This window comes from Dama dama, chromosome 32, assembly GCF_033118175.1.
Source record: "Dama dama isolate Ldn47 chromosome 32, ASM3311817v1, whole genome shotgun sequence".
NCBI lineage: Eukaryota > Metazoa > Chordata > Mammalia > Artiodactyla > Cervidae > Dama > Dama dama.
The window spans coordinates 7577041-7649129 of NC_083712.1; the positions used below are offsets into that span (position 1 = coordinate 7577041).

Genomic DNA, 72089 nt, shown 5'->3' on the forward strand with positions numbered 1-72089 from the left:
ACATCCTTCTTGTTTTGCAATAACCTTACACTCTTGCTTTCAGAATGATTTCAAATGTATTATTGTACTTGATCCTCAGGCTGGATGGTAAGGAGGCTGCACCCTTGCCTGCCACCTCACTTGGACCCAGTCCATTTCTGAAGTTTGTTGAAGAGTCTGGGATCCTACCTACAGGCCAGGGCAGACCTTGTGGGACAGGTCATCTGGTGAGCAGTCTCCACTTTGGGAGGTAGAGGGCTGAGTACTGAATCCCCTCCCCATCCCCTTGGCTAGCTGGTCTTCCCCAGAAACTGGGTCACAGCTGATGGTTGCATCCTTGCTCCAGCCACTCTCTCCTGTGGAGCGTGATGCAGAACCTGCACCTGCTTTGTGTGGCTAGCATACAAAGTTAGTCTGAGTGTTCTGTCACTATTGTATAAAAATGCACATGGTTTAAGTTCACATTTGAAAGAATTAGGACCTTGGACTTTGAGTCAATTTACCAGTTAAATGTGCATAAACTTTGAATAAGAGCCCTGGGGAGGTGTGTAGAGCAGAATATAGCTGCCAACATCTGGTCCAGGACTGTATTCAGGATGCTGGCTTAGTGGGTAAAGAATCTGCCTGCAGTTTGAGGAGCTGCAGGAGACAAGGGTTTGATCCTGGATGGGAAAAATCCCCTAGAGGAGGAAGTGGCAACCCACTCCAGTGTTCTTGCTGGGATAATTCCACGGACAGAGGAGCCTGGAGGGCTGCAGTCCATGGGGTTTCAAAGAGTCGGACATGACTGAGCACACATGACACACAGGATGCTCCAGAGAGTTCCGTGGCAACATTTTGTCAATCTGGAAGTGTTGCTGACCGTGTCCTCCTCCATCTTCCCTTTAAATGTGTGAAATGACCCTGGGTCTGAGCATGGAGAACCCCTCCCCCAGAGACATGTGCCCTCCCGTGAGAAGTGTTGGCAGCCTCAGCTCAGGAGCTACTGATTTTAATGCAAGTTGCCCCTTCAGCTTGGGGACAGCCTTCTCCACTGATGCAGAGTGTGTGTGTGTGGGGGGGGGGGGGGCGGGGTTGAACATAAACCTCAGTTTAAAGCCTTACATCTTTGTACAGTCAAATCCAGGTGCTCTGCACACCCAAACTTCCATACAAGGATTCACTGCTACAAGAGAACCAGGCTCTCCTGACTCTGGTTTCCAATTGGCCTGAGCTGGGGCTTGTGAGCAGCACTGTTGCAGCCAAACATTTTCTCTGTGCAATGTGGTATAGCCACCATCACTGTCTAGCTGCAGAACATTGTCATCACCCCCAAAGGAAACCCTGCACGTAGTAAGTCGTCACTCACCTCTCCCCCAAAATGATGTGAGACTCCATGCTGGCCCTGGACTCCACCCTTCTGCAGTCGCATCCCCATCCCTTAGAGCCCTCAGGAGGCCACACTGAGCACTTCTCACAGCAAGGCTTCCCTCCCCACCAGCCGGTATCCTGGGGCTCACCTTCAGTTACTCTTCTCCAGAGGGCCCTTCTGTGCCTCACCTTCCATCAGAGTCATCTGCACCTTTCTCTTCTAAGGACACCAGTTAGATTGGATTAAAGTGAGAGTGAAGTCACTCAGTCGTGTCTGACTCTTTGCAACCCCGTGGACTGTAGCCTACCAGGCTCCTCCATCCATGGAATTCTCCAGGCAAGAGTACTGGAGTGGGTTGCCATTTCCTTCTCCATAGATTGGATTAGGGCCCTCTCTAATGACCTCATTTTAGGTTAATTACCCCCCAAATTGTCCCCCAGTACAGTCACATTCTGAGGGTTAGGATTAGGGTTGAGGGTTAGGGCTTCAGTGTATGAATTTGTGGGAGAGGACACCATTCAGGCCATAACAACCTGCAGATCTTCCGTGGAGAGCAGTGGTTCCCAAAGTTCGGTTTTCCAGAACAGCAGCCCTGGATCCCCTAGGAACTCTCCAGCACCTTCCAGTGTGGAGGCGGGGCCGCTTGCCCAAAGGTGACAATTGGCTCTGCCCGTGGGCACAAGAGATAATCTGTTCTAGTGGCTGCTTTTCATTTTCCACCTCAGTTATCACTGTCTGTGTTTCTTCTCCACTGAACTAGCTAGGTCCTCAGTGCAGGTTTGAGACAGTGAGGGTGGCAGGCATTCTTGTGCTCTGGTGTCACGGGTATGTTCTTAGTGTCTAACCACTAACTGTGCTATTTGCTGTAAGTTTTTTGAAAGTACACTTTCTAGGCTGTGGCAGTGGGGTGTTCCCCTCAATTCCAACTTTGTTCAAACTTTTGTGTTGTAAAAGGATATCATCCTCGGTGGCGGATCTGTCCATCTAGCCAAGACGATTCTATGACTGTCCTTGTGTTCCTCCCAAGATGCCTGAAAGGTCAGGGGCTAGTTAGCCTTCATCATTTACTGTCTAGTAAACAAAGAGAGACTCTTCATGGATCATGGCCTTGTCATAGCGAGATTGGAAAACAATAAAATGAGAAAGATGAAGATTTGTGGATCACAATAAACTGTGGAAAATTCTGAAAGAAATGGGAATACAAGACCACCTGACCTGCCTCTTGAGAAACCTGTATGTCGGTCAGGAAGCAACAGTTAGAACTAGACATGGAACAACAGACTGGTTCCAAATAGGAAAAGGAGTACATCAAGGCTGTATATTGTCACCCTGCTTATTTAACTTATATGCAGAGCACATCATGAGAAATGCTGGGCTGAAAGAAGCACAAGCTGGGATCAAGGTAGCTGGGATAAATATCAATAACCTTAGATATGCAGATGACACCACCCTTATGGCAGAAAGTGAAGAAGAACTAAAGAGCCTCTTGATGAAAGTGAAAGAGGAGAGTGAAAAAATTGGCTTAAAGCTCAACATTCAGAAAACTAAGATCATGGCATCTGGTCCCATCACTTCATGGCAAATAGATGGGGAAACAATGGAAACAGTTGCTGACTTTACTTTCTGGGCTCCAAAATCACTGCAGATGGTGATTGCAGCCATGAAATTAAAAGATGCTGACTCCTTGGAAGGAAAGTTATGACCAACCTGGACAGCATATTAAAAAGCAGAAACATTACTTTGTCAACAAAAATCCATCTAGTCAAGGCTATGGTTTTTCCAGTGGTCATGTATGGATATAAGAGTTGGACTTTAAAGAAAGCTGAGTGCCAAAGAATTGGTGCTTTTGAACTGTGGTGTTGGAGAAGACTCTTGAGAGTCCCTTGAACTGCAAGGAGATCCAGCCAGTCCATCCTAAAGGAGTTCAGTCCTGGGTGTTCATTAGAAGGACTGATGCTGAAGCTGAAACTCCAACGCTTTGGCCACCTGATGTGAAGAGCTGACTCGTTTGAAAAGACCCTGATGCTCTGAAAGATTGAGGGCAGGAGGAGAAGGGGACGACAGAGGATGAGATGGTTGGATGGCATCACCGACTCAATGGACATGGGTTTGGGTGAACTCCGGGAGTTGGTGATGGACAGGGAAGCCTGGTGTGCTGCAGTTCACGGGGTTGCAAGAGTTGGACATGACTGAGCAACTGAACTGAACTGAACTGAAAGATCTCTTCAAGAAAATTGGAAATATCAAGGGAATATTTCATATAAGGATGGGCACGAAATAGGACAGAAAATGTAAGGACCTAACAGAGACTGAAGAGATTGAGAGGAGGTGGCGGGAATACACAGAAGAACTATACAAAAGGTCTTAATGGCCAGGATAACCACGATGGTGTGGTCACTCACCTAGAGCCAGACATCCTGGAGTGTTAAGTCAAGTGTGCATTAGGAAGCATTACTACAAACAAAGCTAGTGGAGGTGATGAAATTCTGGCTAAGCTATTTCAAATCCTAAAAGATGATGCTATGAAAGTGCTGCACTCAGTATTCCAGCAAATTTGGAAAACTCAGTAGTGGCCACAGGACTGGAAAATGTGTTTTCATTTAAATTCCAAAGAAGGGCAGAGTCGAGGAATGTGCAAACTACCATATAATTGCACTCGTTTCAGATGCTAGCAAAGTAATGCTGAAAATTCTAAAAGTCAGGCTTCAACAGTATGTGAACCAAGAGCTTCCAGATGTACAAGCTGGGTTTCACAGAGGCAGAGGAACCAGAATCACATTGCCAATAATCATCAGATTATAACAAAATCAAGGGAATCCAGAAAAACATCTACTCTGCTTCATTGACTATGCTAAAGCCTTTGACTGTGTGGATCACAGACAGTGGGAAATCCTTTAAGAGACGGAAATACCAGACCACCTTACCTGCCTCCTGAGAAACCCGTCTGCAGGTCAAGAAGCAACAATTAGAACCAGACATGGGACAATGGATGGGTTCCAAATTGGGAAACGAGTATGTGAAGGCTGTATATTGTTACCCTGTTTATTTAACTTAGATGAAGAGTGCATCATGCTAAATGCCAGGCTGGATAAAGCACAAACTGGAATCAAGATTGCTGGGAGAAATATCAGCAACCTCAGATATGCAAATGATACCACTCTAATGGCAGAAAGCAAAGAGGAACTAAAGAGCTTCTTGATGAAGATGAAAGAGGAGAGTGAAAAAGTTGGCTTAAAACTCAACATTTAAACAACTAGGATCATGGCATCCAGTCCCATCACTTCATGGAAAATAGAAGGGGAAAAAGTGGAAACAGTGACAGATTTTGTTTTCCAAAATCACTATGGATGGTGATTGCAGCCATGAATTCAAAAGACGTTTGTTTCTTGGAAGGAAAACTTTGACAAACCTAGATAGCATATTAAAAAGCAGAGACATCACTTTGCCAACAAAGGTCCATCTAGTCAAAGCTATGGTCTTTCCAGTAGTCATGTATGGATGTGAGAGCTGGACTATAATGGAAACTGAGCACCGAAGAATTGATGCCTTTGAATTGTGGTGCTAGATAAGACTCTTAAGAGTTCCTTGGACAACAAGGAGATCAAATCAGTCAGTCCTAAAGGAAGTCAACCCTGAATATCCACTGAAAGGCCTGATGCTGAAGCTGAAGCTCCAATACTTTGGCTACCTGATACAAAGAGCTGACTCATTGGAGAAGACCTGATGCTGGGAAAAAATTGAGGGCAAGAGGAGAAGAGGGCAGCAGAATATAAGATAGTTGGATAGCATCACCGATTCAATGGACATGAGTTTGAGCAAACTCTGGGTGATAGTGAAGGACAGGAAAGCCTGGAGTGCTGTAGTCCAGGTTGTTGCAAAGAGTCAGACTTGACTTAACAGCTGAATAACAATCAGTAGGTGCATTTCAGTCAGGATGCTCTGGGCTGCAGTAGCAGAAACCACAACTCCAACCACTCTGGGCTGGATTTCAACTGAGTCCCATTGCTGAGACCAGCAAGAGGAACCTTGTTCACTTGAGGCAGAGAGGAGAGGACCCCAGAGGTGCTCCCTCCTACCAAGGCTGTTCACCAGGTGGGCAGTGAGGAGCTAGAAAACCCCAGGAGGTGGGAAGGTAGGCAGCAGAGCAGAGGAGCAGGCCATGTACACACAGTGTACCCGACTTGCCCATGGGACAGATTGCAGTCACTGAGGGGGGCGGGGGGTTGGCTTTGCACCTGCATCTCAGACAGGCTCTCAGGGCCAAGCCCCAGACCACACCTTGAGCAGTGAGGGTCCACATCCGGCCATTCACTGGTCACTTGAAAAGTGACAACAGTAAAAGCTAAGATGGGCCTGGACCTCTGGTCCTGCAATTAGACAGGCACTCATCCCCCCAGGGACTGTAGAGGTGCCAGGAGAGGCTCTGCAGAACAGGGCTGCAGAGCAACCATCTGCTTGGATATGGCTGGGGGATTTCCCTCCCCTCACTTCCTACTCCCCTCCCAGGACCCTGCCCCAAGGCCCCAGAAGCTGGCAGAGAGTGCAGAGCTTCCTGGGAGCAGGGGGTGTGAGCAGAGCCTCTTCACGTTCCTGTGGCACCCCTTCCAGCACAAGGGGAACCACCTCCCAGCACAAAGAGAGCTCCCCCACTGGCACATTTCTTCTTCTGACCTCTCTAATGAAGTTGCTGACCTAAAGTCTGAAGTTGACCTAATGGGCTTTGACTCAAGATCTGTGTGGCTCTGGGAATATTGTGATTTATTCTGACCATGTTGTATCAATCATGATCTTTCTCTCCCACCCTCAGTACCACCTACCCTCATGCCATTTCTCTGTCCAGCCACTGGGTGGTCAGTAAATGGAGTAGATGCGTCCACCTGCTTCAGGGGGCATTTCCCTGTGCCCCGACCTCCAGAAGTGCCATGTGCCAACAATGTCACAACTAAAGTTTAGCCGTCATTACCTGATACATGCTTATCAGTCCAGTTTCTCACTCTTTATAACTCAGCGTCCATGAAAAAGAAGTGCTGTTTCTGAGCATCCCCTCTGAGCCAGGCCTTCTGTGCAGGTATTTCATCTGACTGTGGTACCCTGTCACCATACTCCAGTCAGATGAGGAAAGATGACCTCAGAGAGGTCGAGGGTACACCAAAGGTGGCAGAGCAGCAAGAGACACAGCTAAGGCCCAGCCAGCTCCCACTGCACTGGGCAGAGCCTCTTCTGCCACAAGAATGAAGTAGTGTGACACCATGAACTTGAGCTGGAGGAGACTGGGTGGGCATCACCTGGGTCTTGGACTCTCTAGGGCTCACTCTCCTGTAGAGAAAGCAGGTGAGGAGGTTCTGCCGGAGAGATGGGAAAAGCACATGGATGACCAGGACACTGCTCACACCCCTCTGGGAGCTTGGGGGATGGCCTGCTTGGGCTACCCTGCCTGGTGGGGAAGCACATTACCCCTCAGCATGGCAGGAGGCTAAGGAGCCTGAGAAGGGGGTGTGTGCAGAATCAGAGGGTGTGGGCATTCTGGACCCCTGCCAGCCTGGAGCCTGCCCAGACGTCTGAAGATAAGAAACCTGTTTCTCAGGACATCTTGGTGCAAGGCTGCTTGAGCATGGAATTTCATCTGCAGCACCACCCCCTCTCATATCTTTATCCTCCCAGACAACCAGCCAGGTCTCCAGCAACATCTGACCTGGGGATGCTGCAGGGGTCCTGGCCCAGAGCTTGCAGTTAGGGATACCCTGGTCTCCAATGGACTCTGTGATGACAAAGAAGGCTGTTTGTTTCTTATTAAGTTACTAAATATTAAAATGACTCACAGACCTCTTCAAAAAAAATGACTTTCCTCTGATTTCGAGCCAGACTCAGCTATTTCTCAAGGCTGCTCCATCTCTGATGTTGGTCTGGACAAGCACAAGCAGCTTCAACAGTCTTTGGATCTTTCCAAGAATCAGAGGCAGACCACTCAGTGGGTATTTTTGTGACCGTAAGACACTTTCCTTGAAAAGAGCTGTGCCAATGAGATCATTAAACATTTGTTTATTTAATTTTAATCTTTAGGTCTTTTTTCTTATCAAATATTTCTGAAAAGGTGTTCACTACTGACGTAGAGCTGATGATCCATTCTTTGAAAGTAGAAAAGAGGCTTGGAGCATCACTGATGCTTCTGCTCTGCTAGGGGGCTCTTGCGATCAGTGTGTGTTCTGAGAGGCTGGAATCTTGTGTGTTCCTGTGACCCAAGACCCTGGCGTCTCCTCTACAGTGTGTCTACTCGGCCTCCAGCTGCCTGTGGCATCCTGTCCTCAAGTCCCTCCATCCTTTCATTGTTTCTTGACCAGGACACACTTTCCTTTTTTCTGAACATCCTGAAGCAGAGCATGTGATATGCAGCTGCTCAGCTGACCCCTCAGGACCGAGTTTCCCGCTCTCTTCAGTCCCTGCCATCACTGCTCTCCAGAAGTTCCCACATCACCAGCAGTTCCCTCTGTGAGCGACATGAACCACCACCCCAAATCCACAGGGGCTTGGGGGCTTTGGGATGGACTGAGCCACCCCAGTGAAGGATGATTTCTGGACCAATGTTAACAGCCCATCATCACCTCTTATTTGATACTGAAAAGAAAATGCTACCAAAACACTGAGTTGTAAGATCTCTCTGTGGCTTTTGGATTTTCATCTTACTTTCCCCCCGCATTTCCTGAATTCTGAAGGGCACTAAGTGCAGTTCACCAGAGAGATGTGTCTTCGAGGCCCCTTCCTACAATTTGGATTTTTATTCATCTCTCGTCTCCTGCTATGTTTGCAGGCAACAGCCTGGGTTTCCTTGGGAAGGATTGGCGAGACTTTGGGCTGGGGTGGGACTCACCTGGAGACAAAAGCATGGACATGGGAGCAGCTTTTCACCCCCTTCAGGATGTGTGTGGCCTCAGAGACTGGGACAGGAGGAAGGTTCTAGGCCCCGTGACGAGAGGAACGGGACCATGAGTGCACAGTGGGGAGGTGCACACAAGCTGTGCATTTGGGGACATCCTGGGGTGATCTCTGACAGAAAGCACTGGCTGTCAGCATCTTGCCCATCCTTCAGGGCTATTTCACGTGCTGTTTCTTCCAGGAAGATATCCTGGTGCTCGGGGCCTGTCCCGCTGGATGGAGCACCTCAGGCCACAACGCTTCAGGTGGTGCTTTCTACCCACCACCTCCAAGCCCAAGAGTGCCTCTCTCGCCATTCCCATGTTCTTCACGCAACCTTAAACACAGCCTGTCTTTGGTAAACATTTGAGAAGAATGGAAGGAAAACATTTGGGGGCTTGAGTGAAATATCTGGTTAACAAAAGCCAAACTTAATAGTAGTTTGTCTTACCAAATTTCAGGTGCTTCAAGAGGTTTGAGGAAGGAAAAAAATATATTTGTCAAGACATTAAGTTTGTAGACAAAGAGGAATGTGTTGACTCTGACTGGAAGAAGCTTAATGAGAGCAACAGAGGAAAAAGAAGGGTGAGTTAGTAAAGTACAGCGGAAAATGTGTTCGCTAGGAGAACAAAGAACTAGAGCTCCAAGCATCCTTACCTTGTCCTGAAGGATCCCAGACGAGCCCCCAAGGTGAAAGGTTGGTGCTGAAGGATGAGACATGGGATTCTTGGCCTCTGGAGGAGATGAATTCAATTCGGGGCCAGAGACAAGGCTGGATCACTCAGAGCTTTTGTGTAATAAAGTTTTATTAAAGTATGAAGAAGATAGAGAAAGCTTCTGACATAGGCATCAGAAGGGGGCAAAAGAATACCCCCTTTGCTAGTGTTAGCAATGGAGTTATATACTCTCCAATGAATACAAAGAATGTCTGGAGGTTGTAAAGACCTCACCAGACCTACTCCCATAATTTACATTTTAAGATAACAGAGCTGGCCAGGAGGTTTAATCCAAAGATTGTCCTCAGGCAGGATACATCCTTGTAAAGACCAGACCTACTCCCATAATTTATGTTTTAAGATAAAAGAATTAGCCAGAGGGCTTAATCCAAAGACTGTCCTCAGGCAGGATACATTATTGTTATATAATCCTAAGGACTGTAGAGGAAAAAAGTAAAAAAGTTTGTCCTTTCTTCCTCCTTAAATATCCCAGACCTCTCTCTGCTTGGGGACCCCTAGACTTCTTATCAACCTGCCTAGGAAATGATTCTCTCAGAAGTTTAAAAATAAAATTTTGAAAAAGTAAAAGTCTGAAAAATTATTTAGGTTATGTTGTCAAACTTAGTTTGCTCTTAGCCTTGAAATTCTGGGTCCTTTTACTTCTGGCCCTTCCCTGGTAGCTCAGACGGTAAAGAATTTTTCTGCAATGCAGAAGACACAGTTTTGATCCCTGGGTCAGGAAGATCCCCTGGAGTAGGAAATGGCCACCCACTACAGTACTCTTTTCTGGAGAATCCCATGGATAGAGGAGCTTGGCAGGCTATATAGTTCATGGGGTCTCAAAGAGTCAGACATGACTGAGCAACTTCATTTTCTTTCTTCTGGAAAAAGAAAGACAACTGAATGGATATGGATGTCAGGAGGCATGGATATGACTTCTGTTAGAACCACTAACTTTATTTCCCCTTTAAAATGTGAGCTTTCTCATTGGCAAATGATGGGGTTGTGTTAGATAATTTTTTTTTATAGAATTATTTTGGTCAGAATTTTTATGCTAATAATAATAATAATAATATCAATGTCTGTGTGGGTGCTAAGTTGTGTCTGGTTTTTGGCGACCCCTTAGACTGTAGCCCACCAGGTTCCTCTGTCCTTAAGATTTTCCAGGCAAGGCTGATTCATATCAATGTATGACAAAACCCACTGAAATGTTGTGAAGTAGTTAGCCTCCAACTAATTAAAAAAAAAAAAAAAAGAAAGTAAGAAAAAATAAATAAATAAATAAACAAAGCAAAAAAAAAAAAAAAAAAAAAGATTTTCCAGGCAAGAATACCAGAGTGGGTTGCCATGCCCTCCTCCAGGCGATCTTTCACACCCAGAGATCAAAACCTCATCTTTACATTTTCTGCATTAGCAGGTGGGTTCTTTAACACTAGCACCACCTGGGAAGCCCCAGTAAAAAATCAGTTCAGATCAGTCACTCAGTCGTGTCCAACTCTTTGCGACCCCATGGACTGCAGCATGCCAGGCCTCCCTGTCCATCACCAACTCCCAGAGTTTACTCAAACGCATGTCCATTGAGTCAGTGATGTCATCCAACCATCTCTTCCTCTGTCGTCCCCTTCACCTCCTGCCTTCAATCTTTCCCATCATCAGGGTCTTTTCCAATGAGTCAACTCTTTGCATGAGGTGGCCAAAGCACTGGAGTTTCAGCTTCAGCATCAGTCCTTCCAGTGAATATTCAGGACTGATTTCTTTTAGGATTGACTGGTTGGATCTCCTTACAGTCCAAGGGACTCTCAAGAGTCTTCTCCAACACCACAGAATCATAAACAACAACAACAATAATAAAGTTACAATAATATAACAATATATTATAATAGTATAATATAACAATAATAACTAAAATTATTCTGTTAGAATGGGGTGGTAAAACCAAAGCTCTGACCAACTGTTCCTCTTAACACATTTTCCAGAGATCTTCCTTCAGGTCATTCAGAAACAACTTGAGTCATTGCGACAAGAGCAAGTTACTTTCATAGCACTCTCTGAAAGCTGTGACTAAATCTAATCTATGACCCCATGTTCCTTGGTAGTTCTCTGATTTTCAATTTTTTATAAGCATCATAGAAATTCTATTTTGACAGGGGAATCTCCCTCGCCAGTGCTAATTCTGACCTGTTCCTAAATCTTCTCCGATCCTTACAATATTAATGTCCAGTTGTTCTTCCAATTGTAAATTTTCTTAAACATTATATCATTCATGAGGATGTAAATTCTATCAGGGCTTTTACCAGATTGAAAATTGCAAAATCTCAAATTGAAAAATAAACTTTAATTATTATTATTATTTTTAAAATTTTTCCTTGTTAGTTGGTTTTTGGCCACACGGCTTGTGAGATTTTAGTTTCCTGAACAAGGATTGAACCCAGGTGCTCGGCAGTGAGAAGCCAGAGTCCTGAACACCGGGCAACCAGGGAATATCCAAGCGACCTTATCTCTTGAAAACCTTGAGATCTAGGTGAGCAACACTGCTTGGAAAACAGTTGTGACTTTCAAACTGTTAAGTATAACTTTTCTTTAATAATCCTGTTAGGGAAAACAGGAAATTGTGAAAATTGCTGTGTGGGTCTGATTTTAAATGTGTGATTGAAATGAGGTTAACTTTATTTGATGTGTTTGGGGATTCAAGGTTTCCATGATAATCACTTATCATAATTTTTGTCATAATCTATTCCACAAAGAAGTTTCTAAATAACTGTAGTAACACATTTATTTTATTTATAGAGGCTCAATTCCCAACTTCTCACAGATCAGTCTCTTGTGATAACTCAGAAAGCAATGTGAGATAAATGAGTCCCACTGGTACTTTCTCAGGGAGATGGCATGAAATATTTTTTCAGGTTCTCCTGGGCTTTCAAATGAAGATCTGGGGAGCAAAAAAAAAAAAAAAAAATCACAAATCTCCCAAACTGTCTCTATACAAGTGAAAATCCTATTCCTGAGGACTATTTTCCAGGGAACAGTTGCCAGGAGCACTGTCTAAATTTCATGTTTATCTGTAAAGCTCTTGCCTCAACTGCATGCTTGTCTCATTTGCAAGCTTATTTGTCAAGTTTCTCTCCAACAGTGAGACATGTGATTCTACTACTTAAAAGCCATTTAATTACTTGTTCAACTCCAATATACATGTATAGCACTTTCAGAATTAACTTGAATCACCATGAGAAACAAATGTATAAACCAGAATACAAGTTTATATTCAGTTTCTTTTGTCTGTAATTTTACAGTGTCTAATCAAACTGCTATTTTCCATAGTTACTCATGACAATAAATCCCCTGTCTTGAGTGTGATTATGTCATACATTCATAATACAGCCAAATACATTTGTGTGCATTTCTTCCTGGCATTGGCTGACAATCTCATTAACTTTTTATAAATTTATATATATCATTTAATCTTTGCAATATACAGTTCTAAGAATTTATGATAATTGCATAGAGTCAAGTAACAACCCTCTAGGTAACATGCAGAACAGTTCCTTCACCTTAAAAATTCCCTTAATGTATCTCCTAGTCAAATACTCTCCCCTCCCCAAAACTTTGATCAGCTAAATTGAACTCTTTCTCCTAAAGCTTAAGAAATAGAAAGATAAACCTTCTCCTGGGAAGAGTCTTTGATGACATATATATAAAACTAATGTTGAAATGGCATTATAAAAACCCAGTCCTAACAAGCTGTGGTTGATAACTCCTCTTTATTGTCATTTGAATTCAATCTAAGGTATTCGTATGCAGGGATTTACACAGAAGATTTCTACTTAGTTAATTTTCCAACATCCCTATACCAAGTAGAAGTCAAGCCATTTTACAGTAAAGTGTAAATGAAACCAGAACATTTTTTCAACTGTATTATGTTTATCATTTAAAGTAAAATTAAGTATGGCATAGTTACAGAATAATTATGTAATTTACTAAGCATAATTCATGCTAATTCATATAATCCTGATTGATGCTGACAAATCATGATCATGCCAAGCTGTGAAATGCAAGGCTTTGCTGCTTTTCCTGTTCACTGAATGACATATGTTAATGCATCGTGTACAGTGTTAAATACTAACACTGCCATTCCCCTGCAGCCATTATATTAAAGCCCATAGTTATTGCTGGAAATTTATTGCATAGAAAACTACATGGTAAATTTTATATTCAAAAGCACTATACAAAGCAGACTAATCCCTCACTGTGTCCTCACAAACCACATGCAGGATAATCTGGTCATCCATCATTAATCCAGAATCTTTAGGGATGCAAACTTCCTTGCTTTGGACATCATGGTTTTCGTTAAATGTCTTACTGATCCTCTTATTTATGTCATTTAGTTTCACTATGTGTAACTGAAGTTTTGTTTTTTACCTCCTATCTATTCAAAACCTCTGGAAGATATAATTAAAGTATCTGGTGCATCCTCAGTTAAATGCTGGACACTGTAAATTACTGAGAAAGCAACAGAAGTTGCACTATATTGGAAAAATAAAGATAATTCCATAATTCCTTTCTCCCTCATCACCCCTTCCCACCAACCCAACAAAAACTTTTCCAGTATAGAGAATTATTATTTCCATAAACATGCTGTCTTTGTCCATTCAAACTACCATAGCAAAATACTATAAAAATCAGTGAATTTTTAATAATAGAAAGTTATTTTCTCATAATTTTGGAGACTGGTAAGTCAAAGATCAAGGTCCTGAAAAATTTGGTTCTTTGTAGGAACTCTCTTCCTGGATTGTGTGTGGCTGTTAGATATCTAACTGTGCTCACATGGCCTCTTCTGTGTGTGTATGTGTGTGGATGAGAGAATGGGATGTTTGTGTGTGTTTATGTGTAAAGAGAGAGAGCAAGCTAGTGTCTCTCCTTATAAAGCCACTGATTCTATCACGATGATTCCATTCTCAGTATTGCATCTAACACTACCTCCCTAAGGACCATCCACAAATATCATCTCACTGGGTTTGGGGCCTCAATCTATGAATTTGGGGAGGATACAATTCAGTTTATAGCAGACACATTGTTTCCAAATCAATTTTAAAACCCTCTTCTAACTGTACACCCTTGTTGTAGACACAGAAGAGCTAAGAAAGCTCTCTGGAAGAGTGCTCTTTAGACTAGATCACCAAGGAAATCAAGTAATGATGGACAGAGACAACCTAAAGAGGAAATGAACTCTTCATGACCGTTTCAAAGAATAGGACAATGATGTTCAGAAATAGATTCTTGGGGGAGCTATATATTTGTTTCTTTGAAACAGATGTAGTTAGAGAGTTCACAAGGTAATTTTTTTATCTTTCTTCCAAGGATAGATTTAAATCCTTTTGTTGAACAACAACAACCACATAACAATTAAACCAACAAATAAATAAGAGCAATTCAAAAACTAGAAAACCTTAGGGCAATAATATAGGCAGAACTGTAGACCTGAAGTTCTTCAAAATAAATAATAATGCTAATTAAACTCCAGCCTGCCTTGGGGTCCCTTTGGGGTGTGGCTGTAAGCTTTCTGATTCTTTTACTTGTGTCATACTCTAAGAAAGATCCCTTGGGATATGTCAGTGACAAAACCTTTCAGTTTGCTGCTGCCTAGACCTGTTTGGAGAAGAAATAGGAACACAATCTGCCCAGGTATAGTGTAGAAGAGTATATTTAAAAATTGGGATACAAATGAACAGTTTTAAAATGAATTATGATAGAATAATATATTTTAGAATAAAATATTTTGGATGGCATTTTGGAAACAAGGGAAAATAATATTCCCTCTAATCTTATTTCAGTTGTTTAGACATTGGTAATTTGGAATGGAAAAAAAAAATGAAATCTCTGAGATAGAATCTATTCAAACATTTAGACAAGTTAGGCACTTAACTGATTAGATTGTAAACTATGTCAAAACTCTCTTTTCCATTTTAGCAAATCTAGTCATTTTACCCAGAATGAGAGATGAGCACATTAAAATTAAATCATCATTGTGACCCTTAATATATTTGATATGAATAAAAATATAAATTATGAATGGGGGCATAAATTGAAATAGTATTTCAAAAATTAATATTTAATTCATTATCACCAGGCATGTAGAAGGGGCTGTATTAAGAAATGAATTAGAGGGGCGGAGCCGAGATGGCGGAGGAGTAGAACGGGGAGACCACTTTCTCTCCTACAAATTCATCAAAAGAATAACTGAACGCAGAGCAAACTTCGCAAAACAACTTCTGATCGCTAGCTGAGGTCATCAGGCGCCCAGAAAAGCAGCCCATTGTCTTCGGAAGGAGGTAGGACAAAATATAAAAGATTAAAAGTGGGACAAAAGAGCTAAGGATGGAGATCCGTCCCGGGAAGGGAGTCTTAGGCGACATTGCTTGGGGTAGGGTCCGGGCCTGAGTGCCCTGAGGACAATCGGAGGGAGCTTCTGTGAGTTGCCAACTTGAACTGTGGGAGACCAAAGGAGAGAGAGTAAATTAACCGGCCCGAACACACTGCCGGCCGTTCGCAGAACAAAGGGACCGAGAAAGTCCAGAGAAGAGCTCGCAGGCTGCGGACTGGCCCAGCCCCGCCAGAGGCAGGAGGCAGTGGGGAGGGGAAAGTCGCGGCGAGACACAGGGCGCAGGCACCCGACCGGCGCGGGCGGGGACTGGGGCTGGGGACGCGGAGGGCAGAAGGCGCGCGCACCCGACTGGCGCCAGCGGAAACTGAGACTGGGTCCGCGGAAGGGAGGGGGCGCGCCACACCTGGGGAGAGAGCGCCCACCGAGCCCCTGGCTGCCTGGACCGCTCTGACGGGGAAGGCACAGAGAGCAGGCGCAGCTTTTCCTTCCGCGCTTTTGTGGAACACCCGAGGGCTGGAACCTCGCGCAGCGCGGGGCGCGCTCCATATAGAGCAGCCAGGAGCCTGAGCAGTGCAGACGGAGAGCAGTGTCAGCCCCGCCCGGCAGCGCGAGCCCCTCCCCGCAGCGCCAGCCCCTCCCTGCCCCGCAGAGCTACGGAACTAGCTACCTGAATAAGAGTCCACCTCTGCCCGCCTGTGTCAGGGCAGAAATGAGGCTCTGAAGAGACCGGGAAACATAAGCCAAATAAACAAAGGGAACCGCCTCAGAAGGGACTGGTGCAACAGATTAAAATCCCTCTAGAAAACACCAACTACACCGGAAGGGTCCTGTAGATATCGTAAGCTGGAACGAGGAGCTATCTGAAACTGAGCCGAACCCACACTGACCACAACAGCTCCAGAGAAACTCCTAGACATAATTTTACTTTTTTCTCTTTTTTTTTCTTTTTTTTATTTTTTCTTTTTTATTATTTTTTCTTTTTTATTTTTTCTCTTTTATTTTCCTTTAAAATCCCCTATTACTCCCCCATTACTCCTTAACTTTCATTTCCATAGATTTTTATGATTTTTTTAATTAGGGGAAAAAAATTTTTTTTTCTTTCTTTTCTTTTTTTTTCTTTCCTTTTTCTCTTCTATTTTCTATTTTTCTTTTTCTCTTATTTCTTTTAAAGTCCTCTAGTACTCCTCTACTACTCCTTAATTTTCATTTTCAATACACTATAACCTTACAAAAAAAAAAAAAAAAGAAGAGAAGCCCTATTTTTAAACCGAAGATTATTCTCTCCCAATCTTGACTCTCTGTTTTCTACCTCAGAACACCTCTATTTCCTCCTTTCCCCTTCTCTTCCCAATCCAATTCTGTGAATCTTTGTAGGTGACTGGGCTATGGAGAACACTCTGGGAACAGACAGCTGCGTAGATCTGTCTCTCTCCTCTTGAGTCCCCCTTTTTCGCCTCCTGCTCATCTCTATTTCCCTCCTCCCTCTCCTCTTCTTCATGTAACTCTGTGAACCTCTCTGGGTGTCCCTAACGGGGGAGAATATTTTCACCATTAACCTAGAAGTTTTCTTATCAGTGCTGTATAGTTGGAGAAGTCCTGAGACTACAGGAAGAATAAAACTGAAATCCAGAGGCAGGAGACTTAAGCCCAAAACCTGAGAACACCAGAAAACTCCTGACTACATGAAACTTTAAGTAATAAGTGACCGTCCAAAAGCCTCCATACCTACACTGAAACCAACCACCACCCAAGAGCCAATAAGTTCCAGAGCAAGACATACCACACAAATTCTCCAGCAACGCAGGAACATAGTCGTGAACGTCAACATACAGGCTGCCCAAGGACACACCTAACACATAGACCCATCTCAAAACTCATTACTGGACACTCCATTGCTCTCCAAAGAGAAGAAATCAAATTCCACGCACCAGAACACTGACGCAAGCTTCCCTAACCAGGAAAACTTGACAAGCCAATCGTCTAACCCCACCCGTGGGGTAAATCCTCCACAATAAAAAGGAACCACAGACCTCCAGAATACAGAAAGCCCACTCCAGACACAGCAATCTAAACAAGATGAAGAGGCAAAGAAATACCCAACAGGTAAAGGAACATGAAAAATGCCCACCAAGTCAAACAAAACAGGAGGAGATAGGGAATCTACCTGAAAAAGAATTTAGAATAATGATAAGAAAAATGATCCAAAATCTTGAAAACAAAATGGAGTTGCAGATTAATAGCCTGGAGACAAAGACTGAAAAGATACAAGAAATGTTTAATAAAGACCTAGAAGAAATAAAAAAGAGTCAATTAAAAATGAATAATGCAATGAATGAGATAAAAAACACTTTGGAGGGAACCAAGAGTAGACTAACGGAAGCAGAAGATAGGATAAGTGAGATAGAAGATAAAATAGTGGAAATAAATGAAGCAGAGAGGAAAAAAGAAAAAAGGATCAAAAGAAATGAGGACGACCTCAGGGACCTCTGGGACACTGTGAAACGCCCCAACATTTGAATCATAGGAATTCCAGAAGAAGAAGACAAAAAGAAAGGCCATGAGAAAATACTCGAGGAGATAATAGCTGAAAACTTCCCTAAAATGGGGAAGGAAATAACCACCCAAGTCCAAGAAGCCCAGAGAGTCCCAAACAGGATAAACCCAAGGCGAAACACCCCAAGACACATATTAATCAAATTAACAAAGATCAAACACAAAGAACAAATATTAAAAGCAACAAGGGAGAAACAACAAATAACACACAAAGGGATCCCCATAAGGATAACAGCTGATCTATCAATAGAAATCCTCCAGGCCAGAAGGGAATGGCAGGACGTACTGAAAGTAATGAAAGAGAATAACCTACAACCTAGATTACTATATCCAGCAAGGATATCATTCAGATATGAAGGAGAATTCAAAAGCTTTACAGATAAGCAATAGCTGAGAGAATTCAGCACCACCAAACCAGCTCTTCAACAAATGCTAAAGGATCTTCTCTAGACAGGAAATGCAGAAAGGTTGTATAAACGTGAACCCAAAACAACAAAGTAAATGGCAACGGGACCACACCTATCAATAATTACCCTAAATGTAAATGGGTTGAATGCCCCAACCAAAAGACAAAGATTGGCTGAATGGATACAAAAACAAGACCCCTATATATGCTGTCTACAAGAGACCCACCTCAAAACAAGAGACACATACAGACTAAAAGTGAAGGGCTGGAAAAAAATATTTCATGCAAACGGAGACCAAAAGAAAGCGGGAGTCGCAATACTCATATCAGATAAAATAGACTTTCAAATAAAGGATGTGAAAAGAGACAAAGAAGGACACTACATAATGATCAAAGGATCAATCGAAGAAGAAGATATAACAATTATAAATATATATGCACCCAACATAGGAGCACCGCAATATGTGCGGCAAACACTAACGAGTATGAAAGAGGAAATTAATAGTAACACAATAATAGTGGGAGACTTTAATACCCCACTCACAACTATGGATAGATCAACTAAACAGAAAATTAACAAGGAAACACAAACCTTAAATGACACAATGGACCAGCTAGACCTAATTGATATCTATAGGACATTTCACCCCAAAACAATCAACTTCACCTTTTTGTCAAGTGCACACCGAACCTTCTCCAGAATAGATCACATCCTAGGCTATAAATCTGGTCTTGGAAAATTCAAAAAAATTGAAATCATTCCAGTCATCTTTTCTGACCACAGTGCAGTAAGATTAGATCTCAATTACAGGAAAAAAATTGCTAAAAATTCAAACATATGGAAGCTAAATAACACGCTTCTGAATAACCAACAAATCATAGAAGAAATCAAAAAAGAAATAAAAATATATATAGAAATGAATGAAAATGAAAACACAACAACCCAAAACCTATGGGACACTGTAAAAGCAGTGCTAAGGGGAAGGTTCATAGCATTACAGGCTTACATCAAGAAACAAGAAAAAAACCAAATAAATAACGTAACTCTACACCTAAAGCAACTAGAGAAGGAAGAAATGAAGAACCCAAGGGTTAGCAGAAGGAAAGAAATCTTAAAAATTAGGGCAGAAATAAATGTAAAAGAAACTAAAGAGACCATAGCAAAAATCAACAAAGCTAAAAGCTGGTTTTTTGTAAAAATAAACAAAATTGACAAGCCATTAGCAAGACTCATTAAGAAACAAAGAGAGAAGAACCAAATTAACAAAATTAGAAGTGAAAATGGAGAGATCACAACAGACAACACTGAAATACAAAGGATCATAAGAGACTACTACCAGCAACTCTATGCCAACAAAATGGACAACTTGGAAGAAATGGACAAATTCTTAGAAAAGTATAACCTTCCAAAACTGAACCAGGAAGAAATAGAAGATCTTAACAGACCCATCACAAGCAAGGAAATCGAAACTGTAATCAAAAATCTTCCAGCAAACAAAACCCCAGGACCAGATGGCTTCACAGCTGAATTCTAACAAAAATTTACAGAAGAGCTAACACCTATCTTACTCAAACTCTTCCAGAAAATTGCAGAGGAAGGTAAGCTTCCAAACTCATTCTATGAGGCCACCATCACCCTAATTCCAAAACCAGACAAAGATGCCACAAAAAAGAAAACTACAGGCCAATATCACTGATGAACATAGATGCAAAAATCCTTAACAAAATTCTAGCAAACAGAATCCAACAACATATTTAAAAAATCATACACCATGACCAAGTGGGCTTTATCCCAGGAATGCAAGGATTCTTCAATTTCCGCAAATCAATCAATGTAATACACCACATTAACAAATTGAAAGATAAAAACCATATGATTCTCTCAATAGATGCAGAGAAAGCCTTTGACAAAATTCAACACTCATTTATGATTAAAACTCTCCTAAAAGCAGGAATAGAAGGAACATACCTCAACATAATAAAAGCTATATATGACAAACCCACAGCAAGCATCACCCTCAATGGTGAAACATTGAAAGCATTTCCCCTGAAATCAGGAACAAGACAAGGGTGCCCACTCTCACCACTACTATTCAACATAGTGTTGGAAGTTCTGGCCACAGCAATCAGAGCAGAAAAAGAAGTAAAAGGAATCCAGATAGGAAAAGAAGAAGTGAAACTCTCACTGTTTGCAGATGACATGATCCTCTACATAGAAAACCCTAAAGACTCTACCACAAAATTACTAGAGCTAATCAATGAATATAGTAAAGTTGCAGGATATAAAATTAACACACAGAAATCCCTTGCATTCCTATATACTAACAATGAAAAAACAGAAAGAGAAATTAAAGAAACAATATCATTCACCATTGCAACAAAAAGAATAAAATACTTAGGAGTATACCTACCTAAAGAAACAAAAGATCTATACATAGAAAACTATAAAACACTGATGAAAGAAATCAAAGAGGACACAAACAGATGGAGAAACATACCGTGTTCATGAATTGGAAGAATCAATATTGTGAAAATGGCTATTCTACCCAAAGCAATCTATAGATTCAATGCAATCCCTATCAAGTTACCAACGGGATTTTTCACAGAACTAGACCAAAGAATTTCACAATTTGTATGGAAATACAAAAAACGTCGAATAGCCAAAGTAATCTTGAGAAACAAGAATGGAACCGGAGGAATCAACCTGCCTGACGTCAGACTCTACTACAAAGCCACAGTCATCAAGACAGTATGGTACTGGCACAAAGACAGAAATATAGATCAATGGAACAGAATAGAAAGCCCAGAGATAAATCCACGAACCTATGGACACCTTATCTTTGACAAAGGAGGCAAGGATATACAATGGAAAAAAGACAACCACTTTAACAAGTGGTGCTGGGAAAACTGGTCAACCACTTGTAAAAGAATGAAACTAGAGCACTTTCTAACACCATACACAAAAATAAACTCAAAATGGATTAAAGATCTAAATGTAAGAACAGAAACTATACAACTCCTAGAGGAGAACATAGGCAAAACACTCTCCGACATAAATCGCAGCAAGATCCTCTATGACCCACCTCCCAGAATATTGGAAATAAAAGAAAAACTAAACAAATGGGACCTAATGAAACTTAAAAGCTTTTGCACAACAAAGGAAACTATAAGTAAGGTGAAAAGACAGCCCTCAGATTGGGAGAAAATAATAGCAAATGAAGAAACAGACAAAGGATTAATCTCAAAAATATACAAGCAACTCTTGCAGCTCAATTCCAGAAAAATAAATGACCCAATCAAAAAATGGGCCAAAGAACTAAACAGACATTTCTCCAAAGAAGACATACAGATGGCTAACAAACACATGAAAAGATGCTCAACATCACTCATTATTAGAGAAATGCAAATCAAAACCACAATGAGGTACCATTACACGCCAGTCAGGATGGCTGCTATCCAAAAGTCTACAAGCAATAAATGCTGGAGAGGGTGTGGAGAAAAGGGAACCCTCTTACACTGTTGGTGGGAATGCAGCCACTATGGAAAACAGTGTGGAGATTTCTTAAAAAACTGGAAATAGAACTGCCATATGACCCAGCAATCCCACTTCTGGGCATACACACTTAGGAAACCAGATCTGAAAGAGACACGTGCACCCCAATGTTCATCACAGCAGTGTTTATAATAGCCAGGACATGGAAACAACCTAGATGCCCATCAGCAGATGAATGGATAAGGAAGCTGTGGTACATATACACCATGGAATATTACTCAGCCATTAAAAAGAATTCATTCGAATCAGTCCTAATGAGATGGATGAAACTGGAGCCCCTTGTACGGAGTGAAGTAAGCCAGAAAGATAAAGAACATTACAGCATACTAACACATATATATGGAATTTAGAAAGATGGTAACAATAACCCTATATGCAAAACAGAAAAAGAGGCACAGAAATACAGAACAGACTTTTGAACTCTGTGGGAGAATGTGAGGGTGGGATATTTCAAAAGAACAGCATGTATACTATCTATGGTGAAACAGATCACCAGCCCAGGTGGGATGCATGAGACAAGTGCTCGGGCCTGGTGCACTGGGAAGACCCAGAGGAATCGGGTGGAGAGGGAGGTGGGAGGGGGGATCGGGATGGGGAATACATGTAAATCTATGGCTGATTCATGTCAATGTATGACAAAATAATAATAATAATAAAAATAAAAAATAAAAAAAAAGAAATGAATTAAAAATTCATGGCTCCCACCCATGGGGTTGACAATCTATCAAAAGAGGAAATATGGAAACAGATAGAAATCATAAATGATATGTAAGTAAATGATGTATAAAATATTTCTAAACACAAAAATGAAAACTAGTAAGTAACAGAGGAACTGGAATTTAAAGAAGTCTCTTTTTAGGAAAGGTTGAGTTTTGTAGGCTTTGAAGAATAAATAGGGGCTTTTCTTCCAACTGTTTAATTACCATTCACCTGGTAGAGATAAGCCTAGGATAAAACACATAGGAAGTAGGGAAAAATGGAAAGGCATACTGTAATTGAGGGTTGAAAAATAATTATTCTGTGTGTTGACTGCAGCATAAGAGATATGAGTGGAATATGAATATAAACAATCATGGGATAGATCATAAAAGATAATATATAATTTCAAATATATTGTCAAAGATACGCATGTGCTACCTTTAAGATAAAATACAACGGCATACTGAAGCACTTCTAACTGCTAAACAGTGAAGTCTTAGCTGCTGTCTTGGAAATAGTAAACCAAACTTCCAATCAAATACTTGCTTAACTATTTCAAAGTGGAATTCATCTATTTGTGGGACCACTAACTAGGCTTTTAAACACTCTGAAGATTTCATGTAATGATCAATACCATCAAAAATTATCTTCTTCCCATAGAAAGTTGTAGAAACATCCATGCATGCACACTTAAAAAATATTTTTGACGTTGATAAAATAGGCACCACTTTAAATAAGGAAAATGAGGAACAAATTGAATTTTTGAAATGCTAAAATTAATGTATTTTGAGGGTGACAGAGCATTCAAATAAAGATCTCCCAATTTCATTCAGGGTTCTTTCTGCTGTACCGTGCTTGGCATAAATCTCAATGAAATAATATTTTTCAACAGTTATCTCTTATTAGAAAATCAACTGTTCATTACTGAGACTCCATTGTACATCTTTTCTCATAGATATAACAAAATAAGTGAAATCAAATAGAAATTTTGCATTTACTCTTTAATTTTTATTGGAGTATAATTTTTATTGGTTTATAATATTGTGATTTCTGCTGTTATACATATACATATATTCAATCTTTTGTAGATTCTTTTCCATATAGGCCATTTTGGAGTATTGGGTAGACTACCCTGTATTATAAGGTAGGTCCTTGTTAGTTATCTAATAGTGGGTGAGCTCCTGCATCAGAAAAACACAAGTTTGAAACCCCCTGTGCTACAGACTGGCTGTCAGCTTACTTCAGTTTCTTTGTCTCTCAAGGTCTCTTCCCTGTATATGAAATGGGCATATAAGAAGCAAAGTAGGGCTTCTCTCATTTTTCAGTGGTTAAGAATCCACCTGCCAATGCAGGGGACATGGGTTTGATACCTGGTCCAAGAAGAGCCCACATACCGTGGGACAACTAAGCCCATGTGACACAACTACTGAGCCTGTGCCTGCAACAAGGAAAGTCAGAAAAATGAGAAGCCTGGGCACCACACAGAGGAGTAGTCTTGGTCACTGCAAATAGAGAAAGCCTGTGTAAACTGAGGAAGACCAGTGCAGCCAAAACAAATAAAATATCTATATTATATTAAAAAAAAAAAAAACCCAAAAACAACCCATGAGGTGGGCTATAGTCTTTCATAAAGTTGCCCATTCTCAGCATTTGCATTATAAACACATTTGTGAAGATTATGGAGCAATCCACGGTGGCCTCCCTGCAATAAGTATGAGTATAGAATAGATGGCTAGAGCATGCTGTTCATTGCTCTGTCAGCACTGCAGAATGTGGAGTTTGTATCATATATGCAAGTCTGTCAGAGTGATGTCACTGCAGGGGATTCATTTTCTTTTATATTATTAATGTTAGAATATTTTTAATAAAAGCAATAGCTTTAATGTTTTGAAAAAAATAGTGTTAAACTTTAAATAACCTAAGAGCTTTGAGCAAAGAGTCAATGTGGGCTGAATCCTATCTACAGCTGTTAATTTCATAAAATGCATTTGACTTGGGGAAGAGAAATATGCCTGGCCTATAAAACATCTCCATTTACTCTTTGTCCCATTGCCAGACTCAAGGGTGCTAGCACTTTTACTGTTAGCATTTTCATGTTGATAATACCAATTGCTTTAAAGGATAATAAGACTTGAATTTAATTAAGTTGGATTTCATTATCCTGTCTTCATCCAGGCATACTGAAGACACATGATCCAGATAAATTGCACCCAGGTGACAGAATTTGTTCTTGTGGGCCTCACAGATTGTCAGGAGTTGAAGATGCCCCTCTTTGTCCTATTCTTATCCATCTACTTCTTCACAGTAGCAGGCAACCTAGGTCTGATCCTAGTCATTAGAACAGATTCAAGACTCAACACACCAATGTACTTCTTTCTTAGTAACTTGGCTTTTGTTGATTTCTGTTAATCTTCTGTCATTACATCCAAAATGCTGGGGAATTTCTTGTACAAACAAAAAGTTATCTCTTTCAATGGATGTGCTTCCCAGCTTGGCTTCACATGGCCCATGACTGGCCTTTATGACTGCCAAGTGTTTGCTACTGGCTTTCATGACCTATGACCAGTATGTGGCCATCTGTAACCCTCTCCTCTATATGGTTGTAATCTCCCCAGGCATCAGCGTTCAGCTTGTGGCTGCCCCCATAGCTACAGTTTCCTGGTTGCCCTATTTCATACCATCCTCACCTTTTGCTTCTCCTACTGCCATTCCAATGTCATCAATCATTTCTATTGTGATGACATGCTTCTTCTCAGTCTCACTTGCTCAGACACTCACTCCAAGCAGCTATGGATTTTTGCCTGTGTTGGTCTCATATTCATTTCCTCCCTTCTGGTTGTCTTTGTCTCCTACATGTACATCATTTCTGCCATCCTAAAGATGTGCTCAGCTGAAGGCAGATGCAAGGCTTTTTCCACCTGTGGCTCCCACATACTGGCAGTCACCATATTCTTTGGGACCCTCATCTTTATGCACTTACAGCCAAGTTCTAATCATTCCCTTGACATAGATAAGATGGCCTCTGTCTTCTATACGGTGCTCATTCCCATGTTGAACCCTTTAATCTACAGCCTTAGGAATAAGGAGGTGAAAGATGCCCTGAAAAAAATTTATCATGAATAGAACCCAGGCTTCTATGTTCATGAAATTAAGAAAGTGACTTGAATGAATAAAAATGGAATTTTCTTCACAGTCTGATTTTTTTCTCTTAAGCTACCAAAATGCCTATTCTTAATACTGGATTTCTACATGTCTATTCATTGTGTAATAAAATTTTCTAAAGATTTTCACTTAGAATGAGATTTCAGATATAAAAGTGTCCATTAGAAGTTTTTGCCAATTCTCTCATTTTCAAATGAAATTATATTAAAAAATAATTCTTTGTTCCATAAGAATTTATACCAATATATTTTTTTTTACTCCTCAAATGAATAATTGCATAACAAACCATTATCTGGATGTGTAACTAGTTATAAGACAAAGGTTTCACCTTTCCACCACATCAAAATCCCTGGGTCAGGATTCCCCAGTTCCATTAGCCATATCCCATATGAAGAGCAAAGATGCACATTGTACTTCTTTCCCTAATTTGCTAGTATCTCGGAAAAATATAACATTATAAAGTGAAGTGAAAGTGAAGTCGCTCAGTCGTGTCTGACTCTTTGCAACCCCATGGACTGTAGCCAACCAGGCTCCTCAGTCCATGGAATTTTCCAGGAAAGAGTGCTGGAATGGGTTGCCATTTCCTTCTCCAGGGGATCGTCCCAACCCAGTGATCGAACCCGGATCTCCCACACTATAAGCAGACGCTTTGCTGTCTGAGCCACCAGGGAAGCCTCAAAATATAGAGATTTCTCACAGTTATTTGGTAGTCTCACAAAGATCAGTTTCATCTTTAAACTTTCCATTGATCAGTGAAAAGTGAAAGTGACAGCCACTCAGTCGTGTCCAACTCTTTGCGGCCCCATGGACTATACAGTCCATGGAATTCTCCAGGCCAGAGTTCTGGAGTGGATAGCCTTCCCTTCTCCAGGGGATGTTCCCAACCCAGGGATTGAACCTAGGTCTCCAGCATTGCGGGCAGATTCTTTACCAGCTGAGCCACAAGGGAGGCTCTGACATCATAAAACTGTTCCAGAAATCAAGTATACTTCAATAAAAATAATTTTAAATTAATGAATGAATTAATAAAGCTGCTCCATATTTATATATTTAACAAATTGTCTTTATTTTTTTTCAAATTGTCTTTATTGAGAAGAATACTACTACATCTTAAGTTTACCTGAGTCACTGATTTAACATGGCCTGGCATCTGGTCTGATCGCTGAAGACTAATTTTTAAGTGAACTGTGTTTTTTTTCTTTTTAAACCTATGAGACCTTGTTATATTTTTTTCAGAGTATCTAAAAAAGGCCTAACTCAAGAATAGAATACCAGGGGCATCATATATTCTAAATTAATATACACAAAATAATTGAAACCCCATAGATCATTTTCCAGTAGCAAGGATTCTATGCAGTTATACTGGGCAAAACTTGGGTAAGTTGGTCATTACTGGATAAGGTATAGTTTATAATATGATGAACACATTAGGCAATGCAGCCTAGTTCTGAAAAGAACACATTCCTTGTAGTCAATGGATGGAATTGAACTGAGTGTGGGCTTCCTGTAGCTTATTTGTCAATTAAATAAGGACAGCACTACAAAATTTGGAGTCTTCTAAAATATTGAATACACAAAAGAGTAATAATAAATCATAAGCATTTGCATATCATCTCTCTTGCTAGAGCACCTGAATTCTAGTCCCAACTATACTATACTTGAGAGGCTAATTTATAAATGAGGATTAACGTACACAATAGATAACTGTGATATAAATAGATAGATACATATAGATATACAGGTATGCATATATAATTTCAGATAAGTGTAATGATAATTTAACAGCTTGCAATTATGCACAAAATGGTTTTGAGTTTGTAATTTGCATATAATTTTAATATATATTAATGAATGCATATGTGTGTGTGTGTGTGTGTGTGTGTGTGCTCACTCAGTTGTGTCTGACTCTTTGCAACCCAATGGACAGTAGCTGCTCTGTCCATGGACTTGTCCCAACAGGAGTACTGGAGTGGGCTGTCATTTCTTGCTCCAGTGGATCTTACTGACCAAATAATCGAATCTGCATCTCCTGCATCTCCTGAATTGGCAGGCAGATTCTTTGTCACTAGCACCACCTGTGAAGACCATATGTGTGAGTGTGTGTGTGTGTGTGTGTGTGTGTGTGTGTGTGTGTGTGCCATTTGAATGTTTAATGAAACATAACCAGAGAAAAGAAATATAGTATATATTTTAGTGAACCATAGAGATACAGGGTGGACTTAGTATACAGTTCTCAGAAGTTTCTTTTTTTGTCTTTTCTTTAAACACATTTATCCACTATTTCAGTGGTTCCTGCAGCAAATTTTGAGTCTCTATTCTATATACTCAAAGCCTGTCATTAAAGTCTTTGAATTCACACTACCCTGTCTTGGCAAGAAGGAGTTTTACCGTAACATAGCTCTTCAATTAAAGCGTATCGATTCCTTGGTGTCTGAATGCTAGGTCTGAACTTTGAGGAGTCAAAACATCTCAGACACTTATGTATGCCTCCATCTCTTCAACAGTGTGAAGGTGAAACTAATAGCAAACACCCACTAAATCTATTGTCATGAGATCAAGACTATAGATGAATTTCTTTTCTAAATGTCATTCTACCAAAAATAATGTGAAACTATGAATTTATTTGACATCAACATAAATAACATGAATATGTAAGATGGTTATAGCAATTTAATATTGCTAAACTCAATATTAAGTTAAGCTTTATGTTTAAATATTTTGTTTATCATATGAAGTGGAATTCTGAAAACTATGTTTTCACTTTTATTTGAAGTTTCACATTTTTGTGAAAATTATGTTATAATTTTCATTACATAGCATTGTAACAGAGGACACTGTCATAATCATTAAAAAAACCAATATTATCTTTTCACTAAGCATATTGATTTAGATATACTTTCATACTTTGTACATAACTATATTTCACCCTTTCCTTCATTGCATTGGCTAGCCCATTAAGAATAATATTTAGTAAGTGTCATGATTGTCTTAATTCTAGTTGAAATGCCTAGTGTTTCATCTTAATATATTACTCTTAATATATTTGTGGCCATATCTTTAACTCTTAAAATATTTATCCTGCTACAATACCTATGATGCTGGAATTTTGTATACATGATGTCCTATATTTTAATGCAAGATATTCTGTCTTCCTTAACAAATATCCTGACTACTGAGTGTGTTGGAATTCCTGCTGCAGCAAATCCCTTCAAATCCAAAGCAGGCAGCACTGAAATCTGAGAATGGCCTATTGATCAGTGAAGATTTATCTTTGCAATATGGTCACCATAAAATAAACATGAGTGAAGTCCTTAATATACAAAGTGAAAGATTATCTGCAATAGATGTTCTGGAGATAACAGTATGATATGCTTCTATACACAATTCACGGCCAAACACAATAACTCAGAAGTAACTGAATTCATCCTCTTGGGACTCACAGACAGCCCTGAGCTTGAAGCCCTTCTTTTTGTGATCTTTTTAGTGATCTACTTAATTAGTGTCATGGGTAATCTTGGATTAATCATGCTAATTCATGTCAGTCCTCAGCTTCACACAGCTATGTATTATTTCCTTAGCTTCTGTTGACTTTTGCTATACTTCCTCGGTCACTCCTAACACTCTGGTGAACTTCCTCCAAGAAACTAAAAGAATATGCTTACCTGCTTGTGCCACTCAGTTGTTTTGCTTTATCATGTTTGTGGTTTGTGAATTTTATATGCTCTCAGTCATAGCTTATGACGGGTATGTGGCCATTTGTAATCCTTTACTCTATACCATTGTCATGAACAAAAGAATCTGTATTTAGATGGTGTTCAGCACATTTCTATACAGCTTTTCTGTGGGCCTCCTACAAGCAGTTCTTACATTCCACTTATCTTTCTGTCATTCAGACATAATAAATCATTTCTACTGTGATGATGTCCCCTTGGTCGCCCTGGCCTGTCATGAAACCCATTACAAATATATCAAAAAGCTGTTACTGTTCACACTTGCTGGGTTCAATATCTTTTTCTCTCTTTTTATCATCCTTGTCTCCTATGTATTCATTCTATTTATTATTCTAAGGATTAAATCAGCTGAAGGCAGAAAAAAAGGCATTTTCTACTTGTGCTTCCCACTTGACTTCCATCACTATATTTTATGGTCTGATCATCTTCATGTATATGCAACCAGAAACAAGCCATTCCATGGATACTGACAAAATGTCTTCTGTATTCTACATCGTGGTGATTCCCATGCTAAATCCTCTCATATACAGCCTGAGGAACAAGGAAGTAAAAAAAAACAAAATGCTTTGAAGAGAACTATGGAAAAGTGTATTCTACTATATTTTAAGTGACCTATGCTCTAACTGAAAGCCTTTACATTCAGGAGGCAAGAAAAAAAAGTAATTAAACAAAAAACAAACAGTTTTTCTGCATGATCATACCTTTAGTAACATACTTTCTAACACTGCAATATTTAAAAAGTGAAAGTGATAGTGTTAATCTCAGTCCTGTCCGACTATTTTCGACCCCATAGACTGTAGGCGGCCAGGCTGTTCTGCCTAAGGAATCCTTCAGGCAAGAATACTGGAGTGAGTTCCATTCCCTTCTCCCGTGGATTTTCCTGATACTGGGATAGAACCAATCTCCCACATTGCCAGCAGATTCTTTACCATCTGAGCCACCAAGGGAAAGTTAATATTAATACAGAAGATACACTTATTTTCTAATTTTTTAAATTATTTTGTAAATTATAGCTTTTGATAACGCTGAATATTCATTGGAAAGATTGATATTGAAGCTGAAGTTCCAAAATATTTTTGCCAACTGATGTGAAGAGCTGACTCACTGGAAAAGACCCTGATGCTTGAAAAGATTGAAGGCAGGAAGAGAAGGGGACGACAGAGGATGAGATGGTTGGATGACATCACCGACTCAATGGATGTGAGTTTGAGCAAACTCCAGGAGATAATGAAGGACAGGGAAGCCTGGTGTGCTGTAGTCTATGGGGTCACAAAGAGTTGGACATGGTTAATGATTGAACTACAACAGCAATATTGAAAGATATAAGATTGAAATAAATTCAGTTGCAAATAGTGATTTAAATTTTGTTTTGTAGATCACTTAAAATCTCTCTTTTTTTTCATAGTGGAATCTTGACTTGAATGCTTCAATTCATAAATCTTACATGGTGAAAAAATATCATATCTTCTTCAGATTATTAGAGCAGCTTTCAATTATTACAATGGTATAAAATACACTCATGCATACACATATACACAAACACACACACACAGAGTAAGAGGAATCTGAAAAGAACTGTTGATTCTGAAACTTTAACATGGACATTGATATCAACACTGACAGAAAATCTCACTTAAAAAGACTGAAACAGTAACTTGAATTTTAACAAGGGAAGCATGTCCTTCTGCACAGAGTAAGGTCTATAGATCCAATAATAAACTTAATTTGCTGATTTTTACTGAAGTTCTTTGGTCTTTGAAGAATGTCCTTGTTTTGAGTAACATACACTTACGACTATATGAAAACAATTACACTGAATATAGCTATATTAACAAGACTAATGAACACAATATATCTTTCCATTTATTTTGTCTTTAATTTTATTCATGAATGTCATAGTTTTCTGAGAAAAGCATCTTTCTTTGAAACTCTGAATTTATGTCAAAATAAAAAGTTAAATAAGTCCTCTAGCATTTGTTACATAATTTTAATTTAATGCTTTAGTTGAACAATATCTTTTAACACATTCTTGTTTTGATGTTCCAATTCATAATCCTTTGTAACTTTAAAAGGCTATAACTTCTTGCCAGTAATATCTAAAAACAATATATCTTTCCTTATGAAATTAAACAATTCATCCATCTTTCCTAAAGTTTAGTTTACCATAATTGCCTTTTGTTTTATAAGGGTTTATTACTAGGATTGTAGTTTTCATTTGTTACAAACTGTTACAAAACAATGTACCATAGCTTTTTAGAAAACTTTAAATTGCAATTTTGTATAATATTTTAAAATGTCTGTATATTTCTTAATAACTTTATGATCAGCCTTAAAATTGCAGCCACAGTAATGAACATATCAAGGCCTCTTCTCAAGTATTCAACTCTTTTAAGTTAGGAGGATAAATACATCTCTTTTCGACCCCAATGTTCATCGCAGCACTGTTTATAATAGCTAGACTCAATTTCATTATGTTGGGAGGTCAAGTACTTTGCAGGCATGACAGAGGAAAACCAACGTCTGTATCCACTGTATCGTTTTTATTGCGCCTGAAGTGCCTCCTGGCCCAAGCAGAGAAGCCTCAAATCAGAGCCACCACCTGTCAGATCCCGGGGCACTTCCACAGATTCCACTGTGCCTGCATCACTGTGTACCAAGTGCTATGCACTCCTAAGACGGGGCTTCTCAAGTGTGTTTCAAGGTTTTATAGACTCATGGTGATGATCTGTAAAAGGTAATTCAAAGCTGAAATAAATTTTTAAAATGGTTTATGATACAGTCTCTTGCTTGAAGGCACAATTCCCATCAGTGCAAAAGGAACTGACATGTTTACATTCTTTATTTAATGAGGTAACACTGGTTTATAGTATCACATAAGTTTCAAGTGTACAACATTATATTTCAACATCTGCATACACACAGTACAAGAAAATGGTGAATACATATATATGCCTGCATGTGTGCTCAGTTGTTTTGGTCATGTCTCTTTCTGACCCCCTGGACTATAGCCCACGAAGCTCCTCTGTCCATCGGCTTCTCCAGGCAAAAATACTGGAGGGGGTTGCCATTTCCTCCTCCAGAGGATCTTCCCAATGCAGGGATCGAATCCATGACCCCTGCATCTCCTGCATTGCAGGGATAATCTTTACCTCTGGAACAGGCATCCCTCTCCAGTATTCTTACCTGGAAGATTCCATGGACAGAGGAGCCTGGTGGATGACATTCCAGGGGGTTGCAAAGAACCAGACACAACTGAGCATGCATACACACAATCACAAGATTCAAAAAAACAGGGTGAGTTCAATCTTCATATAAACCTCAAATATGCTCCTCAGGATCCAACCCAAGTCCCCCAAAATTTTCCCCAATTTGTAGTATATTTGAGAAAGGCAGATACCTTTTCACCTGAAATTTTTTTCAGTGACCTTCCCTCTTGCCTCATGGCATTAATCCAGTACATCAGGATATGTTAGATTGCAGAGACTTCACCTTAACCCATTTGGAGAAAGTCTAAGGCAAATTTACCAGCAACCACTACTTGCTTCCACTGTCTGTGGCCACAGATCTCTCTGTATGCAACTTTCCATGTGGCAGGCTAAACAACTAGGCCATTGGCAACAGCCCAGGAACTAAAAATACAATAATAAATACATAGCAAGTTTTTTTTTTTTTTTTAAGGAATTCAGAATGTTGCACTTAAAAGAAGCTCCTGGCTAAGACTCCCTGGACACCAGGTCTCCTTGAGGATGGGTGGGTCCTCCTTAACCCTGCAGACAGGGCAGCTTCAGGAGGCTGGTCATGCTCGGAGCTGATTGTTGGTTGTGGGCTCTGAGTATTGCGATTCCTCAGTCTGGGGGCCATCCCTTCCTCCCATGGGAGACCACTAGTGGACCAACGTGTGCTGGGCATGGCCTGGGAGATTCCAACTGACAATCTGACATACTCTGTGCTGGGATATGGTCAGACTGTTGTCCAGGCTAACCTCGCAGACTCCTGGTACAGGCTCCTGAGGGACTCGTTGGTCGGGACGCTGTCTCCACTGGCCGTGAGTGCTCACCAGAGAGGCCTGGTGACAGCACATGCTCTTGGGTGCCTTTTCCAAACCTCAGTCAACTCCCAGCTCATAGAATTTTGTTTCTCACTCTTCCTTGACTCTTTCCCTTTGTTTTATTACACAAATAATCTCACCCTATATCACAGAAAGATTTTTTTCTTATTTGAGACAGAAAAGGATGGATTCAAATACATGATTATCTCTGATATCACAGGTTGGGGAGCCTGATGAAAAAGAGAGGTGTGGAGAGCAGTATCTAACTCTGTATTTTGCTGTTTGACCAGTTACAGCTTTCCAGCTTTGCCACTTTGTCTCTTTTTAGTCCATAACTAGAGTAAGGGACCCACTGCTCCATCTTTTGCAGAAGATTCAAACCCTGCAAGTCTTATCTTGTGCATGGGAATCCTCACTCAGTTCCACTCACTCATCACAATAAAAACCCTCAAGAAATTACTGGCTCCTCCTAGCCATATATTCAGATCAGATTGGGAGTTCACCCTCTTCTCCCTCAGTTCAGTTCAGTTCAGTCACTCAGTCGTGTCCAACTCTTTGCCACCCCATGAATCACAGCACACCAGGCCTCCCTGTCCATCACCAACTCCTAGAGTCTACCCAAACCCATACCCATTGAGTCGGTGATGCCATCCAGCCATCTCATCTTCTGTCGTCCCCTTCTCCTGCCCCCAATCCCTCCCAGCATCAGGGTCTTTTCCAATAAGTCAACTCTTCACATGAGGTGGCCAAAGTATTGGAGTTTCAGCTTCATCATCAGTCCTTCCAATGAGCACCCAGGACTTATCTCCTTTAGGATAGACTGGTTGGATATCTTTGCAGTCCAAGGGACTCTCAAGAGTCTTCTCCAACACCACAGTTCAAAAGCAGCAATTTTTCGGCCTTCAGCTTTCTTCACAGTCCAACTCTCACATCCATACATGACCACTGGAAAAGCCATAGCCTTGACCAACGAACCTTTGTTGGCAAAGTAATGTCTCTGCTTTTTAATATGCTATCTAGGTTGGTCATAACTTTCCTTCCAAGGAGTCTTTTAGTTTCATGGCTGCAGTCACCATCTGCAGTGATTTTGGAGCCCCCCCAAAATAAAGTCTGACACTGTTTCCACTTTTTCCCCATCTATTTGCCATGAGATGATGGGACCAGATGCCATGATCTTAGTTTTCTGAATGTTAAGCTTCAAGCCAACTTTTTCACTCTCCTCTTTCATTTTCATCAAGAGGCTTTTTAGTTCCTCTTCACTTTCTGCCATAAGGGTGGTGTCATCTGCATATCTGAGGTTATTGATATTTCTCCTGGCAATCTTGATTCCAGCTTGTGCTTCTACCAGCCCAGCGTTTCTCATGATGTACTCTGCATAGAAGCTAAATAAGCAGGGTGACAATATACAGCCTTGATGTACTCCTTTTCCTATTTGGAACCAGTCTGTTGTTCCACATCCTGTTCTAACTGTTGCTTCCTGACCTGCACTAGAAAGTCCCATTATGTGAACAAAACTCATAATATCTTTTCTTCTTAGGTGTGTGGTATCATCAGGCTGGCCATCTAAAGCAAGTTGTGGATGGAGAGGTCCATATATTTCTGTGAAATGTCAATTGACCTCTGATTTGTATGTTTTGTCTTCTAGATACTGAAGGGAAAGAAATGAATACTTTTAATCTTTACTGCTGAACTGAAATGTCAATCATAATATTGATTTGAACATTAATCTCAGAAGGAAGGAATGAAAGTTACTTTTGGGAAATTCATTTTTATCCAATGGTTTCCAAAAACTGCTACTAAATACAAAGCCCATAGATATAACATTTATTTTAAATAAATTCATAATCTTAATATAAAGCCAATGCAACAGACTTCAAAACAAATAATCAAAGCAGACATAGCAACTAATCAAGTTGTTTTCCCAAAAGAGATCATTAAAATATTCCTTTACTCTAGATTCTTTAAGCATAGCTGAAAAAGTGATCTACCATTTCAAGGGAAATAGCTTTTCCCCCAATTACTAAACATTAAATAATTATGTTTGTGTATGTATAATTATATTGTTTTCAATGTTTGTTAAAAAGAATGTAGTACAAAAAGAAATCTCCCTGAGGCACTGAGAGGGTAGCAGGCAGGAAGGCCAGGGGTCTCCAAACGGAGGAAAGAGGCTGCAAGTGCCAGACGTTTTTATCTCTCTGAAGCGGTGGGAGGAAACAAACCAGCGATATATATATATATATATATATATATATATATATATATATATATATATATATATATATATATATATATATATATATATATATATATATATATATATATTTTTTTTTTTCTCTATACAAATTTAAAAGGAGGTTTCTCTTAACATGCTGCGTTGCCATGACACCTGGTTTCACCTGAAGCTAACTACTCTCAAACCTTGAGTTAACCAATACATTTTTTTTTTTCCTTATGGAAATGTTGTCTTAAGCTATGTTAATGTACCCCAGACTCTATCTTCAAGTTGGTTCTTCCAAATGGCCTAACCTACTTACTCAGATATTGTTCCATAATCTATGTAAATGAAGCTATTTGTTGGTAATCTGCCCTTCAACAAGATTCAAGTCAATCGTTTTATGGCCAGGGATGAATTATCTGGTGCCATGCTAAATTCTAAGACATTCCTTTCTTTTCATTAACAGACTGTGAGTGACTATATAACTTACAGCTAAAGACTGGGAGGGAGGTACTCTTTTGCCCCCTTCTGATGCCTATGTCAGAAGCTTTCTCTATCTCCTTTATACTTTAATGAAACTTTATTACACAAAAGCTCTGAGCGGTCCAGCCTTGTCTCTGGCCCCGGATTGAATTCGTCTCCTCTGGAGGCCAAGAATCCCGGAGTCTTATCATTCAGTAACAACCTTTCAGGACTACATACATAAAATACAAAGTTGTCTCATAAATACCCAGGCAATTTTAAGTATTACTGGCCTCACAAAGATTCCTTTCAGGTACACTGAACTATTTAGGGGTTTGTTGTTGAACTGAATGATGGCATATTGAATATTGAAAGGCATCAAGTAGTAGAAAAATGTGCTCAATTCCCTTTTTTTGGGAAAGAATTTGAACTTACAAAAATATAACTTTATCCCCTTAATCATTTAGGGATAATTATTGACCATCTTCTGTATACTAGGTACTGTTGGAGGTAAAGATTAAATTGAATATGAAATAGAAATATTATTGCTTGCCAAAAGGAGTTCATGCTTACAATGTGTTATAGACATATTAATAGTTGTCTTCAATATAGTGTGGTGAATATTATGAAGGAATCAGTGGCTGTAAGAATGTTTATATGAGGTGGACTTAAACTCCCTTGAAATCCTCTAATAGGAAGTGATTCAATAGAGTAGAGAAAATCAAGTAGAAAGAAAATCAGGCAAATAAAAAGAATGATGGCAGAGGAAAAGTGTTCTAGGAAGAGAATAAAGGATGTATAAAATTCTGTCTCATATTTAAATATATAAAGAAATTTGGAATACTTATGACATAGAAACTAGACAAAAGAAATGTTTCAGGAGGCACCTGATCTGAGATGCAGAAATGAAGTTTTCAAGGGCTATGTTGGCTATGAGAAAGAACTTGAAATTTATCCAAACGGTGATGGGAAGACACTGAAGGATTTCATCAGGACAAAATAAGAATAAAGTTTCTGTAAAATTTCATATAAGCTGAAAATTGAGGAACAGAGAACAATAAGACTGATTGGAGGCAAGACTAAAAGTTAGGTTTCATTTGGAAAAACACACACACACACTCACAAAAAAAAAAAAAAAAAAACAAGTACCATTGTGCTTGAACCAATAAAGCAAAATATATGACCAGATTTGAAAATTGTGTGAAGGATAAAATTTTTAGTGTTGTCATTGCTTAGTCACTCAGCCATGTCCGACTTATTGGAGTAGCCCACCTGTAGCCCACCAGGTTCCTTTGTCCATGGGAATTCCCAGGCAAGAATTCTAGAATGGGTGGCTCTTTCCTCCTCCAGTGGATCTTCCCAACACAGGGACTGAATGTGCATCTACTGTGTCTCCTGAATTGACAGGAGGATTCTTTATCAGTAGTAGACGGGCAAATTGAACATTAGCATGAGGATCAGGGATGCATAGTAAAAGAAATTGCTCTCTGATATGGAGAGCAAATGGATAGTGACACTGTTCATTGCGACTCTTTGTGACCCAGTGGACTAGAGCCAACCAGGCTCCTCTGTCCATGGAATTCTCCAGGCAAAAATACTGGAGTGGGTTGCCATTTTCTCCTCCAGGGGATCTTCCCAACCCAGGGATAGAACCTGTGTCTCTTATGTCTCCTCAGTTGACAGGCAGATACTTTATCACTAACACCATCTGGGAAGCCTGTTCATTGCACTAGAAAATATATACTCCAAGTCTTGAGTTTTGGGTTCTATGTACAGAAATATCAAGTTCTTTTCTGTGTGTAGTAGTTTGATAAATATCTAAATGGTAATTTCTGAGAGATATTTAGATGTATAAAGCTGGAGCAGAAAGAGGTAGTTGGAAAAATAATTTATTAATATATTTGTTCATAATCAGCAAATAGATGCCTATTGAGTACATAGGATTGGATAATTGATCAAGAAGGTATCAAAATGAGAGGAAGGAGCTTTGGAGAGAACATGAAGAACACGCCATCTAAAGCATAGCAATAGGAACAGACTCCAAGACTGAGAATCAAAATGAGCAAATGAACTCAAAAGACTGCTTTGCTTTAGAGCCCAAACTTGTATTCAATAGAGTTCAGTGCTACAGTGCTGCCAAAAAATGCAGCTTTTATTGGATTTGAAAATAGAGAGGTTGATACTAAACATGTTCAGAGAATTTTTTTGTTTGTTTTAATGAGAAAGAGAGGTGGATTACACCTTGTTAAGTTATAAATGGAGCTTCCAGGGTGGCACTAGTGGTAAAATAATCTGTCTGTCAATACAGGAGACATAAGAGATGCAGGTTACATACCTGAGTTGTGAAGATCCCTTGGAGTACGAAATGGTAACCCACTCCAATATCTTTGCCTGGAAAATTCCATGGACAGAGAAGCCTTGTGGGCTACAGTCTGTTGGATCACAAAGAGCCACTCCAATGGCAGAAAGTGCTTCTTGATTAGGGTCAAAGAGGAGAGTGAAGAAGCTGGCTTAAAACTCAACTTCAATAAACTAAGATCATGGCATCCAGTCCCATAATTTCATGGCAAACAGAAGAGGAAAAAGTGGAAACAGTGACAAATTTTACTTTCTTGGACTCCAAAATCATTGCGGATGGTGACCGCAGCCTTGAAATTAAAAGATGCTTGCTTCTTGGAAGAAAAGCTATGGCACATCTAGGCAGCATATTAAAAAGCAGAGACATTACTTTGCCAACAAAGGTCTGTATAGTCAAAGCTATCATTTTTCCAGTAGTGTATGGATGTATGGATATAAAAGTTGGACCATAAAGAAGGCTGAGCACCAAAGAATTGATGCTTTCAAATTGTTGTGCTAGAGAAGACTCTTGAGAGTCACTTGGACTACAAGGAGATCAAGCCAGTCAATACTAAAGGAAATCAACCCTGAATACTCACTGGAAGAACTTATACTAAAGTTGAAGCTGCAATACTTTGGCAACCTGATTTGAAGAGCAGCCTCACTGATAAAAACCTTGATGCTGGGAAAGATTGAAGACAGGAGGAGAAGAGGGTGAGATAGGATGAGATGTTTTGATGGCATCAATAACTCAAAGGACATGAATTTGAGCAAACTCTGGGAGATAGTGAAGGACAGGGATGCCTGGCATGTTGCAGCCCATGGGGTCACAAAGATTCAGATACAACTTAGCAACTGAAAATAGCTATAAATGTATTTGAGAAGTTGGGGACAGATAACTATTCCAATAAGTTTGGTTGAAAATTGGTGATGGGAACGGAAAGAAAAAGGAGCAATCAAGATAAGTTTTCAAGGGGATATCAATCCAAATTTAACATGGGAGGAGATTTTATATTTATTTTATCATGTTTTTTACTGTCTTGAAAATCTCTAAGGTGCATGTGAAGTAACCTGAGACAATACAGTGATAAAGGAAAATCGTATTAACTTATACTCTGCCCTTTTGAGAAAGGATGGGAACAAATTCAGTTGTACCAGTTTTTGAGCACTGAGAAGCCACCTTGGGTTTATATAAATCTTCTGCAAAATGAGGTTCTTCTAAATGCTGTTCAAATGCTATTCACTTGGGACCATTTGATACTTCAAGATAGAGCTTAAAAACATATATCTTAATTACTTAAAAACATTTTACAATCTGGAAAATTGTTCACTAGTGTGTATTTTCCCAAAAGATAGCCAGAAAACTTCAAAATGCCATTTTCTTAAATATTAATATTGTGTATGTATATAAAAAAATAGAATATGAAGAAACACAAAATGAAAAAAACTTTTAATATTATACCAAACTGGTTCCCTAAAGAAACATACTGTTTAGTATTTTGATTTTTGACTTACACTTTCCATGCTTGATTTTGCTAATTTTTAATATTCTTATGAAATGATAAAATGACAGTTCTGTGAAAGAAATTTACAACTTAAGAAATTATGTTAATCTATTTGCTATCAAAGCCACTTTATATCCTGAATGTTTTTTTTTTTCTTTTCTTTAAAGAAAAGTACAACACAGGTTTTGCTATTGTATTGATTATAAAATTTTAATTGAAATTCTCCCTTTCTTCTTTTACAGCTTCTTAGTGGAATTTCCACCTGGACCAAGTGTTTTTTTACAGTAAATTCTCAAGTACATCTACACATAATTTAGAGTCCTTACCAAGATTCTACTTTAACTGAATTTGGCATAACATCCTGGAGAGCCAGGGATACCTTCTCACACTTAATCATCCCTTACAAAGTCAAGATTATCCAGAGTGTGTGCTCTGGTGGAATTTACTGTAGAATTGCTTATTTCATGGCAGAAAGCAATCATTCAGCAGTTGCTGAGTTGATCCTCTTGGGCCTCACAGATAACCCAGAGCTTCAGTTCATTTTCTTTTGTGTTTTATTGTTAATCTACTTGCTTACTTCCTTGGGTAATCTTGGTTTGATTGTTCTAATACAAGTGAGTCCTCAACTTCACACACCCATGAATTTTTTTCCTCTGTCATCTGGCTTTTGTGGATTTTTATGGTTCCTCCACCATCACACCAAACACCCTTGTGAACTCTTCGAGAAATTAAAAGCGTGTTACTATGTGCATGTGCCACTCAAGTGTGTGGCTTTATCACATTTTCAGTTTGGAAATTATTAATGCTGTCTGTCATGGTTTATGATCTGTATGTGTCCATATGCCACCCTTTACTCTTTGCAGTTCTCATGCCTAGGAAACTCTGCATCCAAATGGTCACTAGCTCTTATATTTATAGATTCCTGGTGGGATTCATACAAGCAGTGGCTACATTCCACATGGCTTTCTGTGGCCCTAATGTGATCAACCAGTTCTACTGTGATGATGCTCCCTTGATTGCTCTGGCCTGCTCTGATACGCGAGTCAAAGAACTGATGTTATTAGCCATTGCAGGATTCAAGGTCTTCTGTTCTCTTCTCATTGTACTCATACCCTATGTGTTCATCATCTTTGCCATAGTAAGGATCCATTCTGCTCTAGGGAGACAGAAAGCCTTTTCTACCTGTGCCTCTCACCTGTTTTCTATTACTATGTATCATGGGACCCTCAGTTTTATGTACCTGCAGGCCAAGTCAACCCACTCACTAGATAAAGACAAATTTGCCTCAGTTTTCTATAATGTGGTGATTCCAATGCTAAACCCATTGATCTACAGCTTGAGGAATTGGGAGGTAAAAAATGCTTAGAGAAAAATTATTGAAAAGATGTATTTGAATAAAAAATAAGAATTGTTACTAAAGATACGCTGGGTATATATTTCAGTTCAGTTCAGTCTCCCAGTTGTGTCCGACTCTTTGTGACCCCATGAACTGCAGGACACCAGGCCTCCCTGTCCATCACAAACTCCTGGAGTTTACCCAAACTCATGTCCATTGAGTCAGCAATGCCATCCAACCATCTCATCCTCTGTCATCCCCTTCTCCTCCTGCCCTCAATCTTTCCCAGCATCAGGGTTTTTTCAAATGAGTCAGCTTTTTGCATCAGGTGGCCAGGGTATTGGAGTTTCAGCTTTAACATCAGTCCTTCCAAAAAACACCCAGGACTGATCTCCTCTAGGATGGACTGGTTGGATCTCCTTGCAGTCCAAGGGACTCTCAAGAGTCTTCTCCAACACCACAGTTCAAAAGCATCGATTCTTCAGTGCTCAGCTTTCTTTATAGTCCAACTCTCACATCCATACATGACCACTGGAAAAACCATAGCTTTGACTAGACAGACCTTTGTTGACAAAGCAATGTCTCTGCTTTTCAATATGCTCCCGAGGTTGGTCATACCTTTCCTTCCAAGGAGTAAGCATCTTTTAATTTCATGGCTGCAATCACCATCTGCAGTGATTTTGGAGCCCAGAAAAATAAAGTCAGCCACTGTTTCCACGTTTATTTCCCATGAAGTGATGGGACCGGGTGCCACGATCTTAGTTTTCTGAGTGTTGAACTTAAGCCAACTTTTTCACCCTCCTCTTTTACTTTCATCAAGAGGCTCTTTAGTTCTTCTTCACTTTCTGCCATAAGAGTACATATTTAGGACATTTTAAATCAAGGCTTGTATAATTATTCAGTATCAGTAGGCAGAGGAGCCTTTGTCCTTTGTGACTCAGTTTGCTGATGTCTTATTTCCTCCTTGAAAACAGATATTTTCCTATTTTGATTTACACATAGTAGATATCTCATAAATATTTTAATGGTTGAATTCTAAAAAAGAGATAGAAACTATCCATTCTCTTTGAACATAAAATGCTTTGTCAATAGAGATGAAAAATAAAGCATTTTAAAATCATAATTTTGCCTCATTTCTCTCTAATATTGAGGATTTTAGGCTATTTTGAGAGACATGAGCAATGCAAATAGTATTAACACCATGTAAATTTTTTCCTCCATGTTGAACCAAAGTTAAATATAATATGTTGCTTGGTTAAAATGTTTTGGTTTTAAAATGTCCATAAAATGAACTTATTATTATCTTTACAGCATTACATTTATAAGGTTGGGAATTTTTTAAAAGGCTTTATTTTTCAGAGAAGTTTATGTTTACAACAAAATTGAAAGAGAGATGCAGAGCTTTGTCTTATACACCTTACTGTCACAGATGCATAACCTCCCAGTTATCAACACCACTCAACAAAATGGTGCACTTGTTACAATAGATGAATCTTCACTGATGTATCTTAATCATGCAATGTCTATAATTTACCTTAGGTTTCTCTCAAGGTATTGTGCATTCTATGATTCTGGACGAATGTGTAATGATTTAATCTATCATTGTACTACTGCACAGAATATTTTCACTGCCCTAAGCATCCTCTCTGCTCTGTCTATTCATCTCGTCCCCACTGCCCTCACCCATGGCAAACATAGATATTCTGATTGTCTCTGATGTTTTGCCTTTTCCAGAATGTCATGGAGTTGTAATTATATAGTACATAGCCTTTTCTGGTTGTCTTTTTTCACTTAGTAACGTGCATTTAAGGTTCCTCTGTGTCTTTTCATGGCTAATAGCTCATTTCTTTTTAGCTTTGAATAACATTCCTTTGTCTGGATTTACCACAGTTTATTTATCCATTCACCTACTGAAGGACATCTTGATTGCTTCAACATTTTAACAATTATAAATAAATTAGTCATAAATATTGTTATACATATTTTATATAGATGCATGTTTTCAAATCCTCTGGATAAACTGGTGACTTGTATGGTAAAAAATGTGCTTATTTTTGTGTGAAACAACCAAACACTCCTGGTTGAACATTTTACCATGATCATTTAAGCATTGTCCCTTCTATATTCAGCCTGCACTTTAGCTCCACTGATTACTTCTGGGTGCAGTGACATAAATTTTATTCTGCCTAATTACTGAGAAATTAATTGCCTTGTCTTTGTTAATTTATATTATATTGTTAAATTATATTATTTTTGCAGTTTCCTCCAGCAGTGGCATTATCACAGGACACAGACATTCTAAAGATGCCATATGAATTCCTATGTTTCATATATTTTTTCCTGGCTCCATTGTGCATGTGTACCCCTAACTTCTTCAGTTAATCCGAGTTCATTACCTTAACTGGCACACTAAGTCATTCCTTTTCTGTCAGTCTGTTGATGTGAAGGAGTCAAAGATTCCAGAGGGAGATGTGATGGCGGAAACATAGACTGGAGTGATAACAGCTGTGGCTGAAGGGGGACTGGGAACCAAGGAATATGGGCAGCCGCTTGAAGCCCCCAAATTTTAAGGTTTTCAATTCTATCATCCCATAGAGTTTTTCCTGTCTGTTTCTGTAAGAGTCTTTGGGCAGAGAGCACATGCCAGCAGCTGCTTCTGCCTGAAGGAAGCTCTCTGGGTTATCACCAGGACAGACCATGTGCTGCCATTTACAGAACAACAAGCCATTGAGCTGAGGCTTTGATAGAAAACATGAAGTTCAATCACTGAGTATGTGCACTCTGAAAGATTTTGATTCTACATCCATAGAAATAGAACTTGTTTTTACATTTAAATAGAAATAGAAAAATACTACTCTGCTTTGTGTTATAAATGGAGAAAACACACATTTATTGGCACACCCATATATATAACTTTTTGTTTTTACATTTAAATAGAAAAATACTGCTCTGCTTTGTGTTATAAATAGAAACAGAACTTATTAAAACACATTTCAACGTTAAAACACTGAGGAATCTACTCAATATTCTATAATGACCTATATGGGAAAAGAATATAAAAAAGAGTGAATATACATTTGTGATAACTGATTCACTTTGCTGTATACCTGAAACTAACACAACACTAAAAATCAACTATACTCCAATAAAAATCAACAAAAAAAAAAAAACAAAAAAAAACACACACACACAAAAAAAAAAAAAAAAAAAAAAAAAAAAACCACTACTTGAGTTGCTAGTGCAAATATTTGCCCTCTGGGATTCTCATCCAACAATCCAGACAGCCTAATATTATAGGAATAGGACACATAAAATGAGAAAGTTGGTCACAGGATGTAATGATAAGAAGGATTAATTCTACTATCATGTCTTTGTTTCCAGACCCATGATCCTATGCTGTTAGGGACACTAAAACTTATGTTCTCATCGGTTCTTTACCTACAGTGTATCATGGAAGACAGTGCACCAAAGCAGCCAATTCGTTTTCTGAGCTGGTGACTTGGTTGTGTTGTCAGGTTGCCATTCATGAATCCAATCAAGCCAACTGAATCTTGACAAGAGATAACCTGTTAAGACCATTCATTATATGCCATGGCCATGTCAAACTTTCGTTGCTGTAGAGTGAGTGTATTTCTTCTGAGGGAATATTGTATGGCTTATTATTTCAAGAACAAAACGCCCTTTAAACTATAGAAAGATGACACATCCTAGGACAATGGGTCTTAGGAAGAAAAATTCCTTTGCAATCTATTGTTTTCAGTGAGGACAAACTGCTGTCCCATCCAACATTGAAGGGATCTGATATAACTGTTTTATCATGTGCTTCTGATTTTTATCTCAAAAGAGGGGTGCCACACTCAGGACTATGCATAGGTCTCTGCTTCTAACAGATTGGACACTCAGCACTGGTAGCAGTAGGAAGGAGTCATGTTTTTGGTAACACATGGTCTTCATGCCTGACACTGTGACTATGCTGTCCATGGGGTCCCTGGGGCTGTGAGGGAGAAGGAAAGGGGGCGAGCATGCATGTGATGGGTTTTCCAGACCTTCTCATAAATGCAAACCTCTTCTGCTGTAGTTACTCCTTGGTGTTTAGTCACTAAACTGTTCGATTCTTTGTGGCCCCACAGACTGTAGCCTGTCAGTCTCCTCTGTCCATGGAATTTCCCAGGCACGAATACTGCAGTGGGTTGCCATTTCCTTCTCCAGGGGGTCTGCCTGACCCAAGGATCAAACTTTTGTCTCCTGCTTAGCCAACAGATTCTTTACCATTGAGCCACCTGGGAAGCCCAAGTTACTCCTTAGTTTAAAAAGAACAAAATTAAATCATCATGCTTTGTGCCTCTTTCACAATTTCATCTAAAGTCTTCTTCCTCAAATGCCGTGTTCTTGGACGCTTGATATCCTCAGTCCCATAAATGAGTGTCCAGAGCTGTTTATCACTGTCTACGGGTCAGAGCATGGCCATCATCTTCAGGCCAAATTCTCCCCATTTGAAATAGAAGACCATGTTCTACCCACTGAGACAAAATGCTTTCACCACTATCATTCAGGATCACCTCTATTTCCTACATAGTATCACCTCTATTTCCTACAAGGTGTAAAAGCCCTTCTTCGCATTTGGCTCAAGTCTTATTTGTGTGTGCGTGCTTAGTCATGTCAGACTCTGTGATTCCTTGGACTGTAGCCTGCCAGGCTCATCTGCCTATGGAATTTTCCAGGCAAGAATACTGGAATGGGTTGTCATTTTCTACTCCAATAAATCTTCCCAACCTAGGGACTGAACCTGCATCTCCTGCCTTGGCAGGTAGATTTGCTACCACTGTTGCCACTACAATCTTATTTGGAGCCTCCTTTTTTGGACCCTCTTAAGCTCCAAATATTTTTTGGAATCTCTTAATTTGGAACTCTAGCTTATTAACTTATGGCAGACTGTGTGGGGGTCTGTGTGGCAGAGACAGGTAATATAAAATCTGCATCCCTTGTTCATATAATTTGTTACTAACATCTCAACCTAATTTAACCAGATTATAAGCAAATGACTTCCATTTCATGGATTGCTATTGTGCTGGACCAAAGTTTGAGTTGGTGGATCATGTAATACCCAGCACAGAATAGGCAGCAGAGACTAAATGTTTACTTGCTATCTCATCATCTTGCACTTAGTTTCTACTAGGGTGCACTAGGACACAGAAAACCATTTTATTTCTTCATCAGAATATCTGGCTTTTCTGCAAAGTCTGTGCAGTGATGCTGATTTCAGCTTTCTAGAGACTCAAACATCATTCTTCCCAACACAGATATTTCCAACATCTTTGGATTACTTGCAGAACCTACTCTTTCTGAGACTAAATCAAATCTGGTAGTCTTCATAAATATCCAACATGTAGCTCAGAGCTATAAGCCCTGTGACCTGCTTTTTTCAATAGAATTCTTAAAAGTGTACTGCTTCTAAGGCTAGAATTTTTTTTTCCAGGGAAATTTTAAATGTTTGAACTCAACCACCCTGTTTTCATTGGAAGCCCAAGCCAGACACTCATCACATGCATCACATCCAGCTGTCAGCCTCATCAAGTATAATATCAGCCATGTAACTGAGGTCTTCATGGACCATACAGTCAGCCTACTGCCCAGCTGACACCACAGTGTGGAGAGAGATTGTCCTTAGCCCACAGGATCATGAGAGATAATAAATCATTGTTGCTTCAGGCCTCTAAAACTTGAGGGTTTTCTTTAAAAAAGCAGTTAGATAATTGAAGCAATAGTGATCATCGAATGAATTTCAAACAAACAAACAAACAAAAAAGATTGAAGTGAAATTAACTCTAACAAGAAATCCTGAAGACAGATTTTATGATTTTGACAGAAGGAAAATGTTGAAAACATTTCCCTAAAATAATTGAGGAATGTATTTTAGACACCTGTAGCCTTGTGCATGCTGATAGACCTCTTTTAAACTTTCTTGAATTTCTACCAAGAGCTAATAAAACCCACAGAGTTAAATCATTACAGATTGGTTAGAAATAAAATGCAAACAAATATGATGACTTCTGTACAATTTATGTTTAAGGTTATTTGTCATTTATGATTTTATTCTACTAGAGAAAATGGTGTTATAAAAATCATAACAGTCTTCCTAGGATAAAACATCCACATTTAGTAATAATTGCCATCAGCATCATGAACACCACTTATTTTGTACCTTGGCTTCTTAGATCCTTGCTCTTGGAATCAGTGAAACCACTGCTATTCCACTTGAGCATCCTACTCCCATGATTCCATTTTGAAGCTTGTTTTATGTTACAATTGATAAAATAGTAGCTATCCAAAATCAAAAACATATAACCAAAACTTTCTGAACTTTCCTTTCACATCAGTTATGACACTACAACCTTTTATGTATCCACTCAATCACTTTAACCCTAAGTATCCTTTACCTGCTGTCACCTCCTTTATTCAAGCTCACCCTAAACGGCTTAGACTCTGTGATCAATTGCTACAATGACCATTCACAACTTACAAATTTCTCTTTCTAATATATAAACTTATATTTTGGTTCCCAAGCTGTTTTGTTCATCCCACATGTTCATCCTCTACTAATCTATTTTATCTTCCCCATCAGTTTAAAAACAAGATACATGCTGAAATCATTACCAATAACCTGTGACTTCTTTTCCTTTTCTTCTATCCATCAACCCCTCTCCTCTTCATTGTTTCAGTACTAAACATCCTGGAAAGTCATTTGCTTCATCTTTAGCATTTATATATCAACTTGTATTCTGAAATTGTTCTCATCATAATTGTAATACAATTAATCATTCCAAGTTCACCAACAATCTCCTTCTTCCCATTGGCAATGGAGACTTCTTTTATGTTGTCTCTGTAGCCCCAGATATCACTGACATTAGTTTTCATAAAAACCATTGTTTTATTTTGTTTTGGTTTGGTTTGCAAGTCATCAGAATCCCATCTTTCTGTCCCCTTTTACTCTTCTTGGTGGGTCCACTCCCTGTGTTTATGTTTTAATTAAAACATTACTTCACATTTCATTCCTAAGGCATCTTGTGTCATTTCTTGCACACTCTTGTGGAGTTCTCATCAACTGTTCTGGGGATGGTTGTCACTTTTGTGTTGCAGAATTCTAAATTTCTAGGCCAAATTTCTCCTCTGATCTTCAGGTATATATTCAAGAGATTCCCAGACAACTTCATTTAGGTATTCCCAAAGTACCTACATATAGCATGCTCAAAGAGAATTCAGCAATTAAAAAACCATCCTATATGTTTCATCTATTTTGAAGCATGCATTTTCTAAGTCAGTGAGCAGTGTCATCTTCCAGCCAGTTATTCAGGCACAAAGCCAAGAAAATGTATTTCATATATCTTTCTAAATACCACTGATAAGAATTAGATATTGAACACACTAATTATTTAACCTATTTTTTTCAAACCAGTCTACTTGTAAGTTAGGCCTCTATCACAACTTTCTGTATTATTGTCCAAACATTTATCTTATCCATCCTTTCTCTGTTGATTGTAACTAGAATGTACTTTCTAACATGCAAATCATAGCTTACTATTTCCTATTGACATATGATAGAGTCCAAAAGGTTGGCTAACTTAACTAAAATGGACTGGAATGGGTGAATTTAACTCAGATGACCATTATATCTACTACTGAGGGCAGGAATCCCTTAGAAGAAATAGAGTAGCCATCATAGTCAACAAGAGAGTCCAAAATGCAGTACTTGGATGCAATGTCAAAAATGACAGAATGATCTCTGTTCATTTCCAAGGCAAACCATTCAATATCACGGTAATCCAAGCTTATGCCCAACCAGTAACACTGAAGAAGCTGAAGTTGAATGGTTCTATGAAGACCTACAAGACCTTTTAGAACTAACACCCCAAAAATATGCCCTTTTCATTATAAGGGACGGGAATGTAAAAGTAGGAAGTCAAGAAACACCTGGAGTAACAGGCAAATTTGGCCTTGCAGTATGGAATGAAGCAGGGCAAAGGCTAATAAAGTTTAGCCAAGAGAACGCACTGGTCATAGTAAACACCCTCTTCCAACAACACAAGAGAAGACTCTACATATGTACATCACTATATGGTCAACACTGAAATCAGATTGATTATATTCTGTGCAGCCAAAGGTGGAGAAGCTCTATACAGTCAGCAAAAACAAGACTGGGAACTGACTGTGGCTCAGATCATGAACTCCTTATTGCCAAATGCAGACTTAAACTGAAGAAAGTAGGGAAAACCACTAGACCATTCAGGTATGACCTAAATCAAATTCCTTATGACTTTACAGTGGAAGTGAGAAATAGATTTAAGGGACTAGATCTGAAAGACAGAGTGACTGATGAACTATGGATGGAGGTTCATGACATTGTACAGGAGACAGGGATCAAGACCATTCCCATGGAAAAGAAATAAAAAAGGCAAAATGGCTGTCTGAGGAGGCCTTACAAATAGCTGTGAAAAGAAGAGAAGTGAAAAGCAAAGGAAAAAAAGAAAGATATTCCCATTTGAATGCAGAGTTCCAAAGAATAGCCAGGAGAGATAAGAAAGCCTTCCTCAGCAGACAATGCAAAGAAATAGAGGAAAACAACAGAATGGGAAAGATCTTTTCAAGGAAATTAGAGATACCAAGGGAACATTTCATGTAAAGATGGGCTCAATAAAGGACAGAAATGGTATGGACATAACAGAAGCAGAAGATATTAAGAAGAGGTGGCAAGAATACACAGAAGAACTGTACAAAAAAAGATCTTCACCACCCAGATCATCACGATGGTATGATCACTCATCTAGAGCCAGACATCCCTGAATGTGAAGTCAAATAGGCCTTAGAGAGCATCAATACGAACAAAGCTAGTGGAAATGATGGAATTCCAGTTGAGCTATTTCAAATCCTGAAAGAGGATGCTGTGAAAGTGCTATACTCAATAGGTCAGCAAATTTGGAAAACTCAGCAGTGGCCACAGGACTGGAAAAGGTCAGTTTTCATTCCAATCCCAAAGAAAGGCAATGCCAAAGAATGCTCAAACTACCACACAATTGCATGCATCTCACACGCTAGTAAAGTAATGCTCAAAATTCTCCAAGCCAGACTTCAGCAATATGTGAACCATGAACTTCCAGATGTTCAAGCTGGTTTTAGAAAAGGCAGAGGAACCAGAGATCAAACTGCCAACATCTGCTGGATCATCAAAAAAGGAAGAAAATTCCAGAAAATCATCTATTTCTGCTTTATTGACTATGCCAAAGCCTTTGACAGTGTGGATCACAATAAACTGCGGAAAATTCTGAAAGAGATGGGCATACCAGACCATCTGACCTGCCTCTTGAGGAACCTATATGCAGGTCAGGAAGAAACAGTTAGAACTGGACATGGAACAACAGACTGGTTCCAAATAGGAAAAGGAGTACATCAAGGCTGTATATTGTCACCCTGCTTATTTAGCTTCTATGCAGAGTACATCATAAAAAACGCTGGGCTTGAAGAAGCACAAGCTGAAATCAAGACTGCTGGGAGAAATATCAATAACCTCAGATATTCAGATGACACCACCCTTATGGCAGAAAACGAAGAGGAACTAAAAAGCCTCTTGATGAAAGTGAAAGAGGAGAGTGAAAAAGTTGACTTAAAGCTCAACATTCAGAAAACTAAGATCATGACCTCTGGTTCCATCACTTCATGGGAAATAGATGGGGAAACAGTGAGAACAGTGTCGGACTTTATTTTTTTGAGCTTCAAAATCACTGCAGATGGTTATTGCACTCATGAAATTAAAAGACACTTACTCCGTGGAAGGAAATTTATGACCAATCTAGATAGCATATTAAAAAGCAGAGACATTACTTTACCAACAGAGGTCCATCTGGTCAAGGCTATGGTTTTTCCAGTGGTCATGTTTGGATGTGAGAGTTGGACTGTGAAGAAAGCTGAGTGCTGAAAAATTGATGCTTTTGAACTGTGGTGTTGTAGAAGACTCTTGAGAGTCTGTTGGACCACAAGTAAATCAAACCAGTCCATCCTAAAGGCGATCAGTCCTGGATGTTCATTGGAAGGACTGATACTGAAGCTGAAACTCCAATCCTTTGGCCACCTCATGGGAAGAGTTGACTCACTGGAAAAGATCCTGATGCTGGGATGGATTGGGGGCAGGAGGAGAAGGGGATGACAGGGGGTGAGATGGCTGGATGGCATCACCGATTGGACATGAGTTTGAGTAAACTCCAAGAGTTGGTGATGGACAGGGAGGCCTGGCGTGCTGAGATTCATGGAGTCGCAAAGAGTCGGACATGACTGAGCGACTGAACTGAATTGAACTGAGACATTTTTCCAAAGAAGACATAGAGCTAGTTAAAAAAAAACAAACAAAAAACAGAACACACACACACACACGCACACACACACACATGAAAAGATGTTCAAGATCACCAATTGTTCGCGAAATGCAAAGCAAAAGTACAATGACAACCCACTCAAGTATGCTTGCCTGGAGAATTCCATGGACAGAGCAGTCTGGCAGGCTACAGCCCATGGGGTCTCAAAGAGTTGGACACGACTGAGTGACTATCACTCACTCTCTCACTTACCTAATTGGCCATTTTAAATTTATTTTTGGATGGCCATTTTAAATTTACTTTTTCTTGTGTGTGTGAGCATATTTGAAACTGAATTTTTTTGGTTCTTCCATTCCTGCTATTAAAATAAGCATATATTTTCTTGAAATAAAAGTTAAGCTATTTTTGTTGCCTTAGTAAGGATTGCATTAATAAAATATAAATTATTTGGTTCCAAACTTTTCAAAGTAAAATTAGAAATAAAATAAGTTGTATCTTCTGTATTTCTGGTGCTGAATGAAACTCATTCAATGGATGGTATCAACTAATTTTTATAACACTCTGCTGAGATGGGTATTAAAAAAAAAAGTCCAAAACAGTTTATGTAGCTTTTTAATAAGCATGTAGCTAATAACTAGGAAAAAATGAGTTTAATTTTGTTAAAATAGAGTTTTAGTGACTATTTAAACATTTTTACCTATGGCATCAGAGAAGACTCTCAAGAGTCCCTTGGACTGCAGGGCAATCAAACCAGTCAATCCGAAAGGAAATATCAGTCCTGAATATTCATTGGAAGGAAACTGATGCTGAAGCTGAAGCTCCAATACTTTGTCCACCTGATGCAAAGAGACAACTCATTGGAAAAGACCCTGATGCCGGAAAAGTTAGAGGGCAGGAGAAGAAGCGAATGAGAAAGGATGAAATGGTTGAATGGCATCACTGACTTGATGGCCATGAGTTTGAGTAAGCTCCAGGAGTTGGTGATGGACAGGGAGGCCTGGCGTGCTGCAGTCCATGGGGTTGGAGAGAGTTGGACATGACTGAGTGACTGAACTGAACTGGTTTTGAACATTGATCCAAATTCATTTAAAAGCTAAATTTAAATTACCTCTTTAATTAGAAAAATAATTTGAAAGATAGATGAGCCTGAATCTGGCACAATGAATGAAACTTTCATGGGGCTTATATACTCTGGAAAAGAAAATAAAGGGAAAAGTCACTGCACTTGAAGCAAAAGCTCTTTTCCTTTATCATTTCTTTGCCTTCCAGTGATGTTCATTTCAGAAGTTTCTGAGAATATTCCATCATCTCCCAAAAGCTAGATTCTTAGCAGTTTCTAAAATGTCTAACCATATTTCACTTCTACACTTTGGTGTCACTTGGTCCCTTTGCTATTACATAATTGCTTTGGCTTAGAATATAAGGAAAGGATGTTAACAGCTCTGAGGCACAAGTTTTTCATGTAATTTGAGATATTCAGGAGAAATGAACTCTAATGGTTCTCAGTCTGAGTTATTACCTATATAATAAAATATCAACATCTATGCTTAATTTAATTATCTAAAAACCAAATTAAGTGACAAAAAGAAGGTCTGAGGGGAATATATATAAATATATTTATATATTATAAATATATAATCATTAATGGTTTTTCTTCATAGATAGCACTGTAATGTTACTATGAAACAATCAAACTGTATTAAAATATGGGCTTCTCTACACTAATATGTAAATGAGAAATATAATTGAGGGAATATGAGGTACTTATACATAAGCAACAAAAAGTTAAACTCATCAGAATATTTACATTCTAAGTGTATTCTTGAAAATCTAGTACTTCTACAACAATTTATCTTGTAAAGTTAACAAATTATACTATTAAGAAAATTTAACCTCATATGTTTTCTACTTATCATTTTCTAAAAGATAAAATGGGTTAAAGCTCACTTTCTTTATTTTGTAAATCCTGATTTTCACATTACTAAACTTAAATGCATATGACTTATTTCTTAGTATTGGTAAGAAGATTAAATGAGTTGATAAAATTCAAAATTAGGCTAAGCAATAGCAACACTCAATAAATGTCAGGTATTTTTCTTCTTTTTCTTTGTTGCTAGTAAATAAATTATATAACTGAGTGATGGCCTTTGTTTAAATATATCATGTAAAAATAAGTTGTAAAGAAAGTGTGCTGTCCTTTTTAAAATAATTCAATTGTCACTCAGGAAACTGAAAAGAATTGAGAGGAGCTTGCTTTCTGTACCAAAGGGTCTGTTTTCTTCCCCAGGTTAGGGTAATTTTATGTCTTTTAAAAATATATATACAAATATATTATTTTTGAAATTATTTCCATTATAAGTTACTAAAAGATATTGTGCTACACAGTAAACCTTTGTTGCATGTCTATTTTTTAATTAGAAATTTAACATTCTATTCAGAGTAAGTCAAACAAGTAGAATCAAATGTCATAAATGTTTTAGTTAGGCAAAAATTCATAATTTTTCTAAAATGCATATATTATATATATTATTTATATAAGTGTATACAAAAGCTTTTCTATTACATTTGATAAAGGTTTAAGAAAGAACATCAAAAATAAAAAAAAGAGATGGAGAAATTGGAAAACATAAACTAAATGAAATGGGAGCACTGATTATGAAATAGAAAAAGTCAAACGAACTAGGTAAAAGTAAGAGATCATCATATAGTTCAGTTGTTTTTAAACATGATTGCTCGTTAGAAACATATCTGGAGCTAAGAAAAAAAAAATACCTGTATACATTATTTCTTCAAATACATTTTCTGACCCTATCTCTCTCTCTTATCTTTCAGGGAGCCCTTTAATGTTAATCTTATCATACTTGATATTGACACAGAGGTCCCTTAAACTCTCCTCATTTTTATAATTTTTTTCTTCTTGTTGCCGTTCTTATTGGATGATTTTCACAATTCTATCTTCCAAATCATTTTTCTCTAACATTGATTCCCTGTTGTGTGTGTGTGTGTGTATAGATATAGATATATATAATATATCTTTAAAATTTCAGTTATTATATTCAGTTTTGTTGGTTCTTTCTTATATTTTCTGTCTCTGTTGATGTTTCTCAGTGAATCTCTCCATTCATTTTCTGAGTTTGGTGAGCCTCCTTTGATCATTTCTTTGAACTCTTTATCAGGGTAAACACTTATCTAAAGACCATTTCACTAGGGTTTGTTCTGGGGTTTTATTTTGCTCTTTTGTTTGGAACTTATTCCTTTGTCTCCTCATTATGTTTGACTTTTGATTTCTATTTCTATGAATTAGGCAAAACATCTACCTCTCCTTGTCTTGCAGGAGTATCTTTGTGTGGGTGCATCTCTTGTGTCTACTGCTCACAACTGGTGACTTTGGCAGGTTGACTCCAGCTAGATGAGTGCAGGCCTGGGATAGACCTGGGGAAGTGCTGCTCCTAAGAGTGTATAAGAATGTGAATTTTGATTTTTAGCTGAGGGAATGATGTTTCACAGTACAGTTTTAAAGGCCACACAGAATTGTATGTGTCTGTTTAGGAAGAAGATGAGTAAAATAACTATTGATTATATGTGAATTTCTTCTTGAATTTCTCTGAGAAAGATCAGGATTACTTTAAGAAATGACTGCTAATAGTAAGGGATTAAAATTGTGTAGATATGAAAACTCCAATTAGTGTTTCAACATTGCTATTGTAAATAATCATTGGAAGCAAAAAGATAAAGTGAAACTCCAGAAGAGCAGAGTTCCTCAAGTGAGGCATTAATAGTCTTTAGGTTTGAACTTCTTTGCCTGTGAAAGAGAAATTTCCTATATTGTTTCTATGTGTTTTGTATGTGATATGTGAGAATATGTGTGAATACTCATCATATAAATATGTACTCACAAGGCATAGTGCAGTGAATAGAAACACCATGCTCTCTGTCAAACCTGATTTAAAAATCTGAGAATTCATTCAACTCACAAGGTTCCAAATACACCTCATGGCAACAAACATGGGTTCCTTACAAATTAAGTGCAGAAGAGGAAATAATTCCCTTGTACAATACACCTCAAGGCTTCCCTATTGGCTCAGGGGTAAAGAATTCAGCTGCCAATGCAGGAGACACAGGTTTGATCTCTGATTGGGACAACCCCCTGGAGAAGGAAATGGCAACCCACTCCAGTAGTCTTACCTGGAAAATGATATGGACAGAGGAGCCTGGTGGGCTAGAGTCCACAGGGTCACAAAACAGTCAGACATGACTTAGCAACTAAACAACATTACAAACCTCAAACTGTATTTTACATAATGACTGTAACTACCAAAATCACCTTCCAAAATGGTAAAATGATAATATTAAGTCAGTAATTTAATTAATTTTATGAACTGTCAAAATAATAAAAGAACCCAGAATCACTAATTTTTAAATTTCATGTCACAATCCTATAAGGGTGATTGAATAAATGACATTGGAGCCTAAGATTGATTCTATTTGAACATATATGAATTTATTCATTTTTAAAATATAATTTCTTATAAACCATGTTTTCCAATTATATTTAAAAATCTAATAATGACACATTTAAGTATAGATAACCTATAATTAGGCTTCCCAGCTAGCTTAGTGATAAAGGATCTGCCTGCCAATGCTGGGGACCCGAGTTCAAGCCCTGGGTCAGGAAGAACCCCAGGACAAAGAAGTGGCAATCCACTCCAATATTCTTGCCTGGGAAATTCTATGGACAGAGGAGCCTGGTAGGCTACAGTCCATGGGGTCACAAAGAGTCTGACAAAACTTAGCAACTAAACAACAATAACACAGTGATCTATAATTAGGGCTTCCCTGGTGACTCTAGTGGTAAAGAATCTGCCTGCAGTGCAGGAGACACAGGAGAGGCAAATCCAAGCCCTGGCTTGGAATGATCCTCTGGAGTAGGAAATAGCAACCCACTCCAGAATTCTTCCCTGAAGAATCTAATCGACTGAGAAGCCTGGTAGCATACAGTCCAATGTGTTGCAAAGAATTGGACATGACTGAAAGACTAAGGGTGCAACCTATAATACACTTAACATCCAAAGTGTTAAGAAAACAAAATTCAAATGCCTCAAGTGAGGCATTAATATTCTTTAGGTTTGAACTTCTTTGCCTGTGAAAGAGAAATTTCCTATATTGTTTCTATGTGTTTTGTATGTGATATGTGAGAATATGTGTGAATATTCATCATATAAATATGTACTCACAAGGCATAGTGCAGTGAATAGAAACACCATGCTCTCTGTCAAACCTGATTTAAAAATCTGAGAATTCATTCAACTCACAAGGTTCCAAATACACCTCATGGCATAGTGCAGTGAATAGAAACACCATGCTCTCTGTCAAACCTGATTTAAAAATCTGAGAATTCATTCAACTCACAAGGTTCCAAATACACCTCATGGCAACAAACATTTGAACTTAGAATATTCCTATTATTAGTTTTGTGACCTTGGACAATTTATAAATTATTGAGACCTAGAAGTGAAACTTTACACTCCAGTAGATTTGATGTATAGGATTAAGTAGAACTAGGTGATTAAAATCCTGGCAAATAGTATAAATCTATCTAGGCTTTGTCTTTCTTATTTAAGACTGATGAACTTTTGATAACTTAATTGATTGATTTTTAGTTACACATAAAAGGATTTATATAACAAACACATAGAACTTATCGGCTTCCCAGGTGGTGCAAGTGGTAAAAAATTCTGCCTGCAGGAGACATATGAGATGCAGGTTTGATTTCTGGGTCAGGAAGTTCCCCTGGAGGAGGGTATGGCAATCTACTTCAGCATTCTTGTCCAATAAATCCCATAAACAGAGGAGCCTGACAGTCTATAGTCCATGGAGTCATAAAGAGTCGAACATGACTGAAGTGCTTAGCATGCATAGCACTTACTATAACAGGATACTGTTCTAAGACTTTCATAAACATTAACCTGCTTAACCTTCAAACCCGGATCAATCAGTTGGTTCCCATTATTCTGTAAAGTTGGAAAGAGAGCCATTCAGAGTCCAGGTCAATTGTCCCAAGTTTCACAGCTAATAAAAGAAGAAGATAGAATTCAAACTCAGGCAGTCTTGATTCTAGAGTCCTGAATTCTAAGAAAAAGATGCTGATACCTTTGTTTGGGATACACATACATGTGTTTGGGAGTGTATTTGTGTTTGTATTTGAAGATGATTTCATGATCTTTAAATGCTACAATGTCCTGAGCAGGACTCAGAATCAAACTGACTTTCCAGAACTGACCTGGGCCCTTGTAGTAATCATCAAGATCTGCTGAGGTAACAATCACATTTTCAGTTTCTTGGTAAAAAAACAATTACAAGCAATGTCAAAAAGGGAAAGACTGACTTGTTTTTCTTCTTGTATGTAATAAAGTATTATTATTATTATTTTCTTAATTTTAATATCTTTAAAGCTTCACAACTTTCCCCCAAGACTTTCTTGGAGGCATATTTTACCTCTTTGTTTCTTAGACTATAGATGAGTGTGTTCAACATGGGGATCACCACTGTATAAAACACAGATGCCATTTTGTCTGTGTCCAGGGAGTGGTTTGACTTGGTCTGTAGGTACATAAAGATCAGCGTGCCATAAAAATAGTAACAACCACCATGTGGGAAATGGCCTTGCATCGCCCCTGGGTAGAGTGGATCCTTACAATGGTGCTGATGATGAAGAGGTAGGAGGTGAGGACAACGGAAGACGAACAGATCATATCAAAACCAGTGAAGGCAAAGATCAGAATTTCCTTCATGTGTGTGTCTGAGCATGACAGAGCCAAGAGAGGGAGGTCATCACAGTAGAAATGGTTAATAACATTGGGGCCACAGTAAGTTAGATGGAAGGTGATGATGGTGTGGAACAGGGCAACCAGAAAGCTGTATACATATGGAACTGCCACTAATCAAGTGCAGACTCTCTTTGACATCAGTGTGGAATAATGCAGGGGACTGCAGGTGGCTACATAGTGATCATAGGCCATGGAAGCTACGAGAAAACACCCCATGATCATGAAGGTGAGAAAACAGCCCAGTTGCATTGCACAAGCATAGAAAGCAGTAGTATTGTGTCCACAACGAAGTTCACCATCATCTTTGGTGTGACAGCAGAGGAGCAGCGAAGATCAACAAAGGCCAGGTGACTGAGGAAACAGTACATGAGCGTGTGGAGTCTGATCAAGGTTATCAAGCCCAGGTTGCCCAGCACTGTGACCAGATAGATGAACGAAAACACCACAAAGCAGGGGACCTGAAGCTCTGGCCAGTCTGTAATTCCCTTGAGAATGAATTCAGTGACAAAAGTAAGGTTCACTTCAGCCATTTAGTCTGATGGATTTGGCAGAGTTTGTTGTGAGTTGGAGAATAAAAATGACACCTTCTATGGCCTCTGCCAGTGCTGGGGAAGGTGACCATTAGCATCTTCTATCCGTGAGTCACACCGTCTTGTGGGCACAAGGTAGCTGCAGCTCTCCAATGGCATGCCATTCTTTCCCCAGGGAAAGGATCAATTACCCTCAGAGTAGTCTTCTGAAGTCTTACTTTGCTTTACAAAGATACAGTACTTCTTTGCTTTGTGATGTAGAAAATATGGGAAGACGCCAATTAAAAATTAAATAGTATCTGAAAGAAAGCACTTGAGACAACTAATAGAAATATTCCAGTGTTTTTGGTGCCATCAAGGTTTTAATTCCCATGTATACGTTACAGGGAAAACTTACTCCATGTTGGATATATTTCTTTTCTTTAACCTTTGTTTCCTGTGCTTTTGTTCACTGAAAGAATACTGTTCATACATATTGGTCTACCTCAGAAAACCCTGCCCCTCTTCCTGAATGTTAAACCAAAGTGCATTTGTTCGGGACCCTGTCCACCTGTGGATGGCTACAGGAAGGAAGGAATTAACACATCCTCTGCCCAAGTCTTGCCATTCCAAGAGATGATTGCCTTTTTAATTCATTTCTTTGTCCTCTCCTCATCTCTGTTCTATAAAAGAAACTGTCATCTGGACCCTGATTAAATGATTCTTTTAAGCTATCAGTCTGCTATCTTCTTGGCTGCTGGCTTTCTGAATAAAGTCAATATTCCTTGCCTCAACACTTAAACTCACAGTTAATTGGCTTGCCTTTCAGTAAGCAAAGTGAGCTTGGATTTGGTTAAAAAAAATGTGACAGTTAAAAATACATAATAGGGAAATGAAAGTACACTTATATTTCCCTGTTTTTCAATTTTGTGTAAGTCCCAAAAGCTTTAAAATATAAAAATGATCTTTCATGACTTACTTACTTACTTTTATAAAATAAGTACTTGATGCTATGTAAGTTAAAAGGAAATTAATCAGATCTATGGGAATCATTTTATTTGCATAAGAATCAAAGAGACTTAGGATTATTTTCCAATTCAAAAATTTACTACATTTTGTAGTTTGTTTCTGAGAGATAACACTAATTAAGTAGTCTGTTAGATAATTTATTCTATACTATATGTAGATAAACACCTTTTCCCAAAAACATGTGTCAGTATATTTCAGGGGCTTAAAACATCCAAAGTACTTACCTTCAGTTGTAAAAGTAGTTTTAAGGAAGCGTGTATAGTAGTTCTTGATGAATGCTTCCGAAAAATTACTTTTATTTTTGACGGCTCTGGAAAATTAAGATTAGTTTCTCTAAATTCAATGTTAGCCTATTTGAATTTTATTTTTGATCCTGTCTTTATTTCCCACATAGTGGAACCATGAAATATTAACAAAAAAAGGAGACTCAAGACATTACTGTGTATAATTCCTTCAAATTTCAAATTTTATTTCTTAACACTATAATTATTTATCTGTTGAAGTTGAGGACTGTCCTTACAGATACTCTACATAGTGTAGAACATGAAATCACTTGTGGTATGGGCTTCCCTGACAGCTCACTTGGTAAAGAATTCACCTGCAATGCACGAAAACCCGATTCAATTCCTGGGTAGGGATAATCCACTGGAGAAGGGATAAGCTACCCACTCCAGTATTCTTGGGCTTCCTTTGTGGCTCAGCTGGTAATGAATCTGCCTGCAATGCAGGAGACCTGGGTTCAATCCCTGGGTTGGGAAGATGCCCTGGAGAAAGGAAAGGCTACCCACTCCAGGATTCTGGCCTGGAGAATTCCATGGACTGTGAAGTCTATGGAATCACAAAGAGTTGGACCCAATTGAGTGACTTTCACTTTCACTTTCCATAGTTTCTTGCTAACACACTCTAATTAAATTTCTATCCCATTATGTCTGAGTAGCAGTGGAAAAAACCCAGGCTTAGAGCTATGGCCCCAGAAAATTGGGACTTCCCTGGTGGCTCAGCAGTAAAGAATATGCCTGCCAGTGCAGGAGATGTGGGTTCAATCCCTATGTTGGGAAGATCCCCTAGAAAAGGAAATGGAAACCCATTCCTGTATTCTTGCCTGAGAAGTCCCATGGGCAGAAGAGTTTTGTGGGCTACAGTCCATGGGGTTGCAAAGGGTTGGAAATGACTTAGCAACTAAACAGCAACAGCAACACAGAGGGTAGATGGTACAGTATGGGTGTAACTGGGTTTGTTTGACTGCAGAGCCCATATTTCTAATCCATCAAGCCATCCTGGCCAATGTGTAACAATACTGGCAGACATGTCCATTTTCCTCTGATATGAACCTAATGTTTAGAGAAGTCAAACATGAAAACTGTAGTTGAGCCAAATTTCATGAGATCAAACTTCTAAAAAGTTTTCTAAAAGTATTTAAAGTACAAATAGATATCCTGTAGAAAGAACTGAAATGCAGAGAGTATGAAAGTAAGAAGTGCAGTTAAGATGTTAGAGGTATTATGATTCCATTCAATACCGCAGCACACAAAGGAGAAAGGTTTCCAGTGGAAAACTACATTCTAGGTGGACGGTTAACTATTCACTCTACAAACCTCACATGACTCACCTGCTTGGCCATGATTCTGGCTCCAAATGTACTCATTCCGAAGTTGTCTGGGTGGTGTAATAGTTCCTAGATCCCTCTGAGTCTAAATTTGAACCTCTAGAGATATCTGAATGATGTAATATTTCCTACTCTGTTTCTCTCAAAGTATGCTGAGGTGAACAAATTACACTGGGGATTTGAAAAAAATATATAATTATCTGTATTCCTGAAGGAACTATACTTCAAGTATACCTATCAGACAATTTCCACAGAAGCAAAAGTAGGCTGTATTAAAGACAGCAATGTAAAAAGACCATATACTTTCATTCATTTAAATAAGAACTCAGGTTTTGTGAAAGGATAAGACCAACATTTAAATTCTGAGTAAAATATGAAAATTTGGGTAATGTCCATATTTTTTTTTGTTTCAGCTTCCTCAATTGTAAAATCAAGTAAAACGTGTTTTATGTTTTAATGAATATTGAATATATTAATGTATGTAAAGACTCAGTAAACTGTATGATAAATAGTAATACTCAAAAGATATTTGCTTTAAGAAGGGAAGTAAATCAGAACATTAAAAAAAAGTAAATATACTTACTCCAAAAAACTGCCTGAGAAATGGAACCACTTCAACAGTGTCAGACTTTATCTTGGTGAATCTGCATAGTAAAGGAAACATTATCATCAATGGTGAAATCCAGATTTTTTTTCACAAATTTCAAACTAAAAAAATCAATTTTAAACCAATTTCAAAATATGTTTGTGCATGAAAACGGTACTCACAGCAGTAGACCAACTTCCTGAAAAATTTATCCACTGCTTCCGGTTTCTCCTAACTTTTGTCCTTTCCACCCAGCTTTTTCCCACAGCTCTGACACCAGTCCTTTCTAGCTTGTATGATTATTACATGACTGATAAACACAATAAACTTTTGTCAAGTCTTAGTTAGATTCCTCTGAAATTTGAAAATGTTGTATGTTATCTCACTTCTTGTCATTTATGATACCTTGATTTCCTTGATTTGCTTCTTTTTTATGTTATTTTTAATTTATTCATTTTGATCTTCATTGCAGTGTGTGGGTTTCTCATTCCAGTGGCTGTGCTCATTATGGAGCATGGGCTCTAGGAACACGGGCTTCAGTAGTTTGTGGTGCACAGGCTGTTTCTCTGCAATATGTGGGATTTTTCCAGACCAGGGATAGAGCCTGTGTCCCTTGCATCGGCAGGCAGGTACTTAACCACTGGGCCACCAAGAAAGTCCCTGTTGCTTTCTTTCTTTCTTCTTTTTTTACTTCTAGTAAGGACACTTAACATAAGATCTACCCACTTTAATTTTTAAGCACACAGTAAGATATTGTTAACTATAGACAAAGTGTTGTACAGGAGATCTCTAGAGCTATTTATGTTGTATAACTGATACTTTTCTTTCCTAAACAACTCTTATTCACCCTTCCTCCCAGATATTGGCAACCACCATTCAACCATTTCTTTGAAGGACTATTTTAGATACATTATATAAGTGGAATAATGAGCAATTTATCCTACTCTAACTGGCTTATTTTACTTATAATATCCTCCAGGCTCATTTATGTTGTCACATATGGCAGAATTTCTTTCCTTTTAAGGCTGATATTCCTATGTATGTATATGCCACCTTTTCTTTTTTAATTTTTTTTATTAAAGGATAGTTGACATTTCTGCAGAGCAAAGTGATTCATATCTGTGTGTGTGTGTGTGTGTGTGTGTGTGTGTGTGTGTGTATGCCTGGAAGGATACAGTCCATGGGGTTGCAATGAGGTGGACGTGACCAAGTGACTGAGAATGCATTTATATATATATATGTGTGTGTGTGTGTGTGTGTGTGTGTATGTATATATATGTATATATACATATATATTCTTCATGTTCATTTCTACTATGGTTTATCACAGAATATAGAATATAGTTCCCTGTGCAATACAGTGGGAACTTGTTGTTTATCCATTCTATATGTCCTTATAATTAAAATATATACAATAGAATACTACTACTGAGCTGTAAAGAAAAAGTGAAATAATGCCATTTGCAGCAACATGAGTGGATCTAGAGATGAACTGAGCCACTGAACAACAAAAGGTACGGATGGAACATATCTGACAATGAACAGACAAGTTAAAGTTGGCAGGTTTTATGGAGGAAATTATTGTATCAAATCTTGTAATTTTGTATAGGTTTGAAAATTTCCATAGTAAAAAACCTGATTACATGATAATTAGTATTTTTACTAAAAAGGTAAAAATTGTTGAAAGTCTATAAGTAATTGTTTCAGCTCATGGTTTGAAATATTAATACATCTTTATTAAAACTATTATCATACAGGTCAGCAACTCTTTACACAAGGAAAAATATATATATACATATATACCTTAAAACTGTCCTTTACAGTTGCTACCTCTGAATGTGATTTAAAAAATGGAATTCAAAATGAAAAAAATGTATATATATATATATTATAGATGATGTGTGTGTACTTTAAAAACAAGAGAATTTAGAGATGTACTTTCATAGTTTGTTGCTCTCTGGTTTATGTTGGTGTGATAAGGGGTTCTATCATGGGATTCTTATTTGAGGAAAGGAAAATAATTTTTTTGGTTGAGATATTTAAAATAATTTAATAATATACATATGTATATATGTATGTATGTATTTGTCTATCTATCATCTATCTATTATACTACTACTACAAATGACAAAAGTATCCAAGAATTTTGTTAGACATTCTGAAAGGGACACAATAATAGTACATTCTCAAGAATTTTAGATTGCATTAATTTTGAAATATATAGCCCTTCAGCAGTCAGACCTTGATTCTTAATATTAGCTAATGATTTAATTAGCTGTGACTTGAGACAAATTATTTAAATCATCTGAGTTTCTCTCATCTAAAATGTGGGAGTATTTATCCTGCACCATTGTGTTTTGTAAGGACTAACAATATAAGGTATGTAGATCTTCTTAGTACCTTGCTTGGCACATAATTAGGACCCAATAAATCTTAGTCACAGTTATCATCCTTACTATCATTCTACTTGCAATTATTATAGCAGCATCAATTTGCAGTTTGCAAATTCATTTACCATCCATTAAAGGTTTACTCATCAAAAGTGCCTGGTGTTATAAGTAGTATTTTTCTTTCTTAATTGGGACTCAGAATTTATGACTTTCCCAAGTGTGTGTGGGGAGGTAATTGATGAGCTTGAGTCAAACCTACATCCTGCTCCAAAACCTGTAATCTTCCCACTGCAGTCTGCAGTTTGATCTCCCAAAGGAAGATGCTTCAAGGCTGAGGACAGAGTCATCCCTAAGGAATCAGATGATTACTTCAACACACTCAAACTGTACCCCATATTCATTAATCCTGAGTTGAAACTTTATTTGTTGAAATAGGTTTCTGTTAATACGCCCCCAAGAAAAGGCTAAGAAACATCATTTTAATAAGTCTCCTTGAAACTGATTAAAAAGTAAATCTACTTTTAGCAATTACAATAGGGAATTCTGTTTGCAGGGAAGAGTTTTGTAATAAGACCCAGAGAGACAGTTTCATCACTGACACTTAAGCACACTCTGACTTCAGTTTCTTTTTACTTAATGATCAGCAATTATTCAATTAAAATAGACAAGTAAAGAATGGTAGCTTTTATATATATATATATATGTATGTATATATGTGTATATATATATATATATATAATTTTTTTCTTAGTTTCCCCAGATAGTCTGAATTTTTGCAACCTGACTAGAAATGGAAATATTAACCTAATTTCTTTCGTATCATATATTATGGGTAAGCAATAGGCCCTTGGGAACTGGTAAATTTTGTGGACAGATACATCATATTCACTAACACCAAATACTTCGGTAATAGAATCACTGATTAAGTTTTTATCATATTCAACGCTGCTAGTATATTTTTTTCATAATTCAGATTTTTAACATTTGAGGGAAGGTATTGCTAGAATGTATTAAAGGATACCAATGGGTTTAATACTTCCCTGAATTAAAAACAAAAGTCCTAAAAAGTCAGCTAGGTAAAAGCTAACTCAGTTGGAGATAGCATTGAAACAGCTAATGTAAAATATCTGTACTACCAATGTGAGATGCCATATACCATGTGTGCATAGTTTGGATTATGTGATAGTGTGTGAGCTGCAATAATTAGGCAAAGTTTTGGTTTCTTCATAACTCTAGAATAGAAATTATGAACCAAAATATTATTTAAATGCTCATATTTATGGTTTGATAAATTTCTATAAATTAGACAGGGCCCAAAAATCTCATCACAATGGAAACAAGATACCGAAGGTATCAAATGAAGTCCAGTCAGTGCCAGTGCCCAGCGTCCAGTTGTGTCCAGCTCTTTGTTACTGCATGAATTGTAACCTGCCAAGCTCCTCTGTCCATGGGCTTTTCCAAACAAGAATACTGGAGTAGGTTACCATTTCCTAATCCAGGGAATCTTCCCAGCTCAGGGATTGAACTTTTGTCTGTTGCATCTCCTGAACTGGAAGGCAGATTCTTTATCATTACTTGGGAAGCTCTCAAATCAATTTACTCTGTGAAAACAAATTAAAAACTTGCTTCAAGGAATAAGTCAAATTTTCAGCTTAAAAATATCAGAGAAATAATTGTGTATGTGTGTGTGTTTAATTGGAGAAGGCAATGGCACCCCAGTCCAGTACTCTTGCCTGGAAAATCCCGTGGAGGGAGGAGCCTGGTAGGCTGCAGTCCATGGGGTCTCTAAGAGTCGGACACGACTGAAGCGATTTAGCAGCAGCAACAAGAGCAGCAGCAGCGTGTTTAATATCAGGGTCTCCTAAGTGGCAGGCAGATGCTTTATCATCTGAGCTACCAGGGAAGCCCAAACAAAAGCTAAAATAATACAGTGAAGGTATCAGTTCAGTTCAGTTCAATCTCAGTCATGTCTGAATATTTGCAACCCCATGAATCAGAGCACACCAGGCCTTCCTGTCCATCACCAACTCCTGGAGTTTACTCAAATCTATGTCCATTGAGTCAGTGATGCCATCCAGCCATCTCATCCTCTGTCCTCTTCTCCTCCTGCCCCCAATCCATCCCAGCATCAGGGTCTTTTCCAATGAGTCAACTCTTCGCACGAGGTGGACAAAGTGCTGGAGTTTCAGCTTCAGCATCAGACCTTCCAATGAACACCCAGGACTGATCTCCTTTAGGATGGACTGGTTCAATCTCCTTGCAATCCAAGAGACTCTCAAGAGTCTTCTCCAACACCATAGTTCAAAAACATCAATTTTTCGGCCTTCAGCTTTCTTCAATGTCCAACTCTCACATCCATACATGACCACTGGAAAAACCATAGCCTTGACTAGATGGACCTTTGTTGGCAAAGTAATGTCTCTGCTTTTTAATATGCAATGTAGGTTGGTCATAACTTTCCTTCCAAGGAGTCAGCATCTTTTAATTTCATGGCTGCATTCACCATCTACAGGGATTTTAGAGCCCCAAAAAATAAAGTCTGACACTGTTTCCACTGTTTCCCCATCTATTTGCCATGAAGTGATGGGACCAGATGCCATGATCTTAGTTTTCTGAATGTTGAGCTTTAAGTCAACTTTGTAACTCTCCTCTTTCACTTTCATCAAGAGGCTTTTTAGTTCCTCTTCACTTTCTGCCGTAAGGGTGGTGTCATCTGCATATCTGAGGTTATTGATATTTCTCCCAGCAATCTTGATTTCAGCTTGTGCTTCTTCCAGCCCAGTGTTTTTTATGATGTAGTCTGCATAGAAGTTAAATAAGCATGGTGACAATATACAGCCTTGATGTTCTCCTTTTCGTATTTGGAACCAGTCTGTTGTTCCATGTCCAGTTCTATCTGCTGCTTCCTGACCTGCATATAGGTTTCTCAAGAGGCAGGTCAGGTGGTCTGGTATTCCCATCTCCTTCAGAATTTTCCATAGTTTACTGTGATCTGCACAGTCAAAGGCTTTGGCATAGTCAATGAAGCAGAAATACATGTTTTCTCTGGAACTCTCTTGCTTTTTCAATGATCCAACGGATATTGGCAATTTGATCTCTGGTTCCTCTGCCTATTTGAAAACCAATTTGAACATCTGGAAGTTCAGGGTTCACGTGTTGTTGAAGCCTGGCTTGAAGAATTTTGAGCATTACTTTACTAGCGTGGGAGGTGAGTGCAATTGTGTGGTAGTTTGAGCATTCTTTGACATTGCCTTTCTTAGGGATTTGAATGAAAACTTACCTTTTACAGTCCTGTGGCCACTGTTGAGTTTTCCAAATTTGCTGGCATATTGACTGCATTACTTTCACAGCATCCTCTTTCAGGATTTGAAATAGCTCAACTGGAATTCCATCACCTCCACTAGCTTTGTTCATAGTGATGCTTCCTAAGGCCCTCTTGACTTCACATTCCAGGATGTCTGGCTCTAGGTGAGTGATCATGCCATCGTGATTATCTGGGCCATGAAGATCTTTTTTGTACAGTTCTTCTGTGTATTTTTGCCACCTCTTCTTAATATCTTCTGCTTCTGTTAGGTCCATACTGTTTCTGTCGTTTATTGAGCCCATTTTTGCATTCCATTGATATCTCTAATTTTCTTGAAGAGATCTCTCGTCTTTCTCACTCTGTTGTTTTCCTCTATTTCTTTGCATTGATTGCTGAGGAAGGCTTTCTTATCTCTCCTGGCTATTCTTTGGAACTCTGCATTCAAATAGGAATATCTTTCCTTTTCTCCTTTGCTTTTCACTTCTCTTCTTTTCACAGCTATTTGTAAGGCCTCCTCAGACAACCATTTTGCCTTTTTCAATTTCTTTTCCATGGGGATGGTCTTGATCCCTGTCTCCTGTACAAAGTCACGAACCTCTGTCCATAGTTCATCAGGCACTCTGTCTATCAGATCTAGTCCCTTAAAATCTATGTCTCACTTCCACTGTATAGTCATAGGAATTTGATTTAGGCCATACCTGAATGGTCTAGTGGTTTTCCCCACTTTCTTCAATTTAAGTCTGAATTTGGCAATAAAGAGTTCATGATCTTAAAAAAATAAATTAATTTAAAAAAAAAAAAAGGAGTTCATGATCTGAGCCACAGTCAGCTCCCAGTCTTGTTTTTGCTGACTGTATAGAGCTTCTCCATCATTGGCTGCAAAGAATATAATCAATCGGATTTTAGTGTTGACCATCTGGTGATGTCCATGTGTAGAGTCTTCTTTTGTGTTGTTGGAAGAGTGTATTTTCTATGAAGGTATATGTAAAGAATTAATCATGAATAGCCGTATCCTCCTTCACAGTTAAATAAAAAAGACTGAAACTGGGTATATTAGAAATTAAGTACCACAAACTGGGTAAAGAAAATAAAAAGCCTTATGTAACTTGATTTAGAAATTAAAGCAACAACCACAACTACAAAGAAAACATAACTAAATGGAATCATTTTTTTAGCCAATTTATCTGTACTTCCTGACACAACTGGGGACTTAATAAATTATTGTTGAGCAATAAATGAATTTCTTAAAAAGTTTTAGCAGTTTGACTCCCAACAATAACAATCTCATTATTTTCTTTTATGTTAATTTATTTAATTATTAGTAAAATTTAAAATTTTAAGTTTAAATTAAATTTAAATTAAAGTTACTAATGATTAACATACAATTTACTAAAGATTTATTGCTTCCCTGGTGGCTCAGGGACAAAGAATCTACCTGCCAATGAAGGAGACACGAGTTCAATCCCTGCGTCTGGAGGACCTTCTGCAGAAGGAAATGGCAACCCACTCCATATTCTTATCTGGAAAATCACATGAACACAGGAGCCTAGTGGGTTATAGTCCCTGGGGTTGCAAAAGTGTTGGAAATGACACAGCAACTAAACAACAACAATGATTTAATAGGCATAAAAGAGAAAATATTATTTTTAAAGAATGAGCTTGGCAAGTGAAAACTATATAAATAATTATTAATGTTAGTGCAGAAAAAATGTAAACTCTTACAACTCTGTTGAGAATCTTTACTGAGTCTCCAGTTTGTGTCAACAAACACATATAAAAAGGTTGATAAGAGATCAAAGCTTCTTCCCATATGATAAATAACAGAGAAGACAAAGGAACAAACCAACTAAAAGTTTGGTATAACAATAAATGATATCTGGGGAAAAAATGTAAGTTAGGGAAAGGAAGCAGTGTACTAGCGATTGATGCTGATGTGGCATTTATGATAATACAGACATGATTCTAGATCTTTTACACAATTTAGATCCTTTATATTTGCATAGTTTACACACACACATTTACTCCTCAAAGCCACACCAGAAGCAGTTACTATGTCCATTTTTGTTCCAGAGATGTTGAAAACAAAACACAAGGTACATTTTGCCATGGCTCATACCAATGAGGCCAGAATTTGGGCCTAGATAACCTAACTCTAGAGTTCTCACATTTCACACTGTGAAACTGTCCAGGGGGTGAAAGATTGAGATGTCAAAGAAAGGTAACCTAGGCAGAGGGAATAAATGCAAACATGGGGTCTCCCAGGTGGCTCTAGTTTGCCAAAGGCAAACTAGTTTGCCAATGGCGGAGATATAAGAGACATGGGTTTAATCCCTGGGTTGGAAAGATCCCCCTGAGAGAGGGCATGACAACCCACTCCAGTATTCTTTCCTGGATTAGCCAATGGATGGAGGAGCCTAGAATATACACACACAAGCTGGCATGCCTCAAAATATTAAAAATATATATATATATGGGTAGAAAGAAGGGAATGAAGGCAGGGGGGAGGATTAAGATAAATGTAGTCAGAAAGCCATAAACAGCCTAATCATTCCCAGTTCTGTGGACCCCTGTAAAATTTTTGAAGTGATGTTGATTAACCTGGAGCCTGTTATACAGAATGAAGTAAATCAGAAAAAGAAAAATAAACATCATATATTACTGTGTATTTATGAAATCTAGAAAAATGGTGCTGATGAACCTGTCTGCAGGGCAGAAATAGAGACACAGACATAGAGAAGGGACTTGTGGACACAGGAGGAGAAGGAGTTGTCGACCAGCCCCTAAACATGTCTGGCTCTTTTCAATCCCATGGACTGCAGCATGCCAGGCTTCCCTGTCTTTCACCATCTCTTGGAGTTTGCTCAAACTCATGTCCATTGAGTCAATAATGCCATTCAGTCATCTCATCCTCTGTCGCCCATTTCTCTTCCTGCCCTCAATCTTGCCCAGGATCAGGGTCTTTTCCAATGAATCAGTTCTTCATATCAGGGGGCCAAACCACTAGAACTTCTTCCTTAGTTTTTCCAATGAATACCCAGTGTTGACTTCCTTTAGGATTGACTGGTTTGATGTTCTTTCAGTCCAAGTGACTCTCAAGAGTCTTCTGCAGCCCCACAATTTGAAGGCATCAATTCTTTAGCACTCAACCTTCTTTATGGTTCAACTGTCACATCCTTACATGACTCCTGGGAAAAAAAAAAAAAATAGCTTTGATTACATGGACCTTTGTCAGCAGAGTAATGGCTCTGCTTTTTAAGAAGTTGTCTAGATTTATTATCTTTTCATCCAAGGAGCAAACATCTTTTAATTTCGTGGCTATAGCCACAGTCTGCAGAAATTTTGGAGCCGAAGAAAATAAAATCTAGCACTGTTTCCACTCTTTCCCCATTTATTTGCCATCAAGTGATGGGATGAGATGCCATGACCCTAATTTTTTGAATATTGAGTATTAAGCCAGCTTTCTCTCTCTCCTCATTCACCTTCATCAGAAGGTTCTTTAGTTTCTCTTTGCTTTCTTCCATTAGAACAGTGTCATCTGCATATCTGAGAGAGTGGGGCAAATTGAGAATGTGTCACTGACATGTATACACCGCCATGTGTATAATAGATAGCTAGTGGGAAACTGCTGTAGAGGACAGGGAGCTCATTTGGTGCTCTCTGATGACCTAGAGGGATGGGATGGAGGGGGAAACTGGGAGGGAAACTCAAGAGAAGGAGATATATGTCTATTTAAAGCTGATTAACATTGTTGTACAGCAGAAATCGACACAACATTGTAAAGCAATTATATTCCAATTCAAAATAACTTTGAAAAAAACATTTTAAAAAATCTGATTTCTATAGTGGGTGAAATAAGCAACTGTTGGAGGATTCTGTGCCAGGGAGTGAGATAACCTAATTTACTCTTTAAACAAATTACTCTGCTTTACAATTGACTGAAGAGAGAAAGGATGGAAGCAGGGAACCTAGCTGAAAGGATGATGGATAAAAACATGGAGTAGCATTCTAGCTGGTACAATAAATTGGATGTCAGATAAATTGGAAGAAAACACCAATCTGAAGTCCTCCAAGTCAAGAGTGACTCAAGGTATTTGCCTGGAGCAACCATAGGATTCAGAGGAGTTTGAGAGGAACAG

General features: G+C 38.6%; 4 pseudogenes; 3 read left to right on the forward strand and 1 right to left on the reverse strand.

Moving 5' to 3' along the window:
- Window positions 1-24735: 24735 nt before the first annotated feature.
- Window positions 24736-25705, forward strand: LOC133050651 (olfactory receptor 8U9-like; annotated as a pseudogene).
- A 3365-nt stretch (window positions 25706-29070) lies between these two features.
- Window positions 29071-30049, forward strand: LOC133050365 (olfactory receptor 5AL1-like; annotated as a pseudogene).
- Window positions 30050-40469: 10420 nt separating this feature from the next.
- Window positions 40470-41410, forward strand: LOC133050339 (olfactory receptor 5AL1-like; annotated as a pseudogene).
- Window positions 41411-58125: 16715 nt separating this feature from the next.
- LOC133050636 (olfactory receptor 8U3-like) lies at window positions 58126-59059 on the reverse strand (annotated as a pseudogene).
- Window positions 59060-72089: the final 13030 nt, after the last annotated feature.